At 37.2% G+C, this 67,739-nt stretch overlaps 2 protein-coding genes across 3 annotated transcripts; both read left to right on the top strand.

The window, feature by feature from the left end:
* Positions 1-12,801: 12,801 nt before the first annotated feature.
* Positions 12,802-61,841, top strand: LOC128984030 (uncharacterized). Of its 2 annotated transcripts, XM_054403320.1 has the most exons (5): positions 12,802-13,054; positions 17,278-17,499; positions 22,130-22,295; positions 44,472-44,739; positions 61,291-61,841. In XM_054403320.1, exons 1-5 carry the CDS (start codon positions 12,876-12,878, stop codon positions 61,398-61,400), a joined length of 945 nt encoding a protein of 314 aa, XP_054259295.1. In that variant the 5' UTR covers positions 12,802-12,875; the 3' UTR covers positions 61,401-61,841. The 2 variants fall into 2 exon arrangements, 1 of the variants encoding a protein (XP_054259295.1); XR_008489976.1 differs by lacking the exons at positions 12,802-13,054; positions 17,278-17,499; positions 22,130-22,295; positions 44,472-44,739 and adding an exon at positions 53,965-59,687 and having other exon boundaries at positions 61,291-61,399.
* LOC128984042 (zinc finger MYM-type protein 1-like) lies at positions 25,942-29,849 on the top strand. The gene is made up of 2 exons (XM_054403327.1): positions 25,942-26,474; positions 27,508-29,849. Exons 1-2 carry the CDS (start codon positions 26,238-26,240, stop codon positions 29,755-29,757), a joined length of 2,487 nt encoding a protein of 828 aa, XP_054259302.1. The 5' UTR covers positions 25,942-26,237; the 3' UTR covers positions 29,758-29,849.
* Positions 61,842-67,739: the final 5,898 nt, after the last annotated feature.

Genomic DNA, 67,739 nt, shown 5'->3' with positions numbered 1-67,739 from the left:
TTCTAGACTTACCCAACTGTTCTGTATGTAATTAGAACAAATAATAAATGTATTTGTCAAAGTACAATTTTAACCAACTTCATTCAACACAAATTAAAAACAAAGTGAACAAGTAAACATTATAACCAGCTGATAATAGTTATAGAATAAATAAGCAATAAGTAAAGGTAGACATTTAGGATGTCTAAATCTAGTTCAAACGGAATAGTTTTCCCATTTATTTTTATGTTTAACATAATTTTTCTAAATTTATCTTCTGAGGTATTCATAGAACAAATGTCAAAAACATTAGTTTCCTTATAGAGGGATCTAACAGAGTTGTTCATATTTTGTTGTAGAAATATTTCACTTTGATCTTCGAACGAGTCTGTTATTTGTTTTACATTTCTTGAAGTAGTGTTAAATGTAGTCTTATTTTGTCTTTGCAATTTGATAGGTGCATTAGGATTTCTAAAACAAATCTTTGCTAGATGCCCTATTTTTTACAGAAGTTACATGTTGTATTTTTGTGTTTGCATTCAGATATGTATTCATGTAACTCTCCACAACGGTAACATTGTTTAAGATTGGTACTGTTTTTAGGTTTTTGAAAACTTTTCTGTTGTGCAACATTTAAGTTAACTGGCAATTCATTGTTTTCATGATTGAATTTTGATTGGATTGTTATTGAATCGTTTTGAGCCTTTTCAATTACTTGAGCCATGTCTACAGCTTTTTCAAAACTCAAATCACTGTCACTTAGAGTAATTAACCTTGTCTGTATTTTTTCATCCCTTAGCCCGAGTATGAATTGGTTTCTCAGGGCTTTTGACAGAAATGTGCCGAAATTACAATATCTAGACAACTTTCTAAGATCCAATGAAAATTCAGAAACGTTTTCTCCTTCATATTGGTGTCTACAATGAAATTTGAATGTCTATGATACTTCATTTGGTTTCGGTGTAAAATGTGAATTAAGAGTTTGAACTAATTCAGCATAGGATTTAGTTATAGGTGATACAGGATGGAATATATATCCCTAAGTTTACTGTAAGTGTCTGATCCAATACAGTGAAGTATCGTAATTTTCTTTTTATCTTCCGAAATGTTGTTATAAATTAATGATATCTCTAGTCTTTCCATATACATTTCCCATGTTTCATATCTTTCATTAAAGGGTCCAATCAATGCTGAGTTAATCATTTGAATTTTTTGAGAGGTATTTGAATTACTTGTACTCACCTCCATCGTCGCCAAATTGTTCTGTATGTAATTAGAACAAATAATAAATGTATTTGTCAAAGTACAATTTTAACCAACTTTATTCAACACAAATTAAAAACAAAGTGAACAAGTAAACATTATAACCAGCTGATAATAGTTATAGAATAAATGAGCAATAATTAAAGGTAGACATTTAGGATGTAACACTGTTGAATTAATGAATAAACCTTTTACAAATTCTAAGGCTTTATTTGAGTAAAAACCAACATTACAGAACAACACAAATAAACAAGTTAATTTGCATGGTAACCAGGACAGCTGATCAAAGTTGTAATATCAAGGATATTAGAAATCATCACATTCTCCCCTGGTTAAAATTGTGTGCATAATCTTGTAGGTATTTTGGAAGTCTTTTCTCCCTGAATGGTCTTTGAGAAGTTTCTGGTAAATTAGGTACACTTTCACTTGTTTCCATATCATCGGTTGGATTTTCATTTATTTGTACATCATCATTTTGTGCCTCATCTTGTTCTTCTTGAGAATTTGATGTCTGGGCCATAGCAGTGTCGGTTTCATCTCTGAGAAGTCTCACATCCCCTCGAGGAGCCAAATGCTTTAGAGACACGTTCGATTCTTGTCCATTTTGATTTCGAACACGAGCATACTGAGGGTTAGCTTCGATAATCTCTACTTCATCCACTTTCTCATCGTACTTGCTTGACTGATTATGGCGTTTTAGTAGAGCTGGTCCAGGAAAACTTAGCCATGTGGGCAAAGCAATTCCATTGCTTGATCTCCTAGAGTGCACAAAAAAGCGTTCGTGGGGAGTTGCATTGGTAGCCGTACACAGTAAAGATCTAATAGCATGCAATGCATCATTGAGAACACGCTCCCACTGCCTAATTGGTAAATTCTTTGTCTTAAGTGCAAGGGTTATTGTTCTCCAAAGCGTTCCGTTGAAGCGCTCGACTTGTCCGTTTCCTTCTGGATTATAAGGTGTTGTTTTACTTGTGGCGATACCACGAGAATGTAAAAACGATACTAGTTCTTGAGACAAAAATGAAGATCCTCTGTCGTAGTGGATGTAACTTGGAATTCCAAACATTGAAAATAGATTACTAAGGCAATTAATCACAGTAGACGAACTAGTATTCCTACACGGAGATGCAAATGGGAATCTGGAATACTCATCTATGATGGTAAGTAAATAATTATTTCCTGTGCTGGATGGAATAGGTCCTTTGAAGTCAATGTTCAATCTTTCAAATGGCGAAGTAGCCTTGATTAGGTGCTGATCAACAGGTTTGTAAAAACGTGGCTTAACCTCAGCACAAACAGGACACGACGTTGTTATATTCTTTACTTCCTGTAGGGAATAAGGGAGATTCTTACTCCTAATCCAGTGGTACATTCGAGTCACACCCGGATGGCTTAGTGCTTGATGTAGTAAATCAAAGAGACGAATAGGCCTTTCAGTAACTGAGGCACTGACTCTTGAGAATGTATCTGCTACGACATTTTTATTTCCTGGACGATACACGATATCAAAACTGTAAAACGACAACTCAAGTCGCCACCGCAAAATTTTGTCATTTTTGATCTTACTTGAGTGTTTCATATCAAAAATAAAGGAAAGGGCTTGTTGATCTGTCATTAGTTTGAAATGATGACCGATAAGAAAGTGTTTCCATTTCCGTACAGCTTCTACAATCGCACTTGCTTCCTTTTCAATAGCAGAGTGTCTTTTTTCAGTGTCAGAAAGACTTCTGGAAAATAATGCTACAGGTCTTCCATTTTGACTTAGAGTTGCAGCAACAGCAAAGTCAGATGCATCAGTCTCTACCAGTAGTGGACTTTCTGGGTCAATGGTAGTAATAATCGAGCTGGCAATTTCCTTTTTCAGTTCATCAAAGGCAGATTTTGCAGATTGAGGCAAAGGAAAAGATTTACAACGGACCAAGTTTTGTATTTTGTCTGAAAAATTACGTATCCACTTAGAGTAATGGGCAAACATTCCCACAACACGCTTAAGAGATGTTGCATCTTTGGGAGGAGGCATTTCCAACAACGGTTTCAGTCTGTCTGGATCTGGTCTCATGGTTTTATTACATATCAAATAACCTAATAGCTTTATTGAACTAAGAGAATACTTGGACTTCTTATCGTTCAAAGTGAAATTATACTTTTTAGCTACCTTTGTAAATTCTCGTCATGTTCTGCTTGAGAGCCGCCACAGATGGTTATATCATCTAAATAAGCATACACTCTCTTAAGATTTTCTTTTAATATTATGGAGTCTATCACTCTTTGAAAACAGGCTACACCGTTGGTGACACCAAAGGGGATTCTAGTGAACTGGTATAGCTTACCATCAGCTTCGAATGCTGTGTAAGGTCTTTCTTCAACAGAAATGGGAATTTGATGATATGCTGATTTCAAGTCAATAGTACTGAATATGGCATAACTAGCCACTTTACTTACAATGTCGTCAATCCGGGGTAGTGGGTAAGCATCAAGTAAAGTATATTTATTTATTGTTTGGGAATAGTCAATAACTAGACGTTTTTTATGGGTTTCATTCACAGTGATTAGTGGCTGAGCTCGCCAGGGAGAGTTAGTCTCTTCAATAATGCCCTCAGATAGCATGTTTTGTACCTCACAGGTAATGAATTGTTTGTCTTCATCTGAAAATCTTCGAGTCTTAGTGGCAATGGGTCGTATATTAGGAACTAAATTACTGAACAATTTTGGAGATACAACATCAGCCGATAGTAAGCTACATATAGAAAGTGGTGGTCTAGGTCCTCCAAAAGATACGTCAACATGAGAGTGAAACTTCATGAGATCATGGCCGAGTAATACATCTGCACATAACTGAGGCAAAATTGACAACTTAAAACCATTGTACGTATGACCTTGAATATGTAAGTCTACTAATACGTAGCCTAATACTTTAGATGTCAAAGTTGTAGTAGCCATAGAAACCTGTCCACTTCCAGGTATTACTTTAATTCCGTGTTTTAAAACAAAATCATGATTTATGTAGCTATCAGAACTACCAGTATCAATTAAAGAGTTAGCATGTCTACCATTTACTCTGGCTGAGACGACAGCTTTTGACAAGCAAGCAGGTCCAGCGGCAGTAATATTAGCTGTGGTATTTTCAGGCGAATCTGAAAAAGCGGAGACTTTATTGTTTCGACTAAAACCTCTGTTGATAGCTTTGGATTTACATACCTTTGAGAAGTGACCTTTTTTACCACAACAATGGCAAGTGACATCTTTTGCTGGACATACGGAACGTGGATGACGCTGATGGTCACAGAAGAAGCACCTAGACTGTGCAGCAGCTAACATTTTTGAATTTTCTGACTGAATTACATTTTTTTCCTCCTTAATACTCTGACTTGCCTTAGGAATTGCATTTAGTACTTCACTAGTAGAATGATTTATGTATTTATCATAAACTTGTGCATTATTCTGAGCCATTTCTAGAGCTAGAGATTGATTGATAGCATCTTGAAGTTCTAATTGTTTGTTTTCCAAGAGCCGTTGTCGAATGTCAGCAGATAGTAAACCATTTATAAATGCATCTCGTATGTAGTCGCATCGGTTTTGTTCTGAAGTTACAGATTTGAATTCACAGTCTTTGCTTAATGATTTCAAAGCTTGGACATATTGTTGAATGTTTTCATTTGAATTCTGTTTTCTTGTAGCTAGTTTGTGTCTTGCAAAAATTACATTAGGAGATTTGCAATATATCTCTTTTAATGTCTTGATAGCTTCTTCGTATGTTGAACATTCTTCAATGAATTCAAATGTCTTATAAGACACAGCATTGATAAGTACTTTTAAAACATCTTCATTTGAAACTTTAGCAATGTCAACATAGTTTTGGAAAGTCTTGATCCAGTGAGAAAATTCTTTTTTTGCTGTTGGAGAATCCGGATTGATATCTAGAAGTTGTGGATTTAGTATTTTCTCCATTTGATTTGTTTTTACTCAAATAAATTGTTGAATTAATGAATAAACCTTTTACAAATTCTAAGGCTTTATTTGAGTAAAAACCAACATTACAGAACAACACAAATAAACAAGTTAATTTGCATGGTAACCAGGACAGCTGATCAAAGTTGTAATATCAAGGATATTAGAAATCATCACAAACACCAACGTAAACGCGATGGATCACGTGTAAACTGTGATTTAGATCGTGTACAGCTTGGTGTGTTTTATTTAAAATTTCTAGACTTACCCACGTAAACGCGATAGATCACGTGTAAACTGTGTTTTAGATCGTGTACAGCTTGGTGCGTTTTATTTAAAATTTCTAGACTTACCCACGTAAACGCGATAGATCACGTGTAAACTGTGTTTTAGATCGTGTACAGCTTTATATGTTTTAGCTAATTTCCCATATAGGGAATAAGCTATTACCATAGTACTCATGGTAAGACCTGGACCCGGGACCAATTTACTTTTTCGTTTTGAGGTCCCTAGAGGCCAAAAACACCATCCGTTCAAATTAATATTTATTCGAACGAGTTCGCGAACCAGTATTATCGGACTATGGGAACAGGGGTTTATGGGGGTAAACATTGGTTTTTCCCATTTTTTACCCTAAAACCATAAAATTTGGCAACTTCTTTTCATACCATTTTGTAGAGCTTAAAATAATAAATAATTTAGTATCTTGAAGTGTTATTATACGCCTATTTACCCCTGTGGTTTCGGGGTTAGAATAGAACCGCAACCTTCCCGGGCTTGTCGTAAGAGGCGACTAAAAGGGTGATCGACGCTCTCACTGGGAATCCTTGGGAGTGCCCCTGTTGTGTTGCAGGGGTTGATGTGTGCTCTGCACTGCCGAAGGGTATTATCAGTGAGTCGTGAGAAGCCAGCCACTTCGGTCCTTGGTCAGGGAGTGCGGCATGGATGTAGAGGTCGGGCTCTACATTGTGACTGGTGACCCCCGACACGTCAGGTATCTGGTGCTGGGAAAACGGAGGTTGGAACTGGGGTAGGGGTGCTGTCCCCGAGGGTATACCCGTTCTTGACTTTTCCGGGCCGCCCCTTGCCGCACGATGCGCTGGAAAACACAAGATGGATTTACAAAAAAAAATACCCTGAACACATCTTTGATAAGCAGCTCGGATGAGCAAGAATAGAGGTCGGAAGTCGAGTGGGACCCTTTTGGGCGAAGCTTTAGGGTCCAGAGATCGCCAATAGCGAAAGGCGTGAGGACGTCCCCACCACCTGAAACTTTTAAGTGCACAAGAGACTTGCCTTTGGGATCTCCCTTGACAAGTGGAGAAGGAAATGGTGGACCACCCTCTAAGTCTGATGAAGGTTTGCCGGAGGAATCCCTAACAACAACGTTAGAATCGGAGGTTTCGGGAATGGTACTTCTGAGTCAGGAATACCTTGAAGCAGAAAATAGCATTAAAAACCGGCTCCGAAACATGGAGCAGACCATAAAGGCAATGTTTGAAACCTCCAAGACGCAGAGAGGAGTTAACCAAGTAGTTAAAAATGGTATGGCTAAGCAGAAGCCCTCCGAAAATAGAAGAGGTTGTTCAGACAGCAAAGCCTAAAGTTAAGGTCAATGCGACCCAGACTTCTAGGTCCTTCTCTGACGTAGGTGCCACTCCAGCGAAGCCTCGACAGCCACAGCAACCTGTGACACCCATTGAGGGGAGCTCCCGAATGGGAGCTAGAAACACCATCTGGGACTGTGTGGGAAAAGCGCCTTACGCAAAAGGAGAAGAGGACATTGAGGCGGGCGGAAGTCGGCTCCAAGACATATGTGGCAGTGAGGGTGCAGACGACCGGCTGCCCCAAGCTGTGCCTGGCTCGGCACTCGCTTCTAAAATGTCGCGACCCAAAAAGCCCAGGACGGAGGCAATCTTGGTCAAGCCTTCGGAGGGAAGACCATTCGCCGAAGTCTTGGGTGTTATCAAGGCCAAGGCTAAGCCAGAGCAAACCAATACTGTTGTACGGTCGATTAGACAAACCCGGGACGGGGACGTCCTCCTCGAACTGGGTAAGTCTAAAGATAAAGCCGCCTTTGCTGCCGAACTAAAGGCAGCTGTGGAAGGCCAGGGCACCGTTCGTGCTCTCAAACCCAAGACGTCCATCGAGGTTCGGGATATGGATTGTGTGTCAACGGAGGATGACGTCATTGATGCCCTAAAAAAGCTGGCCCCGAGCTTGCCGGACAAACGGCTAGTCTGAGGGTGTGCTGGCTCACCAAACCAAATAGGAGTCAACAGCGGATGGTGGTCGCACTCCAGGTTTTGGCACTCCAGCATTTGAGGGTTGGATGAGTTAATTGCAGGCTGAGACGGAGGGTGGAAGTAACGAGGTTTTTTACATGCCTTGATTTCAGCCATTCCTCCCGAAACTGCGAAGGGCCCGACAGAGGCAAGAACTGCCTTCCATGCGGGGATGTGGGTCACACTCGTAGGAACTGCAAAGTCGAGTCCTGTTTCCTTTGTAAGGAGAAAGGCCTCAATGATAAAAACGCTAAACATATAGCTGGGTCTGTCAGTGCAGTGCGTTCAAAGCTGCACTACAACAAGCAAAAGCCCAACCACGAAGATAAAGATCCTCCAGTGCAATGTAGATCGATCCAGGAAGGCTGACATGCTTCTCAGTCAACTTGCCCTCGAACACGGTGTTGACGCGCTCTTGGTCAGTGAACAGTACCAGTACCGGGACAGGGACCTATCTTTTTGGTTCCCCGATACACTTGTTACTGCTGCGTTCTGGGCTCGTAATACAGCAAAAGTGCAAGTGAGGAGTCATGCGAAGTGCAGAGGATTCGTTTGGGCCCGGTGCAGGGATGTCACTTACTTTAGTGTATACCTCACCCCCCCCCCCCCAACGAGGCTATCCGTGGCTTCCGCGAAAAGATAGACCGCCTGGAAGAGAGCGTGCGCGATACCACCGGACACGTCGTCGTGGCGGGGGATTTCAATGCTAGGGCTGTCGAGTGGGGAATGACTCTCACTAATTCCCGGGGGAAGTACATCCTGGACTTTGCTGCCAGGGCTGGACTTGTTGTCATCAACGAGGGCGACACTCCAACTTTCCAGCGTCCCGGAATGAGGGGAACGATCCCAGACATCACTCTTGCATCTAATCCCTCTTGCCGAGGATACGAGCCTGGAGAGTCCTGGAGGATTATACGGCCAGTGACCACCAGTACATAATTTTTTATGTCCTGAATAGTCATCAGAGACAAGCTACCGTGTCTCGGCAGGTGCCCGTTCAGTGGAACACCAAAAAGCTGGACGTGGCCAAATTCACCGAAGTCATACTACGGGGAGAGCCGGTGGCACCTGCTGCATCTGGCGTGGCTCACGCAGAGACATCAGTTACATCATTGATGAGGCTGATAGTCTCGGCCTGTGATGAGTCAATGCCTTGCAGGAGATCCCGGTGTGATAAGTGACCTGTGTACTGGTGGACAACCGAGATCGCAGAATTGCGTCGGGCAGCATTGAGAGCCAGACGTCTTGCTACCAGGGCCAGAGAACCTGAGGATAGACGTCTTAAGTCTGACGCTTACAAGAGGTGGCTAGGAAGTCTCTTCGCCGGGCCATCTACCGGAGAAAACGCAGTTGCTGGGAGAAATTAAGGGACGATGTCGATTCCGATCCGCGGAGCCTGAGCTACAAGATAGTAAACAAGAAACTTGGCATCCGATCTCCACCTTCCGTTATAGATGGGGCCTCTATGGAGAGGATAGTAAAGTCCCTTTTCCCGACTCACACACTGCGCCCATTGCGGGAGTTCAGAAGGGTGGACGAAGTACCGCAGTTCAGTCTTGAGGAGTTGGAGGCGGCCGTTCTATCCCTGAAGAATAACAAGGCTCCTGGACCGGATGGGGTACCTGGTGAGACCCTGAAGAAAGTCTTTTCAATAAATCCACAAATTCTTTTGAGCACGTACAATACCTGTCTGGCCGAGGGGAAGTTTCCCTTCTGCTGGAAAACAGCTAGGCTTTTGTGCTCGTGGGGAAGGGAAAAGGAAACCCAGACCTACCGTCCTCTTACAGACCTCTCTGTATGTTGGACACTGCTGGGAAAGTTTTGGAGCAGTTGATCCGTTTCCGACTGAATTCAGCTGTGGTTGCTGCGGGAAATCTGTCCCTCGTCAGTACGGCTTCAGGAAGGGACGGTCAACGGCTATTGAGGAGGTAAAGCTAACCGTAATGAGAGCTGATGAGTATAACAACTATTCTCGTCGGGTTGTGCTGCTTGTGACACTTGATGTACGAAACGCATTTAACTCCGCGAGGTGGTGCTATATGCTGGACGCTCTGGAGAACGCTTTCCACGTCCCGGCATACCTCATGCGCATCATAGAGGACTATCTCCGGTCCCGCCTTCTCATTTATGGCACTACAGAAGGCTCCATGACGATGGGTGTAACTTCTGGTGCTGCTCAAGGATCCATACTGGGCCCGGACCTCTGAAACGTCACCTACGAAAGCCTCTTGAGATCCGAGATGCCTGAGGAAACTGTCTTAGTTGGGTATGCGGATGACGTTGCTGCTTTAATAGCTGCACGTAGCGTTGAGCTTGCCCAACTAAAACTAAATCGAGTCATGCGCCCCATTAACGCATGGATGGCAGAACATGGTCTCTCGCTCGCTCTAAGTAAAACTGAGATTGCGATTCTGACTAAAAAGAGGATTGACACCATCCTGAGGGTGGGGAACGTTGAAGTCGAAGTCCAAACCACTTGTGCCACAAAGTACCTTGGGGTCATGGTGGACAGCAAGCTCAGCTGGTGAGACCAGATCACCCGTACGGTGGACAAGGCCGCTAAAGTGGTTTCTTCCCTTAGTCGGTTAATGGCCAATGTCGGAGGTCCGCGGTCCAGCCACAGAAGGCTGTTGATGTCTGCGGTCCAGTCCGTGTACGGTGCGGAAGTGTGGGCAGACGCTCTCAATAAGGATATAGGATGCGGCTCACCCGAGTGCAGCGTTAGGCAGCACTAAGGGTAGCATCTGCCTATCGAACAGTTTCCGAATTCGCCATCCTGGCGGTTGCTGGAGTCATCCCCGTCAAAGTTTTGGTGGCGGAGAGGAAGGCAATTTATCAGCGCCGAGGGGAGGACCAGGCAAGAACGGAGGAACGTACCCGGACCTTCCAGCTGTGGCAGGAGAGCTGGGAACAGGAGACACGGGGACGCTGAACCAGGCGACTGATAGGTACAGCAAGTCCAAACTTGGGTTAATCGGCGGTGCGGAGAGGTGAACTTCTACCTCACCCAATTTCTGACGTTATTCTTATGGAGAAAATTGTAAACTGTTGTAGTTTGCTTATTTATGAGCATATTTTGATCAAATTTTGAAAATGCATTCATTTCATACTTAACTATTAATATTAAAAAAGCACCTTTTTACCCTCCATGTTGCAGCAAACCTAAGTACTCGTTAAACTAATGCTATTTAAATTGTGAATAAATGTGATATTTTTAAAGAGACATTTTAGTGTAAATCTAATCAGGAAAATGGAAATTCGCTTAGTCTGCAGGTTTGCTGCGGCGGGAGTGTTATTGAAATTCGATCGGATCTTAAATCGATAAAATTGAATGTACGAATTATATTAACATTTATATAGACATTCAATATATAATTTTTTAAATGGGATAGGTCAAGATTCTGTATAGAAAACAATTTCCCAACATTTATTTTAGCGAATTTCCCTATAGGGAAGTAGCTATTACCGTAGGTGGCACGGTAAGACCTAGACCCGGGACCGATTTACTTTTTCATTTTGATGTCCCCAGAGGCCAAAAACACCATTCGTTCAAATTTTTATATATGTATATATATATAGACTTATATATATATACGTCCGTGAACGCGATAACTTGAGTAATTTTTGTCCGATTTTGATGAAATTTGGTTTGAAGGTGTAAAGCGGGATAAACTTGAATGAGTTCGCGAACCAGCATGATCGGACCATGGGAACGGGGCTTTACGGGGGGTTTTATGGGGTAAAAATTGGTTTTTCTCACTTTTGACCCTCAAAACACAAAATTTACCAATTTCTCTTTAGACCTTTTTAAAGAGCTTAAAAAAACAATTAATTTAGTATATAAAAGTATTTTTGTTCGGTTAATAGTAACGGAGAAAATTAAAAAATTGTAAATTAAAAATTCCCATGTTATTCTTATGGAGAATATTGTAAAATGTTGTAGTTTGCTTGTTTATGGATATATTTTGTATTTTGATCAAATTTATTTATTTTGTACTAAGCTATCAATATTTTACAAAAAAACACACTTTATTAGTTTCCTTGTAGCAGCAAACCTAGGTACTCGTTAAACCTAATGTTATTAAAATATATATTTAATTGAAAATCAATTAAGACAAATGGAAATTCGCTTAGTCGGCAGGTTTGCTGTGGCAGGGGTATTATTAATCTTTAACGATCCACTACTTTCGACACGATTTCTACAAACAAAGAAAAAACAATACAGTAACATACTAAAGTTGAATGGTGGATAGAGCTACAAAAAGGTTCAACAGCCCTATACAGAAATGTGTTGGTATTGCTATATACAATACAGTCGAATACATATTGCCATAGACTATAACCACGGCCGCCTTTAACTACAGGCCGCGGCCTTCGAACTGGCAACGTCGCAAGTGGTGTTGTAACAGCTGTTTTTTTTTTGAAGCAACTAATGGTATTTGTGTATTTACGAAAGATTGATTACTACTGGACTATGACAATATTGACTCCCCTTAAAAATGTACAGATATAGATTTTAATTCATATTGTTTCAATTTTCAATTCTGTATGTTTTATTTTCAATATTTTAATAAGTTTTTGTTCATAAATTAAAAATTAAATCAATAAAGTGCGAATTAATGAGCTGATGTCACCTGTCTAACAACATCTTATGGGACGTCTGTCACTGAACAACACCACTTGCGATGTTGCCAATTCTACCAGGCCGCGGCCTGTAGTTAAAGGCGGCCGTGATATAACCTGTTTTATCTATCGTATGATATTACCAATTTTACCTTGTATGGATTTAATCGAGTTAAATGTTAACTAGAATAATAAAGGCTAACGCCTAACGTTAACATTTAACTCGATTAAATCCATACAAGGTAAAATTGGTAATATCATACAGAGTAGATTAAACTTAGGTTAGCAATGTCTATTAACATAATTAGCAAACTATTAACATAATTACACCGACAGCAATGTCCGACAAATTTAGAAATTAGTATAGATCGGCGCTTAGTTATAGATCAAACAGTCTGTGGTTTTAACTAAAAAAATATATATAAGCCAGATATGAAATAGATTTCTTTCAATTTCCTGAAATTTACTTTAAAATTGCGGTCACCATAACCTAAGAATTGAATTAATTACGTCAGTTTATTTCGAGCAAAATAATGCACTTCATGCTATTGGAATGTTGTCAACAATGATATTGTTGTTATTTACCAAAAGCGTAGCACTTTCTGGTTTCGGTTGGTCCGGGGGGGAGGGGGTGGCGGGTGGAGGGCACCTGCGCGTACGTGAGTGACTTGCTTTCCCTATTGATCCACGGATGGATCAACGATGACCTCGAGCGAGGACGGGTCCAAGACACCGATACCGGTGCCCCAGACGCCGGTGTTGACGGTCGGTTGTCGTATGTTGAGGTCGCCATCACACGAGAGTGTCACCACGGATCTCTCACTGTTCTCAGTTTCGTCACTAGCATCCGAGGCCGCTGGCCGCTCTGTCAAGCTGGTTACCTTCAGGCATCACTCTGACATGGCCGGGCGAGAGCCCAGTCCGAACCCCGACAGCAAGGGACAAACAAACACCAGGTACGATAAGAAACAGATACATTGTTATTTGCATGTTAATCGTCAAAAAATCATTGTGTTTGTAGGTATGTGTAAGAAGTATCATGTATCTACAAGTTAGTTTGTCTATCATTTTCCATTTTGTACTGTTTCTTTAGCATAGTTTTAAATGTTTAAAGTATGTAACCCATTTCAAATAGAATTGAGTTTAAAAATTGAAAGAAAACCCATTGGGCTATACAAGTAATAATTTATTTATTGCAGTAGACAAAGATTGCATTATTAATGTAAACACAAAATTATCAATATTAAATGTTCTTTATGAAATTAAACAATTTAAATTATCCTAACTGAGTGTAAAATACATTAGTATTAAACAGTAAAATATGATTATTTCTATGAATGTAAAATATTGTCAATTTAAAATAATGGGTGTACCAGTACCTAAACCTGTGCCTAAACATTAAAAAATACTTTTCAATGAGCAGATTTGTTCTTAACACCTTGTTTAAGTTGATTAATGATATATTAATAATTTAATTTCCTTAGCGGCTCGATATAATCTGCAACTTTTATGATTTTAGACTGCTTTAACTTGTTCGCTACAACGACCAGACTTTAAGTCACTGCCCTAACCTGTGGGCCAGATTTCCCTTTTGGACCAAGCTTATTGAACTAAACATACCCACAGACCAATCATTTCTATTCGTTTGTCTGATCCCATGTATTTAAAAAAAATACCCACGCCGCAGCAAACCTGCAAACTAAGTGAATTTCCATTTGCCAGAATCCTGAATTGATTTTAAATTAAATCTTTGTTTAATAACAGTACGGTACCTGGGGACCGAGCTTTACTCGCAAAAAAATCATTAGTTCACTCTGAAAGCAGTCTTAGTATTGGAGATACATAAATCCACTCACAAACTCCACACGGCTCGCCTTTACTACGTCCTACACCATTTCCTACGTCATGGACCTGTTTCCCTCCATTCCCATAGCACTTTAGGATTGTAGATACCCTTAATCTAATCGTTATTAACAGTTCCCACACCCCGGACAGCTCGCCTTGACTACTTCCTTCACCACTTCCTACTTAGCGGACCTGTTTTCCTCCCTTCCCATAGCATTTTAAGATTGCAGATACCTTAATATAATCCTCATAGACAGTTCCCACACTCCGGACTACTCGCCTTGACTACTTCCTTCACCACTTCCTACGTCGAAAACCGGTTTCCCTCCCTTCCCATTGCATTTAAAGATTACAGATACCTTAAATTTAATCGTCATAATCAGTTCCCACGCTCCAAACTACTCGCCTTTACTACTTCCTTCACCACTTCCTACGTCACGGACATGTTTCCCTCCCTTCCCATATCATTTTAGGATTGCCCATACCCTTATCTAATCGTCATAAACAGTTCCCACACTCCGGTAAGCTCGCCTTGACTACTTCCTTCAACACTTCCTACGTCGCGGACCTGTTTCCCTCCCTTCCCATAGCATTTTAGGATTGCAGATACCCTAATCTTATCGTCATAAACAGTCCCCACACTCCGGACTGCTCGCCTTTTAACTATATCCTTCATCACTTCCTGAGTCACGGACCTGTTTCCCTCTATTCCCATAGAATTTTATAATTGCCTTTACTACTTCCTTCACCACTTCCTACGTCGCGGACCTGTTTCCTTCTCTTCCCATAGCATTTTAGGATTGCAGATACCTTAATCCAATCGTCATAAACATAGATCCCAGACTTCGCACTGCTACCCTTGACTACAATGTATCGAGTAATCTTCGTATAATCTTTGCTAGATATTAACAAGTGATGTTTTTTTTTTTTTTTAGGTTCTGTATTTGTAATTTGCTAGTATACTGTGGGTAGCTGGCTTATCATGAACACATGCTACAACTTCAAGTCTGTTGTTTACTTTTTCCTTGTTATTGAATTCAGCCAACATGGTTACGTAACCATGTTGGCTGAATTCAATAACAAGGAAATTAGCAACCCATAAGACTAATGTTAAAAAAATGTTATTTTCAGTTTCATTTTTCTACGTAATTAGATTTTTGTTGGCAGTTCTAACTGCAGTAAACTCGTTTTTAGGCCAGAAATAAACTATATACAACATTTGAAGAAAATCGTCGGAGCCGTTTTCGAGATCTTGGTGCAAGCATACATACATACATACAAGCAAACTTTTTGCTCGTATTAGAGGATAGGATTATGTTTAACGAGTATATAGGTTTTCTGCTACAGGGAGGCTAATAAAGTGCGTTTTTTAAGTAAAATAGTAGCTTGGTATGAAAAATAAATTTACCATATTTTATCAAAATATTTCCATAAACAAGCAAATTACAACATTTTACAATATTCTCCATAAGAATAACATGGGAATTTTAAATTTGCGAACAAAAATCACCCGATTTTGATGAAATTTGGTAGCCTACAAACGTGTAAACCTACATTTATTCAAACGAGTTCACGAACCAGCATGATCCGACTATGGGAACAGGGGTTTATGGGGGGTTTTATGGGGTAAAAATTGGTTTTCCCACTTTTGACCATAAAAACATAAAGTTTAGCAACTTCCCAAACCATTTTGTAGAGCTTAAAAAACAAATAATTTAGTATATTGAAGCGTTATTATGCGCCTAATGGCTACAGTAGGAGAAAATTCAAAAAAATTGTAAATTTAAAATTCCCATATTATTCTTATGGAGAAAATTGTAAACTGTTGTAGGCCTAGTTTTCTTGTTTATAAGCATATTTTGATCAAATTTGGAAAATGCAATCATTTCATACTAAACTATTGAAATAAAAAAAAAAACACCTTTTTACCCCTGTTGCAGCAAACCTAAGTACTCGTAAGCGAATGTTATTTAAATAGGAAATAAATGAGATATTTTTAAGAAGACATTTTAGTTTAAATTTAATCAGGCAAATGGAAATTCGCCTAGTCCACAGGTTTGCTGCGGCGGGGGTATTGAGTAATACTTTATACTTTTTTTATACTTTATACTTTTTTATTAATTTATATAGCCACCAGCTAGTTGGCATTGGTAGTGGGCAGGTCCACACAAAGTGGCGTATCTGTATCTCAAATAGCAAGGAAGTTATGAGTCAGAATGTATTTCGGCGTATCTGCTAGATTGCTCGAAAGATGTAGTGAGATTGTTTTTGCTAACCAGACACATAATTTGGGTTTCACAAACAGACGTATCTGCATTAGATACCTACATCAAACCTTGATGTTATAATGCATTCAAATATTATTTTCAAACTTTTTGTATCCATTCGAAAAACTTAGAACATCTTCATTAGTCACGGCGAAATCATGAACGTCTTCCACGGTCACGGCAAAATCGAGAACATCATCCATGGTCTTGGAAAAATCATCCACATCTTCCAAGGTAAAAAAATCTTGGACATCTTCTGCGGTCACAGGACATCATCGTCCCCCACGATCGCTTTAAAATTGTCAATTTTCGATCACGCATCTTCGTAAATGCTCTCCACAGTCGCAGAAATTCACGCTCGGTTTGCTCGACTCGATCCAAGCTTGGTCCGATAATCATTTTCTGTCCGTACAGATCTCTCGTCCCAACCGTTGGTCCGACCAGACCCAAAAATATGGAGTACCCTCAGATTCATAGTATAAGGGACACTTGGGGACTAGGAATCACGGCAAAAAAACAGGGTTTTCTGTTAGTAAACCTGGAAAAATTACCTAGTGAATTTTTTTAGAAGTTCTGACCAAAAACAACCGATTTTTTCAGATTGTGGAGTAGAAAAAAAGTTAAACAATTCAGTTCACACTATGCCAGTGGCCCCAGTAGTAAGTATTAACATTTTAAAATCAATGCAACATAAAGTTGACAAAGCAAATTAATTTTAAAAAATACGTCAAATCAAATATTTTTACCTAAATTTAAATTATTTTTCTGTAGTACCTGTAAGACCACCCTTTTACTGGGGTCTATTCCATACCTCTCTCCCCAGCCCCCCTATACAAAAGTCAGATGGACGCCCATGCCTGTCAGTCCCATGTCTGCCGGATTAAGATTGACCTGTACTGTATATCAAAATTGAATAGTCTTCTTTCAAAGTTTCAAGTATAGGCACTAAACCATAACAACAATATCAAACAATCCCAGAGTGTTATATAAATTTAAATTTTGCTTTACAATAGGCTATAAGCCGTGGTGAAATAAATATATGTACGTTCTTTTATAAATTTGAACAGACCTCCAGACATTCCCGAGATCCTCTGGTTTGAGGAGGAGAATGAGCTGATACGCAGTTGTGCAGCTCTGTCCTCTGCCCTCGGCCTACAGAAGAGTTTCTCTACCAGTGACATCAGTCAGTTGCCATCCCCAGAGGATCCCACAGGCCCCGTGCGACCAGCCGTCAGTGACCTTGTACTCAGCACTGTACAGCGTACATCCTACCTTCTTGACCATCCCAGGTTTAATACATTTTGCAATGTTTTTGTAATTTTAAACGTAGTCAGGTTTAAAACATTTCACAACTTCAGTAGAAACATAAAAATTTAGCAATATTTTTCAGCAAGTATAGTACCATAGTTGACTTTTGGCTACTAAAACACAAAAGCCCCCATGTATCAGTGGCGTAACAAATTTTTACGGGCCCCCTGCTAACTTATTTTTTGGGCCCCCTTCTCATAGTTATTTTTAGACCACCGATACAACATAATCAAACGCCCTCCCCCTCCCCCCAGAGTTATTTTTGCACCACCGATACAATGATCAAACGGATTAATCATAAAAAGAGTGGTAAATAAATTATGAAAGAAAATATTAAATTAAAATATTAAATTATGGGCTATGTTCCATAAAAAAGGGTGTGTTAAGTATTTCAGTTGTGGTTTGATGAAAGTGTTACATCACTACATCAATATAAGTGTTTGTAAATAGTTTTGAAATCAAATAAAAAAACCTTATTTTCCATCCGTCTATCAGAATGTTTATATCAAGGAGGTTACAAATTTTACATTTAATTTATCACACATGTTATCCATTTTTATTACCCTGATAATTAGACTAATTCGTTAATTACAAGGCAAAAATGTGGTTCAAATTCCCCTATTAACCCCCTTAGGCCCCTTTACTTGCCTTTTGCTGTATTGGCTATTAATAATTAACATCTGTGTCTAAGGAATATGTCGGCCTTAGTCCCTTTCAAAACTAAAAGGTTGGGCCACTCATCCTACACTCATCTCCATTAATTCTTGGCTTAAAATACGTACATTGGTATGGTCGCCATTTCAAACTAAAGTATTAAAGTCAATCAATCAATTATTTAAGATGGGGACGCCACTATGTGCGTATTTTAACCCAAATATAAGTGAAGGATGAGAAAGTATTAAATTTGTTAGGTTAGTTTAATCTTTGGTTATAATTAACTCATACACTAAAATCTGGTTAATTTTATAAATTGACGTACTACTTTTGTCACAGGTTAAAATAGCCTATTGCATTTTTTTATTTTATCTTTGTATGGATTTCAAGCGTCTTATTATGTTGTAAGCGTTTATCACACAACAAATGTCTTTAGTATTGGTTAATTGTGAGGTAAAATAAGATATGGGCTAACAAACACAGTCAGTAGAGTAGCAGTATATTGTATTTAACAAAATACAATCAATATTAGGACAAAACTAAAATGTAATATAATACAATATCAAAAGCCCCAGCCAACGTTCATGACTCCAGGCTCCAAAGTAACAAAATATTTGCGCAGACGACATAAGCAGTGTACGAAATCACAGAGAAGTAAAATATTTCTCGGTGACGAAAGTAAGATTGCGTAATAATCAAAGACCCACGTTATAACACGTTAAATTTATTACCCTAGTTCGTTATCACTGAAGAGGCCTAACAAAATTAAACGATAACTGATAACGACATATTATTAACTAGCTGTAACCCTCGGGCTTTGCCCCGTTTAACTTCTTAATTTTCAAGATTATCTCGTTCGCATGGCTCAATCACGTCCTGGTTGAAGTTTGTTCGCTACGCTCACTCACCTTTAGGTTGGAGCTCGTTCGCTACGCTCACTCACCTTTACGTTGGAGCTCGTTCGCTGCGCTCACTTGCCTTCAGGTTAGCTCGTTCACTACGCTAACTCGCCTCCAGGTTGAAGTTCGTTCGCTACGCTCACTCACCTTTTGGTTGCAAATTAGCTGTTGTCATAAATGTAAAAGAAATAATAGTGCTGCACCCTGCTGGTAATCCTTGTAACTTTAATGCTATTGAACATAATAGAACAGAACCAACTTGTTTAATTGAAACAGCTGTTAAGATTCAATAATTCCATTTCTCATAAGGTTAACATGGGAAACTCCAGAGCCACTGGGGCGGAGCCCAAAAGGATTTTTGAAATTAGAGTATGCCTATATGTTAATCGGGAATGTGAGCTATCATCATGCCAAATTTCAGCCCAATCCGACCAGTATTTTTCGCGTTCACTTGTCACAAACATACATCCATACATCCAAACTTTCTCATTTATAATATTAGTAGGATAACATCAATGTTATTACTTGTTCAATACAATTATCTATCATAAGACATTTAAATAAGAATGAACTCCAATTTTTGGCCCCACTCGTCTCACGGGCCTCTCTGCTCACCGTTTCCCGCTCACCGGTTCGCGGACCCCCTCAGCTCCCGGGCCCCCCCGCTCTGTTACGCCAATGCCATGTATATAGACCAGCTGCAGCCAATTTTTCATTCAAATAAGACACCATTTAATGAGTCAGTCACAGAGTATGCTACAATCTAACCCCCTTCCCCACCATCAGTTGTAGTGACATAGATCATAGGATGCTACAATCTAAAACTATGATATCCCCCCTCCATCAGTTGTAGCGACAGTCTTCATATGATGCTACGAGGTCTATCCAGACAGTAGATTACGTTTTTGTCTGTATCAAAAAACTGTAAACCGATAGAAATCTATCAGCAACTTTGTGAAGTTTATGGGGAAAACAATATTACTGAAGGTGGAGTTCTTCAGTGGGTCATCAAATTTAAAAATGGCCGAACTAACGTTCACGGCGAAGAGCGAAGGGGAAAACCCAACATGTGACTGCCGAACTTGTCGAAAAAGTTGATGCCGATCTCCATAAAACTTGAAAGTTTACAATAACAGAACTCTCCGCAAATTTTTTGAAGTTTGTTGCACAAAATCAAAAGCTTGGTTACCAAACTGTAACCAAAGAGTCCATTCATTTTTTTGCACGCACTTCACAGTTCGCGGCATTTTCAATTAACACAGACATTTTAAACTGTCACAGTAACTCAACGGAGTACAGCAGAAACCTCTTACTAGCACGGCTAGATGCCGACTGAGCTGCATAACGGACTAACACCAAGATAGTCGCGCTAGCCACGCCTCTAGCGGATACAGACAAAAACGTAATCTACTTTCTGGATATCCCTCGTACAATCTAAAACTATAATATCCCCCCCCCTCCATCAGTTGTGACATAGGAAATATAGGATGCCAGTGCAGACTAAGACTAGGTGAAATAATTTGTGTAGCTTTTTTACCAAACAAGCAGAAACAGAAATTAGAATACTGGGTTTAAACAAGGCTCCACTAGAAAAAACAGGCCATCCTGCAGGATCCATGACGTCACACTTGTGGATAGATTCACTACCATATCCCATATGTTTTGGGTAAATAAGCAGGTTGTTTGTCAGATTTTAATGGTAAGATTTTAGTACAACTATCCACCACTGTGAAGTAGTGTTGCGCTGCCCACGCTTCAGCATTGCCTGTTTTTCTATTGGGGCCTTGTTTTAAACAGCTTTCAAAAAGAACAATACTATATTACATTACATATACTGACTCAGACACACAAGGGTGTAGTGAGTATCTTCAAGCAAAGACAAGTGATGGATGAGATGAGTGTTGAAAAAATAAGACGACACTTTAAAACACTATATCCTAATTTGTAAATTTCTTTTCATAGAGAAGATGGAGGTCATTGAATAGTCATTTATTCAGACTAAACTATTACATACCTCGGCTTGCAGTTCAAATATAGTGTTTAAAGTCCACTACATATGTTTCGCCATATATGGCATTCTCAAGTGGTTACAGAAACATTTTATCCAATTTGGACTCGTCAACATGTTACTTCAAATATATGGCAAAACATATGTTGTGGACTTCAAACACTATATTTGAACTGCAAGACGAGGTATGTAATAGTTTAGTCTATACTACGCAGTTCATAGGGGCTACAAAATGGAAATTAAGAATATTTATTCAGTGTTTAAACAATACACTATTGTAATAGACATAGTAATTACAAGTGAAGTAGAAGAGCAGCTAGTAAAACCCAATGTAAAAATGTATCTTACAAGTCAACAATGAGGCCACCTTTTAGCAGAGACTAGACTTGTTTTCTCAAAGTTACAATCAATGGCAAAAGTACTGTACTGTAGTTGTATGATCCATATTAATTGATTTCAACAGTAACTACCATCTAATCTTTGAAGAATTCCCATATTGAAACCAAATTTCAGAGTCAGTGTTAGCCATTAACACACACACATCACACACACACACACACGCACACACACACACACACACACACACACTCAGAGTCACATTGAGTTAGTGTTAGGGTCATTGGTACCTTTAAGTAGGCCTAATTAGTCTAATTTTAACCAAAATTAATCATTTAGTTAAATGCTAACACACTTCATTGCATATTTTAAGGTGAAGATAATTTAATGCATGGCTTACTTAAAACTATAGATATCTACTCGCTAACACCTCTAAAACTGTGGAATTGAGTATTAGTGTAGTGTAGTGTAATGTTTGAGTATTGCTATTAACAAGCTAGCGCAAGTTCAGAATTGTCAAAAACCAAAAGTTCAAAGTTCAACCTGTTAAACCACATTGATAATACTGGATATAAACTATTCATCCTGCTTGTCTAGCCTCAGAAACATTGATTCAGGACTTTTTTTACCAAATTCACAGCAGCAGTAAACTAGAAAGCATCCAGTTAAGACGAAGCAATCGCTAAAACATTATGTATACATTTTACTTTACAGACTAGAACATGCCTCAAGATCTTGTTCTACGTGGGTGGCTGTAGGAGATGTAAGTTCGACATCACAACTGCCTTCACCACATGGCGGCCATACTACCACCTCCACCCCTGCTCCACCACCTCCCTTCTTCACTGCTGCGGACCTCATACGATCTGTCAACAAAAAGGTATCTGTCACCTCTATAGTTTCAATGGTCTCTAATCGTTCCGTAAGGCTACGATTATACTAGGACGCTGGCGTCAGGGATGCTAGCGTCCCACTTCGAGCCGAAAATGACGCGATTTGTGTTGGGATGCTACATGTTACCCTCTTAGACTGCTATTTTATTTCCTATTTGTATTTTATGATTTGTAACTTTTTGTATGCAGTATATCTATTTAAATTGCATTAGGCCTAGGTTTAACGAGTAACTAGGTTTGCTGCTTCAGGGAGGGTAATAAAGTGTGTTTTTAGGATATTATTATAGCTTAGTATAAAATAAAATAAAATTGCCAAGTTTGATCAAAATATCAAAATATAACCATAAACAGGAAATTACAACAGTACTCCTTGTATTGGGACGGGTGGCGTAGTCCTGTAATCCAGCTACTAGCAGGTCACGAATTGTGGATATTCATAGGCATGCACTGTGGATGCGATACTCCCTGGTGTGGATTAACGTCCGCGTTGGGTGAGTACTACGACTATCTGCAGAACTATCCTGATAATTAGACCAATTCGTATATACCAAAGGCAAAAATGTGGTTCGGATTCCACTATAAACTGTAGGTCCCTTTTAGTTGCCATTAGCTATATGGGCCATTAATTAACAGCTGTGTCTAAGGAATATGTCGGCCTTAGTCACTAACAAGACTACAAGCCACTCATCCTATACTCATCTCCATTCATAATTGGCTTAAAATACCTACTTTGTATGGTTGCCATTTCATTGAAAAGTATTAAAAAAGTATTAAAAAGTTATACAATATTCTCCTTAAGACTAACATGGGAATTTAAAATTTACATTTTTCTTAATTTTCTCCGTAACTAATAACCGTACAAAAACATTTTAATTTAGTGTCTTAGTATAATCATAGCGTAACACACAAAATTACTGAAGAAGTTTTTTACACTGCATGTGTAAATACAGCAAATCTTAAAGGTTTCAGGGATAAAATGTAAAAACTGTATCAAAAATGCTTTAATAAATCCCAAATCCAAATATATATATATAAGACACAATGACCTTTTCCCTCTCTTTAAATCAGGAAATGTATTAACTTAGTTTTTGTTTTTTTCTTAACAGGTGAAACAAAAGTATAACAGAATTTTTTTACTTCAAAAGTGACTTTAGTTATTTCTGGGATAATATCCGCTTGCATTATATGTTTTTGAAATTGATAAAATTGATCCGCTGTGACGGGAAAGATAATATTTTTCTGCAATCCCGGCAAAATCCTAAATATCTCCTGCCGTAAAAGACACACCATCATTGTCTTGTGCGATAGCATAAAAAATCTTGAAAAACTCACACGGTCACGGAAACATTAATATCGTCGTCTTTCACTATCGTAGGAAAATCCTGAACGTCTCTCACGGTTGTGTGTACATCAATATCGTCTTCTGCAACCGCGGCAAAATACTGAACATCACCCGTAGCCGTGGAAACATCGTCATAATCACCCGCGGGGTAATGTTCTCGTCGACACCCCAGTGGCGGATCTAGAGCAGTCACAAGGGGGGGGGGGGTGGGTACCCCCCTGAAAAATTTGTGTAAACTCAGTCTCCAAAATACTACTAACCAAGTCTTCATTTGGTGCACGAAATAATAAGTGAAAGTCACTCCAAGCCAGATCTGGACTATAATGAGGGTGGTCGAGGGAAAATCTCCCATTTGGATGAATAAATTTTCTCGTTTGATTGTGTGCCACACGGGCGTCGCCGCCATAGGGGACATGGGGGACACGTCCCCCCCAATATTTGAAAAGTCAGTTTTGTCCCCCATCCCAAATTTTAAAAGGAATTTTTAAAATCATACAGAATGCGTGTTCACCCGATCGATCGCTGCCAGCAAGCAAGGTGCTCGCTTCGCTGTGTGATTCGGAAGCGTTCGACATGGTGCGGTGGTGGAGGGGTGTTCCGATCCACGATCCTCGAGTTGCACTGGATGCCTAGATGCTTGTCTTGAATGTTTTCTCGCGTTTCAGTCTCAGTCAGATGAGTCAGATCCAGATGTCAGACTTTCAGTCCGTTCCGTCACCGTCAGTCGGCAGTGGTTTGATACTACATTTAGATGTAGGCCTTTAACCTTTTTCTCCTCGTGTGCTGCACGAATACTAAAGAATTTTCTAGGATTCGTGGTGTGCTGTATCTGTCGGTAGTATCTGTTATAGTTCATTTAGGTTAGTTGATACTTTTTGGAAGAGTTGATACTTGAAACTTGAACTGTTTATTGTCAAATGAAGCGAGCAGAAAGCCAAAAACAAATTGTTTATATAAAAAACCTGCTTGTAAAAATGTAAGATTGTGGGTTTAAATATTAGTGTTCAAATGTCATTGAATTCAATACTATACATATTGTGACGCATCTAAGAAATGGAGAAAAACTTAAGGTTAAAAAAAACATATCTACTTGCTTGCATGGCATATAACAGGTGAAATGGAAGGTTTTAGGACAATTATTGGGCACAGTTCTAGCCGTTAGAAATGACTTTATAAAGTCACCATACGGCTTTTGGGAGATATGGCTTCGTAGTCTACAGTAGGCCTATGTTTTGAAATTCATGAATGCAAGTTCGTCATAGTTTTATTTTTAAAATGTCTACTTGCTCATGACAAAGACAAATAACAGGTGAAACGGGAGGTTTTTGAACAGTTGGACACAGATATAGACATTAATAATGGCTTTAGAAAGTCAGTAAACAGCTTTTGTGAGGATACGGCCGTAGCCTACAATATTTTTTGAGATTTATGAATGAATGCGATCGTCATAGTTAGTTTTAAAAATGTCTACTTATTCATGACAAATAAAGGGGGAAATGGGAGGTTTTGCACACAGTTCTAGACGTTAAAACTGGCTGTATAAAGTCACCAAACTGCTTTTAGGAGGATATGGCCGTAGTCTACAGCGTGTTTTTAAATTCATTAATGCAATCATCATAGTTTAATTTTTAAATTGTCTATTTGCTCATGACAAACAACAGGTGAAATGGGAGTTTATGGACAATTGGGCATGGTTTTTGGTTTTAAAAATTGCTTTAGAAAGTCACCAAACTGCTTTGAAAATTACAAATTTTTCCGGGGGAGGATCCCCCGGCCTTCTTGAAAAAGAACAATATTATTTCACACCAACAATAATATAACACCCAACAATTTTTACATTTCATTGTTATACATAAAATTGTTGTTATAATTGTTCATATAACAACAATTTTATAACACCCTTCATTATTTCTGTACACTTCACATCCTTGATGATACATTTCTATATAGGCTTTTTACTTTCTCCCCCTATTCAGGGTGACCCAGACCACCTGACGGCTTATGTAGCTCCAATATGAAAGCAAATAGAAACTTATTTGCAACTGGCAGGGCCGGCTTAAGGGCCGGGCAACCCGGGCGGCTGCCCGGGGCGCCGTGGGTTAGGGGGCGCCGAAACGCCGAAAAATTTTTTTTTTTTTTAAATAATATTTTGCACACAATTAATTGTTCTGTTGCGGGGGCGAAAGCGCCCGCCATAAGAGATCATGAAAATAACTTGCATTCTTGCATTACATTTTTAGAACTTAAAGCAACGTAAACTTTGATAATATGGGTCCATAACATAACAGTTGTTTAGTAGTTTTGCATAGGCTACCTCATATAAAATACTAAATATTTACAAGCTTACTCGAGCTCAATACATAATAGCGGCCAGGTTACGTTACGTGCGCCCCACCCCCTTTTAGAATCATAGACTCGTCCGATGACTCATGCAACCAGTGGTGAGTGAAACGTCAAATGGACAGCTCTTAATCCGCACGCTGCGTTGCAGGTTGAATTAAGATTACAATTAATTATACGTATCTAATTGTGTTAAGTGTGTGTGTATGTCATGTGAGTATTTACGTGTGCTACAAACAAATTGGAAATGTCCGGTAATAAAAAACCTTCGGGAGCATTTCACCGCAAAAGGAAACTAGAGCGTTCTAAAGAAGATGAGAAGCAATCCAAAGTGTTGCAAAAGTTCTTGACAACTGCATCATCAAGTGAGAAAATTGACAATACTACAAATAAGGTAACAAAACCCGATGGAAACGAAAAGGAGATATTATCTGAGAATACTTCGCTTCTTCCTGAACCACCAGTTATTGACAAATCCGTTGAAGTAAGTAAAGAGATCATGATATGTGTTTTTATTTTAGTACTTAGGATTAAGGGTGCGCTAGACCTGGGCTCAAAAGTCTCAGCACGATGTTGCTAACCGCCGCTAGGAACGGGGAGTACGAAAATCAGTCGGAACGCTGTACAGTACAGGAATTGGGGGGGGGGGGGGGGGGCGACTGAAAGAGCGGCGCGGACGGAGGGGAAATTGACAAGATGGCGGCGGTAGTCTGGAGCTCCTGTCGCCCCTATTCACCCGCACGCGCATTGTCACACCGATCCGTTCCATCCGCGGCCTGGTCTCCGATCCGGGCATGAGATCGGGGACTTCTTTTACGCTTATTGAGTACCGTAAAACAGAGAACCATTAACACTCGTAATTTGGGTCTATTATTTTTTTTATGTACCTGTAGGTTTCTTTTTTTAAACGTAAATTTAAAAAGGCTTAATTTTTATGTTAAAAATTCAAGCAAACCATTCAAAGGCAAATTTAGTTTGAAAATGTAAATGTCAAGTCACAGTAATTGTGTAATAGTTGTTATGATAATGGTTAACACAGTAAAACATATGGTTTTACATGTGTCTGATATCTCTAGATATTTATCACCAAGTATAATTGTTAATTTCTCCATGTTTATTCCAGTTTATCGAGGTAAATTTATAAATAATGGTTTGATTACGATACTGCTCTTTTAATCCAACTGCATTTTTTTGTGTCCATTTCCATTTAAACTTACCTACATTTGAAATATAAGTATAATTTTACTTTCTCCCCCCTATACATAGTATAAGGAGAAAGTATTGTTTTCGTCAGAATTAACAGTGATCCGGATGATTCGGGCCCGGATAATCCGAGGTTTACTGTAAATGCAAATTTATTTGCTGGTATTTTTTTTGAAAGATAAGATGTGAACGTTAAAATAATTGTAAGCATCAGAGTCTTAACTGCTTGTAGTCAAAACAATTTTGTAAGCCTTTATACAATTTTTATATGCTCGGGCTCGGGCTGGTACTTAATTTTTCTTATTTTTTCGCAGGAACCGAAACCTGTAGAAAACGAAGTTGTATCTCATGATCCCGGAAACTGGCCTGCTAACATACCGACCTCTATTAGCGACATCATCGTACAACGAGGACCTGAACAAGTATTTGATGTAGAATTCCCGGTTAATAATCAAGGACGTCGTTTCAGCGTAAATTCCTACCGTAGGCGCATGGACAATGGTGAAGAAATTTCGCGTCCCTGGCTTGTATACTCAATATGTAAAGACGCAATTTTTTGTTTTTGCTGCAGACTATTTGGTAAAACTCATTCTTCGCCACTGACCTCTGAAAATGGTTACTGTGATTGGAAACACATGTCAGGGCTCTTATCTGAACACGAGGGATCTCCATCACATATGCAAGCATTCCAGACTTGGATGGACTGTTCAATTAGGTTAAAGTCTAGTAAAACCATTGATGCGAAAAACCAGGAAATGATCAAACGTGAAGTGGAGCGGTGGAAAGAAGTTATCAAGCGAATAGTGATTTTAATAGAGTTTCTTGGATCACAAAACCTGGCTTTTCGGGGATCTTCGGACAAACTAAATGAAAGGGGAAATGGAAACTTTCTCAAACTTGTAGAGTTTGTTGGTAAATTTGATGTTGTTATTGCAGAACACATCAGGAAGATTACTTCTAAAGAAACCTATGTACACTATTTAGGAAAGAACGTGCAAAATGAAATAATTAAAATGCTAGGTTCAATGATTCACGATCACATTTTAAGTGATGTCCTTAAGTCTACGTACTATTCTGTCATTTTAGACTGTACACCTGATGTAAGCCGAACAGAACAAATGTCGCTAGTTGTTCGATTTGTGCAATGTGAGTCAGGAGAAGAACCCGAAATTCATGAACGTTTCTTGGGGTTCATCCCAGTTGAATCTACAACTGGAGAAGCTTTGACAGACGTCCTTTTAAACAAGCTTAAAGATATGAAACTGTCATTGAAGAATATGCGGGGACAAGGGTATGACAATGGATCAAACATGAAAGGGAAAAACGCAGGAGTGCAGAACAGAATTCTAACACTGAACCCTCGCGCATTTTTCGTTCCTTGTAGTGCACACTCTTTAAACTTAGTAGTGAATGACTCTGCTTTGTCCTGTAATGAAGCTGTAGGATTTTTCATGATTATACAAGAAGTGTATAACTATTTTTCTGCTTCGACTCACCGATGGTCGGTGTTGAAGAAACATGTGACTTCCCTAACAGTCAAACCACTTAGCGAAACTAGATGGGAGAGCCGTATCGATGCAGTCATTCCTTTCCGCTATCAGTTAGGAGAAATCTTCGACGCTTTGTTTGAGTTGTCAACAGACTCAGCTATTGACGCCTATGGAAGAAATGCTGCATTAGGTCTAGCTCGGAAAGTGAAAAACTACAGATTCATCTGCAGCTTGATAGTTTGGCATGCTATTCTTTCTAGAATAAATGTTATCAGTAAGCAGTTGCAAAAAGAAGACTTCAGTATTGCTAATGCAATTGAACTGATATCTAGTGCAAAGACCTATTTTGACAAGATGAGGACTGAGAAAGGATTTGAAGAAGTTCTAGTTGATGCCAGAGAAGTATCAGAAACAGTTGACATTGAAGCATCTTTTCCTCCTGAACACCAAGTTCGAGCGAGAAAAATCAAACGGCAGTTTGATTATGAAGCACCAGACGAGCCCATAGTGGATCCAAAAAAGGCTTTCAGAAGTAATTTCTATTACCACGTCCTGGATTGTGCAATAAATTCCCTTGAAGAAAGGTTTACTCAGCTGTCCAACTACAATGACGTCTTTGGTTTCTGCTACAACATAAAGAAAGAGGACAAAAGCTTACTGCTAAAAAAGTGTGCCGACCTACAACTAGCTTTAACAGATGGGGACCACCGAGACATTAAGGGGCATCAAATGTACCAAGAACTGTTAGTAGTTCAAACCCTATTGCCAGAAAACTGTGGCAGCAAGCCTATGGACGTATTGAAGTACTTAACGAAAAACAGGTTGTGTGAAAACTTTCCTAACCTGTGTATTGCCCTCAGGATAATATTAACTATACCGGTAAGCGTAGCCTCGGGAGAAAGGAGTTTCTCCAAACTGAAGCTAATCAAAAACTACCTAAGATCTAACATGTCCCAAGAACGACTAGTAGGACTGTCACTAATGTCAATCGAATATGACGTGTTACAAAAAATAGATATAGACACTTTTATTAAGGACTTTGCGGAAAAGAAAGCTCGAAAAGTTTCATTCTAACTTTCATTTATCTCTGTCCGTGTCCGTAGGATTAAGTTTGTTTATGTAAAATAAAATTCTATGTTGAATTATACATTGTTTATAATATCTTCATCTAACCCCGAAAAATACTTTCGAACAACTCTTAAACGCAAAACATACACTTTAATGTTTGCACAAAATTGATGGACATTTTTCTACAATAATTTTTCTATTTTGCTAAAGTATTGTTTTTTTTTTTTACTTAAAACTAATTCAACTAAGTAATATGTTCAAATTGAAAACTATATCACTGAAAATTATTATAAACTCACTGTTAGTTTTAATGCTTCAAAAAACCAGTTGGAGGGTATATTTCTCCCATTGCTTGATTTTGATTCAACCAGGAGCATCACCGGGGAGGGGGGGGGGCGCCAAAACAGCAGTTTGCCCGGGTTAGTATTTTGCCTTGAGCCGGCCCTGGCAACTGGACCCCAAGGTATTCAGCAAAATTATTTTTAAGCTCAAAAAAGCACCCAAAAGGGCAGATTTTGGAGGGGTGGGGGTGGTTTTTGGGAAATTTTCAAATGTGAAGGGGGGTCGGGTTAACCCTCATTTTAAAAGTCTTTGAGTCCTGAGTATTTTAATGGAAAAAGTTTTAAATCATTTGTATTCCTATTTACAAAAACGTAAATAGGATAACACTTCCTATTTTGTTCAGAAACGTACAAAATTATACTTTTCACCACACTATGATGTTTTTGGCTGTTTTACATACATTAATTGGTGGCTGAAAGTTACGAGCTGTCATTGTCATTTGGGGACCGAGCAGGTTTTTACATCCCTAAGGCCTGCAAAATCAGCTGCCCGCTTACTTTCTTAGATCATGAATGCATATTAAATACACAATCAGTATCCATGGCACTGCAATTGAATTGTTTTATTGTCACCCCTGCCTAGCAACTATTTATTATTATTTTTGCTGATACCTCAAATTATCTCTTCACATAACCTTACAGTTGTAGTCGTGCTGACTATCAGTGTGCATTATTATTGTGGTGAATAGTGGTAATAGGGTTATAGTGTGGTGAAAAAAAGCGTTCTTTTAAGTTCTCGACTTAGTCTCGAACTTAAAAACTATCTCGAGCCGGCAAATTCTCATTTTTGGCCCTAGGTACGAAATATACTATTGAACTACTCACTGCAAAGAGGTGAAATTTTGTGGGGAACTTAAATTTTGACAACACTTTAATTGCTAAATGAGCTTTCAAAAAAACTCTGGTTTTAACCCTTTTCCTAACTTTTTACTTATGTTACACATTTTCAAACCTTTTGAAGTTTCAAAAGCTGTTATTTCAAAAATTTCGAATGGCAATATGGGTTTCATCATATACCAAATTGTAGCCCTTAAATTTTTTTATGATTTTGCATCTACATAGTAATGTGTTTTGGTATCTTTATTGGTTAAAGAGCTGTAGCCAAATTAGTGTTTGCTGTTGAAAATGTACACTTCTAGACCTCAATTAAAACTGATTACGTCTAAAAAAATAAAATAATATTATATTGTTATCCTTAGAAGATTTAATAAAGTAAAGAACACAACTGCAAAGATGCTTAGTTATTTTCCAAATCCACAGCTCTACAGTGCTTTGAATGAATAATTTGTTTAAATGTTACTTCTAAATGAAATAATTTTCATCATGAAATCAATGAGCGTGTGCGTGAAACTGGCCATGTTGGATCAGATAAAACACTTATCTGGAACCTATAAGGAACACATATAAGGAACTTACTGGACCTGTACAGGAGAAAAATGCACCTGCAGTAGTAAAATATCAATACTGGTAGCATCTTTTAGTGGAGAAGAAGTACTATCATAGATAAAACATACTCCCTTAGTAGATTTCTCATCCTAATGGAACAGCTGAAGACAATTTTATTGTTAGTTCTGTACGGTTTATGTTAGAGGTCGTGTTTTGTTTACAATTTGTTTCCCGTTAATACAGTCATTTAAAACCTCGTTTAACCAAATAATACGATCTAATCATAAACAATAAATTGTCCCCTAGTTATTTAACCAAACAGTAAAGCACAAATCAAGAAATTAACCCTAAAATAATAGAAACAAAATTTCGTCGACACTAGCGCCCAGTGTGGCGTACATGAACTAGACATGAAAAACGAGCTTCAAAATTTACAATGGGATGAGAAGTCTACTTGTGTTGGTTAGTCTATGGTACTATGTGCCGTTGATTCATTTATGAACAGAGTTGAGTTTTGCATGGAACAAAATGGAAGGCACTTGAGCATTTGTAGAAGTCAAAGAGCCCAGCAGTATGTAGGCTATTAATACTGATTCAAACAAATTAATCATTCAAAGCACTATTAGAGCAATGGAATTGCAAAAAAACTAAGAATATTTGCAGTTGTGTTCTTTCCTTTATTAAATCTTCCAAGTTTAACATAAACGTGTACATTTACAACAGCAAACACTTTGCATACCATTTAATAAACGATTAAAATACACTAATTTCGCTAAAGCTCTTTAACCAATAAGATACCAAAATACCCCCGCCGCAGCAAACCTGCAGACTAAGCGAATTTCCATTTGACTGATTGGATTTACACTGAAATGTCTACTTAAAAATATAACATTTATTCCCGATTTAAATAGAATTAGTTTAACAAGTACTTAGGTTTGCTGCATCAGGGAGGGTAAAACTGTTTTTTTTTGTAAAATGTTAATAGTTAGTAAGAAATAAAAACATTTTCCAAATTTGATCAAAATATGTTCATAAACAAGCAAACTACAACAGTTTACTCATTCTCCATAAGAATAACATGGGAATTTTAAATTTACAATTTTTTGGAATTTTCTCCGTAACCATTAGGCGCATAATAACGCTTCAATATACTAAATTATTTGTTTTTTGAAGCTCTACAAAATGGTTTGGAAATTAATTGCTAAATTTTATGTTTTTTGGGTCAAAATTGGGAAAAACCTATTTTTACCCCATAAAACCCCCCGTAAACACCCGTTCCCATGGTCCGATCATGCTGGATCGCGAACTCGTTCGAATAGACGTAGGTTTACACGTTTGTACCAAATTTCATCAAAATCGGATCATTTTTGCTCGAGTTATCGTGCTGACCAACGATCACATAAGACCAATAGATGGAGCACGCCTATCTAACTAACATTAAAGCAGGTGAAGCCAGGTCCGCCATCTTATTGTAGGATAGAAGCGCTAGATGTCGATGAAAACGGCACCAAAACTCAATGTTCCGCTTCAAAATAACTCGACATTTAGCCTACTTAGACTTAAGTTATATGGTTGAAACTTCGTATGAGTGAAGTCAATAAGTCTATGACACTATTGGTTTTAATTAAAAGCTTAAAAGTTAGTATTTTCTATTTTAAATCTTCAAATAAAGTCGGTACTTTTAAATGGGTTTTAAAATATGACATGAAAAAGTTCGTCGGCTGCTACTTTTTTTATTTTTTGGTCAGGTAAGTTAAAAAACGGTGGATTTTGTAGCTAAAGAGTTGAACCTTTTGGATCATATTTTTTAAAATTTTTAGCTAGCGTAGTTTGGTTGTAATTTAAATTGTAATATAGGGGCTACCCGCCGCGCCGCGTGGCGTCATGCGGGCAGATTCGGCCTACAACGTCACTTGTAATACAGTTTAGATACTCAAATTTGGAGCTATACAGAAAAGTTACTAAACTAATTAGAAAAACACGGATTACATATAACTTTTCTTCGTTTTATTCTTTGTATTCATCTAAAAATTAATATTTTTTAGCTCTTTCATAAAAATTAATATGACAGTCAGAATATAAAGGAGAGTTGTATAAAGAGTTTCAGAAATTATCTTGTCACTTTGAAAATTCGTAGATTGTAAACCAAACATCAGAACTTTATCAAACTTTAATACGATGTAGATACATATATTATAAACAGATTTGTAGCTTTTCAGAATTTTCCTTTCTCCCAAAAAGTTTTTGTTGTTAATTATGTAAACTAACTTTTTTCTAAGAAATGGTAAACGCTAGAAAAAAAATCAAAAGCGTATTTTGAAGGTCATTGTGTTAGTAACACAAATATTTGTAATACAAAGGCGTATTGTCATGGATACCATTGCTATCAACTAACATTTAATTAGCTGCACGTGCTACTAGGGCTCATCACAGCCGGCAGCCGCCATCTTGTTGTAGATTAGTGAAAAATACTGGCTTCACGTCGCGGCCAACATGCTCCATCTATTGGTCTTATGTGATCGTTGGTGCTGACGGACACATATATATATATGAATTTGAACGGATGGTGTTTTTGGCCTCTAGGGACCTCAAAACGAAAAAAAAAATCGGTCCCGCGTCCAGGTCTTACCATGAGTACTACGGTAATAGCTTATTCCCTATATGGGAAATTCGCTAAAACATTAGATGAAAAAATTGTAACAAATTTTAAGGGCTACAATGTGGTGTATGATGAAACCCATATTGCCATTTGAAATTTTTGAGACAACAGCTTTTGGAACTTCAAAAGGTTTGAAAATTTGTAACATAAGTAAAAAGTTAGGAAAAGGGTTGAAACCAGAGTGTTTTTGAAAGCTCATTTAGCAATTAAAGTGTTATAAAAATTTCAACCCTCCACAAAATTTCACCTCTTTGCAGTGAAAAGTAGTTCAATATTTTTTGTACGTTTTTGAACAGCCTGTAAATAGGGATAAAAATAGTATAACTTTTTCCACTAAAATACTCAGGACTCAAAGACCTTTAAAATGAGACATAAAACGACCCCCTTTACTTTTGAACATTTCCCAAAAACCACCCCACCCCCCAAAATCTGCCTTTTTGGGTGCTTTTTTGGGTTTAAAAAAAGATTTTGCCGAATTCCTGGGGGCAAAATAGGGAGTTCCAGTTGCAATTAGGTTTCTATTTGCTTTCATAATATTGGAGCTATAGAATCCGAGGTGGTCTGGGACACCCTGTCCATAGTACATGGAGAAAGTATTGTTTTCACCAAAATTTTTGAGTTTTGAGTGGATATTTGTTTTGGGGCTCCCTGAACCCAAAAAAGTGATTTTCAAAGTGATGTCTGTGTGTGTGTGTGTGTGTGTGTGTGTGTGTTGGGGAATGATACATTGTGAGATCCGACGTATGGTTACACACCAACAACGTGAGCTCCGTTTTCAATGTGAGCTCCGACCCCCCGGAGCTCGGATTGAGAAAGCCTCTGATTCGTTGTCCTAGTGACTTCGGCATCACGGAAATACCCGAAATAGCTCGAACTAGGTCGGAGCTCATTTTACTGCTTTTTACCAAAGTGTGCGAGTGTATAGCTTCATAAAATCGACACCACGTCGCGCTACGATCGCGTTTACACTCTTCGATGCACACCAACATGGTTCCACACAGTCAATGTGAGTTCCGCTATTGTTCTGACTTCCGCTCCGCATTTAGTTGTTTTCAGCGCGTTATTCTCGAATTTCTAGTGCCAGAACGCGATCCAGACTACTGTATATCCATGTCGTGTTTATAGGCACTGAGGAGGGGGGAGGTAGCTTCGCCGTCAGCATAGCATTGTTGTAGTCTGTTGCGTTCTCCAGCTGTGTTTACCGCTGAAAATAAAATATTCTTTAATTTATGATAAGGATAAATTGCATAAACCAAAGCCTTCTCTGAGGGTATAGTAATGATTTCCCCGAGCAAAGCTTAGTACCCTGGTACTTATTTATTTTTTTCAAGTCGATCTACCAATTCTCCAAATCAGTAATCAATAGTCAGCTATCTTGAAACAGCTGTTCCGTCGTATGTTCTTTAAAATGCTTAATTGTATCCACAACTAACTGTTTACATTTCATTTCAGTATTAAGTTTCTTTTTTAATTTTATTTCGGGACGTGATTTTTATTTCCTTCCCGATTGTTTGGGGTAAAACAACTAGGTTAAATATTATTGCAGATAGCAATAATATTGAAAACAAGCATCGTACTAAAAACAATTCTGTATAAAAATTAAACAAGTACAGTAACAAGATCTGTTGTTGACTAAACAAATTTAATTTTTGGTTCAATTAACTATGAAACATAAATATAATTATAAAACACCAAATGCTAACCTTATATAGACATTTAACGTGAATACGACACGAATACAACTACATAAAAAAACTTGAGTAAAGTCTTAAGGCCTGATATATGGTTACTTGTAAAACAGCAGTAGAGTTTAATCAGGCAGGCCCAATCCTAAATATTTTAACATGTGCCTATCACAATGTCATTATTTTTGCATGACTTTAATCCTCAATTGTGACATCATTGTGAAGATCTCCCGTGATGACGGAGCCACCGTGACCATGTTCGCGGCGCTATATTCAGTTGTCCAGGCGTCTCAGCAGTCAACACATCTCGTAATCTCGGCGCCTGATCCACAACCAAAGATCTCTATATAATACAACAAATCTGTATTATATATATGTCCACAACACACCCCACGCTCGCGGCCGGATCGTCAACGTGTCCCCGAATGTCCCGCGGTCAGAGCACCATCGCTTGTGAGCACGGTGCCATCATCAACATTACCCGCGTTCTCGGCACCATCGCAAACACTTCCCTCGCTGCCCACGCTCATGGCGCGATCGTCAACATGTCTCATGGTTGTGGTACCATCGTCAAAATTTCTCACGGTCGTGGCGTAATCATTGACATGTTTTGCGGTTACGATGCCATTGTCAACACGTCTCGATTATGTCTCCGGTCACGGCATTATCGTCAACATGTTTTGAGGTCATGGTACCAACGTCAACATGTCTCATGGTTCCAGTGTTATCGTCAACGTTTTTGCGGTCATGGCGTTAACCGTCAACGTATCTTGCACTCACGGTGCCATCGTTGACATGTCTCGTGGTCACGGTGCTAACTTCAACATACCTCGTGCCACAGAAAACATATTAAGAACGTTTTCTGTGCTCGAGGTTACTTTGCCAGGATAAATATCTCCCGCGATTACGGATACATCATCGTCTCCTAGGTCCGCCGAACCATATCGTGAAATTCTCTCGCAATCACGGAAGTGTCATCATCGTCACTCGCGACGCAGCGAATCCTTATTTTATCAAAATATACTTGACTATTTTAAAAACAATAGCTTCAACTTCGTGTGGACTTTATAGCCTCCGATTTATTTTATACAACCTTGAATATGGGCGAATTTCTCTCGTTTGTATTATAACGCAATAACACAATATGTTTTATTCTTAATTCGGGAACAAACCACGACTAGCTACCTCTAGTAAGATATAATCGTAGGCACCTGGTACAAAGTGTTCCACATATTGTTTAATCTAAGCAAACTCATAAACATTCAGTACTTGGAAAGGTAAAGGAAATATGAGTGAGCAGAATACAGGAATGTCCCGTTAACACGTTATTCACACGTTACTCCAAATGGACTTCATAAGCAATTTCTTAGATTTTCCTTTTGCAACAGGTCATCCCAGTTATTGGAGTGTCGGGTCACTCGGGTCAGTTCACTTTTGTGATATTGCGAGAGTGTGATTGACCTCCAATTTCCAACCTATAAATATTGTTTAGGTTTTACGTGGTAATAAATCGCAAAAAGGACAACTCTCCTATTTGTCCCTAACTTTCTTTTCTTGTCCGCATCTTTCCTACGCTCGAAAATCTCGATTGAACATAGCAAAAAGCGATGGAAACCGAAGATTTTTGGAGCTTGATTTTTTACCCTACTTTTAATGTGTTTTTATTATTATTAAACCCATCTAAAAAAAAAATTGCTGCTAACAGTTTTCCAGCAAACGCCATTTTTACCCAGAAACCCAGGTTTTAAAATTCGTAAAAAATAGCAAAGTGCCGAAAATTACCAATTTGTGGGTAAACCAAAGTAATCCAACCTAGCTTACTCTAACCTAACCTAACCTAACCCATGCTTAGATCAGCAAAGTGCCGAAAATTACCGATTTTGGGTAAACGCAGCTTAGGTTAGGTTAAGCTGAGGAGCTCAGCTAAAGGTTATATTAGGGAGTCCTTGGAGACTAGTGGCCATCTTGGATAATTTCAAACAGCTGCTGAAGAGAGATTTATCGTCCAAAAATATTTTTTTCAAACACCAAAGTGATAATAATTTAACATCGAGTATACTGTGAGATTAGAAATGTTCTTTGTAGTTTTTTATTGTTCTCCAAGGGAGTCAATGAAAGCTAACAGCCATCTTGGATTTGTCCCCCATAAGAGCAATGTTAATTTCAAACAGCAGCTGGAGAGTTATTTACAGTCCAAAAATATTTCTTCAAACACCAGAGTGATTGTAATTTAAATATCTAGTTTATTGTGAGATTATAAAAGTATATTGTGTCTTTGTAGTTCTTTCATTGTTTTATGAGTTAGAACGTCTAGGCTCCAAGGACTCTTTTGCACTCTTTTATTGACACTTACCAGTCAAATGTGGCGATATTAATGATTTATAACGCTTTTCACGATTTTCAAACGTGTTTTTCGTGGTGAAATATGTGTTTGCTGCAAAAAGTGCAAAAGGAAAAGAAGTTTGAAATGATTCGAATAATAAGAAAAATAGGCTACCATTAAAAGGAAAAAAGATTTTTCGAGCGCTTATAATCGCCGATTTCTAAAGCTTTTCTCGACTTTCAAACGTGATTTTCAGGGTGAAATAGTCGTTTCCCCCTAAAGCTCCAAAGGAAAAAGTGCTTAAAATAGCAAAATTTTGGTAGATAAGGTAAAAAATGCTATATAACATAAGTAGTGCAAGTTCAGTATTGCCTCCTGGATTTCACCAATCACGTATTCAGACCCTAATTCCAAAATTTAGTTAACCTTGCGCTGGATTTTGAGATAAATATTGCAAACCCACAACGGACCGTTCCAGTTCTCCCTTATCTTTACCGCATATCTCTCTTATCTCCAAGACTACAGACTGCGCAATGAAGGAGGGTCTCGTGCCTATGCCTAATCTGATGAAGAATGAGCAAGAGCAATCGTACATTTGTTTTTTAATTGTGGTGTAAAACTTTTTAATTTATGTTTATATGTTATTTAATTTCTTGTTATGTGAGTTTGAATTTAGTATGGTAGCCATTTCAGAAGAAAGTATTAAAATAATTTGAGATGTTAAGATTATGAAGAAATGTCATTTCTTTAACAGAAATACTTAGATAACTTCTCAAAATGACTTCTAAATTGTTATTTATTTTGCTAATGCAAACAAGCATCTGTTTCGTAAATATAATTAAATTATTTCGTTTATTACGATTGTGTTGGTGTACATTACTACCGATATGTCGAACTATTGACAAGAATGCCACATTTAGCTACCCCATTCAGTTTTTCATATTTAAAAATCATATCTTACAAACAGAACTTTCCAAATTAAACATCAAAATTATTTAACTGACCTTTACCCTATAGAATCAGGAATCCCCAAAGGAAGCGTGCTTGAACCATACTTGTATATTCCCTATACATCGGACCTACCAGAAATTGTAAACACTATGGTTGCCACATTTGCGGATGATATGACCATTTTATCTGTCCACGACAAACTGGTTCAAACTACAGCAAATTTACAGTTAAACTTGGATGAAATTTCACATTGGTTTAAAACACAGAGGTTCAAAATTAATGAAAATAAATCAGAAAACATTACTTTTACCCTAAATCTGGCTACATGTCCTCCGGACATTGTTCCATGAACAATATTCACCACCCTAAAGTAACAGAAATAAAATACTTGGGCATGCACTTAGATGCAAAGCTTAATTTGAAGGCACATATCTGGACTAAAAGACAATATCTAAATTTAAAAATAACGAAGCTTAATTGTCTTCTTGGATCTAAATCAAAACTTAGTACACAAAATAATGTTACTTTGCAGAAAAGTTATGAAACCAATTTGGACTAATGGGATCCAACTTTGGGGATCATCAAGTACATCAAAACATTGAAATTTTTCAACGATACCAATCAAAATTGCTACGTAAAATTGTCAACGCAACACACCTTGGTTTGTTACCAACAGAACACTTCATAATAATCTTAGAATTTGAAAAGTCAAAGAAGAAATTACAAAATCTAGTGAAAAAAGATTATCAAATTGGAAAATCATTCAAAATCGTCTTATACAAAACAACTTTTGCAAAACTTGACAGCTAGCCTGACCATACTACTGGAACGAATTTCACGCGGTTGGTAGGCCTACCAAATGAAAGATATTTTCCTGTAGATGTGATGAATCCCTTTATAAATTAAAATAGGCTCAAAAATAAACACAAGAAACGAATTTAAAATTAAAAAAATAACTTGGGCCGTATGGGTTGCCATGTAGGTAACGAAATAACAACTAAATGTAAACAGAAAATAAAACCAAATAGAAGAAATTCCATTTACATGTCTTATTTATAGCATAGGGTAAATATAGATAAGTTGGAAAAATACATACTTTTGGTCAAGTTTCCGACCACAGGGCGAGCTCTCATCTTGCACTAAATTTATTGGACAATCACAACACCATTTACAGACTGAAGCGACTTACGATATTAAACCTCCCATTCAGATTCGGCTGTGTTATCAAAATTATCTTTGTTAGCTAGTGTTGAGAGTGGTAAATCACTATACTTTTAATGTTGTATTATTGTTAATGTATTTGCTTATTTGTCTACTTTTGAAACAGACTGTAAATTAAATAAAGTTGAAACCCGATTAAGCTACAACCCATTTAATAGTATATTTCGTCCCTAGGGCCAAAAATAAGGTTTTGCCGGCTCGAGATAGTTTTTAAGTTCTCGACTTCGTCTCGATCGAGAGCTGCAAAACCATTTAGGTCCGTGGTACGAACGCTATTTTGCACCACAGTATACCCTATTGCCACTATTCACCTCTATAATAAATGCACACTGATGGTCAACACAACTACAACTTTAAGGTTATGTGAAGAAATAATTCGAGGAATCAGCAAAAATAAAAATAAATAGTTGCTAGGCAACGGTGACAATAAAATAATTCTATTGCAATGCTATGGATACTGATTGTGCATTTAATATGCATTCATGTTTTAAGTAAGTAAGCGGGCAGCTAATTTTGCGGCCCTAGGGACCTGCTCGGTCCCCAAATAACGATGACAGCTGGCATGGCCAGCAAAACGTAACTTTCAGCCACCAATTAACGTATGTAGAACCACTAAAACATTATAGTGTGGTGAAAAAAAATTATACATACTTTCGATACATGCGATTGCATACAATCGAAGCTCATTACTGAGTTTAAATCAGCTGATTTTCACTTCCTAGGGAGAAAAGAGTGAAAAGACCTACTTTAAGCTCTTTAAATACGGCTGTTTTTGCTGCAGTATGACTCAGCGTTTGCAGTATGCCTCAGTGTTTTAATAAATATTTGATAGTTAATTTGTCGATAGTGTAATGCAGGTTTATCTTATATAATTCATTACAATGACCAACCACCAAACCACATACACTTCAGATTCAGTTAAGCCTAAAATTATTCAAAGATCCCGTGGGTGATAACATAGGTACCAAAAAGATATTTTTTAGATTTTAAGATGAAAAATTAACTGATGAAGAAGCGGATGAAGCAACAGTCTGATCTAGAGTTAAGTTCACAAGAACAGTGGGAATGAAGCTAGTAATGCCTCTCACATTGAACAGATCCAAAACTGGGTTCCTAGGCAAGACTAGTAACTTTCCGTAGAACGAAGACGAGTATTGGTGTTACCTTTGAACTTACCATTCCCGGAGCTCACATTGAGCATACACCATACCGGAGCTCACAATGAGCATACACACTTCCGGAGCTCACATTGTGCATACACACTGCCGGAGCTCACATTGAGCATACACACTGCCGGAGCTCACATTGACCATACACACTTCCGGAGCTCAGGTCGACTTACATACCGGAGCTCACATTGCATTACAAAATCCAAGTTGTGAATTTTAATCAAACCTTGAGTTTTAAGTGTCCACAGTTAAGTACAAGACATCTTTTAAAAAAGTGACATATATTTTCTTTAAATAACCTCTCCTTCTACCGGAGCTCACATTACTGTGTAATACCATGGAGCTCACATTGGTTGCCAAACGCGTATGTGTGTGTGTGCGTGTGTCTGTCTGTATGTGTGGATGTGTACAGAGCTACAGACCACACCTGTAGTCCGATTTGATGAAATTTCGTACGTAGGTACTAATCCATGGTATCTCCAAGTATTTTTTTAATTTTTTTGAAATTTTGGTTTTCCCATAAGAACCCATAAAATAACCGAAAAATAGATTTTTCTCAAAAATACCCCAAACGATTTTGATAAAAATTTAATGTGTTGTAGCTCTTTAAATTGTGAACAAAATGGTAGAACTTCCATTCCTGTAAAAATTACAGTCCAAAAGTTATTGTAACTTATGTTAATTTCCCTTAAAAACCATAAATAACAGAAAAATCTGATTTAAAAAAAAGTTGGTTTTGATTGAAATTAGTATGTGATTGTCCTTATAATTCTTATTAACATAGTGCAACACCCAATTGCTGTAAAAATTAGGTTTCAAAAGTTATTATAACTTATGTTATTTTCCTATAAAAACTCATGAAAAAAACAGAAAAATCTATTTAAAAAAAAACTGGTTTTAAATGTACAATTTCTTGCCTGCCTCCATCAAAAACCTGTGTGTTTTAAAATTCAGTGTCTTAAAAACTACTCTAACCAGGCTTGCCTGTACAAACATAAAGTACTTTGGTTTCGAGATTTAGTTATTTTAGTTTTAATTCCAGAGGCAACACTTGATTGATTGTTTTGTTTTTCTTTTGACGATTGTCATGAACTTTGAAGTTTTAACGACAATAAATCATTCATATCATATCATATTTACTCTCATCGCTTACCCATGATAAAGGTTGTTGACTAGCTAATGGGAGAAAGTATGTGTCAGATTTCTGATAAGTTAACATTTATTTTTAGTGTGAGACCAACAACAACTGTATTGTAGACCTCACCTCAAACTTGTGAGATTTTCAATTAAAGCACAACAACACTTTTGCTATGATGGCTGGACAACCATTGAGGAGGCGAACACATCTGTATTAGAAAATGCGAGACCAGTGAGCGCCTATCAGTGTTAGATGGAAACATTCCTTACTTTCTGAATAGTCTGCATATTTACACTTCAGAAGTATATAAATCTACACAGGGACGGCGCATAGTCTGCACCTTGAGAAACTACGTATTTAGGCCCCTAACCCATACCCTCTATCACAAACCACTAGACAATACATTCAAATTAATTGTAGTAGGGTGACAATTTTTCAATTTCGCCATGTATTAGCGAATTTCCATACAGGAAAGTAGCTATTACCGTAGGTGGCACGGTAAGACCTAGACTCCAGGACCGATTTGGTTTTTAATTTTGATGTCCCCAAAGGCCAAAAGCACCATCAGTTCAAATTTTTATATATACAATTATCTTACTAATATTATAAATGTGAAAGTTTGTGTGTTTGTTTGTTTGTTTGAAGTTCAATCACGCATTAACTACTGGACGGATTTGGCTGAAATTTGGCATAATGATAGCTCATATTCCCGATTAACATATAGGCATATTCTTATCTCAAAAATCATTTCGGGCTCCGCCCCAGTGGCTCTTTAGTTCCCCATGTTAACCTTATGAGTATTCATATTTAAATGGAATTAAAGAATTTATTGTCGGGACCACGTAAGTTTGCAGTTGGTGGCAGCCAATCACAAGACGAGGCTAGTGCGACGTTGCCACATCACCCATTGAAAACACTAATAAAACCATACAAAGCTATATTTTCAAATCAGCTGGTATTGTTAGATTTGGCAACACCACACCGTTCTCATTGGTCCATTGAAAACCATATGGTAAATAGGCTCCTCCCTCAACTGCAAACTTATTTGGTCCCGACAATAGTCAGCTGTTTCAACTAATAAGTTGGTTCTATGATATGCAAAAGCATTAAAAGTTATAAAATTTACCAACAGGGTGCAGCACTATTATTTTTTTCATTTATGAAAACAGCTATTTTGAACTAATCAGTACCAAAAATCTGTGATACACAATAAGGACTGTCAAAGTAGGATTGTTTACAGTTATGTTTATGGTTTTAATTTCATGAATAATTTGTGATATTGACACTCAAAACACAAAATTTCCCAATTTCTCTCCAGACCTTTTTAAAGAGCTTAAAAAAAAATAATTTAGTATAACAAAGTGTTTTTGTACGGTTATTGGTAACGGAGAAAATTAAAAAAAATTGTAAATTTAAAATTCCCATTCTTTAGTAGAATATTGTAAATCTTGTAGTTTGCTTGTTTATGGATATATTTTGATCAAACTTAGCAAATTTATTTATTTTATACTAAGATATTAATATTCTACTAAAAAATATACTTTATTAGTTTGCCTGTGGATACTCGTTAAACCTATTGTTATTTAAATAGATTTAATTGAAAATCAATTCAGACAAATGTAAATTCTATTTGTCGGCAGGTTTGCTGCAGCAGGTGTATATTTTATATGGAGTTTGTATCTTGTAGGTCTTATTTGAAATCTTAAACATATGAACAGTAAGGTTAAGATATAGTGGAAGCAGTGTAAAAAATTCTTTCATAAATTCAAAATAAAAATTTAAGACAAACTGACTTAATTGTTCTTCTCTGAAAGTCAGCAAAAATATTTAATTTTGTTTTGTAACAGGTAAGACAAAACTACATAAGACGACGTCTGCTTACAACGTACAAAGCGTTAGAGCGGTTAAGTCAGAGTGAGTTCAACCTGGACCGGCTAGAGCTGGCAGCAAGTGCAGCTGCAGCCGCAGGCATGTCTGTGGGAGGTAGACCGCCACAGAAGAGTGGTGGGGTACATCTGACAGTGCCTGGAGCTCCTCCACCTCCTGTGTCAGCCTCAGCCATTCTGCGAGTAGTGAAACCACACTCCCCGGCCAACAAGAATCAGCCTCTCACAGGTACAAACTGAAGTTACATATGATGTCCAAGAATAACAATTTTCAACTATTGTGATTATGGCAGATATCTCAATATGAGTTTGTCTCTCCTCACAAAATGTTACTTTTTTGTCAGATCATAACTGTCAGCAAAAGTAGGCTATGTGCAAAGCTCTACCATTGCCGTATCTCCTGATGATTTTTGAGGGTCAAAATGAGGAAAACCAATTTTTATCCCATAAAACCCCCCGTGAAACCCCGTTCCCATGGTCCGATCATCCTGGTTCGCGAACTCATTCAAGTTTATCCTGCCTTACACCTTCAAACCAAATTTCATCAAAATCAGACAAAAATTACTCAAGATGTGTTCACGGACATACAGATATATATATAATATATATCTATATAATTAATACGCTACATGAAACTTTGTCGGTTGAACTCCTCTGCCATTTCTTAACCGATTTTATCCATTGACGTCTCATTGGAAAGAGCGTGTCGCGTAGATTTGCAAACTGGCCTTACATTTTTGAAAAAGTCCCTTGGGCTCTGCCCCAGTGGCTTTGAAAGTTCCCATGTTATCCTTATGAAGAACATAATTGTTTACATTTTAATCAGCTGTATAATTTATTTGATGTTATTTATTTTTCAATTCAATGAAACGCATTGAGTACATTTATTTACTATTTGAGTTTGTGTAAACATAACCCCCAAGACGGATCGTGTTAGTATGGTTGTATCCTAAATTTGTGTATTTATTTATCGTTGTATTGTGTCGCTATGACGGATCGTGTTAGCATGATTGTAATTTAAATTTGTGCATTTATCGTTGTTTTGTGTAGCTATAATTTGTTTATTTGTTGTTTTTATTTTAACGCCTCTGACGCGACGCGACGACAACGAAACATAGACAGGAGGTGTAATCGTGATAACAACCGCAGCTACAGTGGCTTAACTCATCACAGTCAGCACTCAGCACCTGACCCTGGACAATCTCAACTATAAGGTTACAAATGCACCCTAACACTACCCCAAAACAACTTTTCGTTCTCAATTGGCCCTCTATCAATGACCTGTGTTGCCTTTACAGCGAGGCATTTTGAAAAGGAGAAAACAGGCCAGATTGCTTTAGGTTTATCAATAACGAAGATAAACATGGTTTGAGTTACACACCGGTAATCTTTGAGTTGACTCTTTTAAACTCATTGAAAATATGACTGTTATTCGTTTTGAAATAACTCCTGTAATACTTTGCAATTGCTCGAATTCGAGCAACATGTACACTAGTATATATAAATCTATAATTATATATGTAACAATTTGAACGGATGGTGTTTTTGGCCTCTGGGGACATCAAAATGAAAAAGTAAATTGGTCCCAGAGTCTTACCGTGCCACCTGCGGTAATAGCTACTTCCCTATACGGAAATTCGCTAATACATGGCAAAATTGAAAAATTGTCACCCTACTACAATTAATTTGAATGTATTGTTAGTAGTTTGTGGTAGGAAAAAATACTTGGAGATACCATGGATTAGTACCTAACTTACGTACCAAATTTCGGAAAATTACGAAAAATTACAAAATAAATTTTTAGAATCATACGCAACAGTAAAAAGCACTATTTATTTATTTAACCATTTAATCAGGATTACCCTAGTTATATATTTAAGTTTGCCGTTTAGACCAACACCGAAATGTTTCTGTCAATCCGTGAATGTTTTGTTCTGGCTAAGAGGTCGGTTAGTAGACCTAATGACCTAAGCTCAACTGGCAATCCTGGTCGCAGCCATTAGTAGAGGATGAGTAGGCAACAGTCGTCTGAGCGTGCTTTTATTACATTGTACCTTTTTATTTTGCATGAATCACAATTAATTATATTTTTTAGATTGAGCCTATAAAATATACTCATTCAGATGGTATAAATCAGGCTTTTATTTATTTTATTAGAGTTTTTGGTCATACCCTTGGGATGTAATTTGAGCCTGTAAGATAAAACTTACGATATCAGTACAGTAATAACCCATTCCAATGTTAAATGATGTAAGATTCCAAAATCATACTAATTTATATTTACTGCTAAGTTTATTAATTTTGTAATTTATTTAGACCTAAAACAAAACATCTGGTTACAGCATTATAAAAGACTAGGTGAACCTGTGCGAATTCGCACGAATAATAAATTATGATATTATAGCAACGTCGTTAGAAGTTGCGTTGTTGTATCGACGTTGGTCTTGAGCTCGATCGTTGGCTATATTCATTTTAAGTTCTTTTTGCTCTTCAGTAGGAGTATTTTAAAGAACGGGACTCATCATGCTGAAAACTTGCGCGTATGGATTAATATCAACCAAATGTTGAGTCAAAATGTGCATGAGTTCAGTGCTGCAAGAGCCATTAGCTTTGTTTAGCATTCTTTCTTGAACAGCGGTTTCGACGTTGTAGATATAAATTTGGGCATATGTGGGATGCACCCCTTCTGACAGTTGTAAAGGTGCCAATTGAGTGATAAATCAATAAATTTTATTGTGTTGTGCACCTTATACATGAAAGGCCCTTCACCGTTATATACTTCAATTTTAGCTCAAGTGCTGACCATTGCGAGCGCAGAGTTGTATGATCTAATGTTCTTTTTGTAGTTTCTGCTTAAATGATTTCCTCCAGGCTCTGGATATAATAGCTCTCTCGGTATGGTGATAGATTCACTTTTCCTTTATGGCAGCAGGATGAAAATCTTTCACCTCGTCCTCTTTGTTATTCTTTAAAATGTAGCACACCACATTAAATGTTAATGCCATCTCGCCAAGTGAATGCTGCTGAGTTATTGTATAATGGTGCGCTGCGAGTGACCTTGAGTATTGCTAAAATGCAGAAGTGAGTGATGCTTATTGCCACAATAAGTTATACAGGAGAATTTAGATTGACATTCCTTCACATGATGCAGACCGAGACAAGAGATACATCTTTGGTTATTCTTAACGATCTGATAGCGATCGTTTGGAGATTTACCTTTGAACAACTTACATTTATATATTGTGTGACCAGGCTTACCACAGCAAAAACAAGAATGATCCATAAATGTTGACGGTTTATTAGCGGCAGACACCATGGCTACGCTCTTATTAGAGGAAAAATGAACTCTTTTGTCCATTTTGAGTTTAGAAGTGTTAGCTTGTGAAGCCTTTGAATCTGGTTGGGAGTGCAAACTTGCATCTTCAATGTGAGAGCATTCTAAGTTTAAGAAATTAATTATTTCCATTACTTTAGGAAGGGAGTGAGTCTCATCTTCCTCCCTTTTGCTGTTTTCACGGTATTGCTCAAGTTTTTGAACAGTTTTACTATCGAGCTTTCGCAGCAAATGAGCAGATAAAAGTGGATTATTCTCCGTAATGTCATGATCTAGGGCCTTAAGGGATTCTGAATGCTCATAAAAAGTGGTTATAAAGGACCTTAGCTGTTTAGGGTTACTACTGGAAACAGATGGCAGATCCAAGAGATTGTTAAGGTGTAAGGTAGTCAAGCGACGAATATTGTGATATCTATCACGCAACAACTGATAAGCAATCAGATAGTTAGCAGCAGTTAGATTAAGTGATTTCACTAAGTTTAATGGCTCTCCAGTCAGGACGCTGAGTAGGTATTGAAACTTAGCTACATTAGATAACGCAGCGCTTTTATGCACAGTAGTATCGAACAAATTAATAAAGGAAATCCACTTGAGCGGTGACCCATCAAAGCCTTGTAAATTTAATTTAGGCAATTTAACACCAGACACAATGGCGGTGGGAAAATGTGGACCGCCAGTGCTGTCAGAGTGTGTTGAATGTGGAGTGATAGGGTCCACTGCAGTATTTGTTTCAATCACGCTAGATATGCGGACGTAAAAATCATTAACGTCATCAACATCTTTAGATAAGATAGTTTCCTCAGCTTCTTTGCTTTCAGACTCGATGATTCGCTGTAGATTTGATTCAAAATCCCCACGTTTCTTTTTGAGTTCAGCAAATATAGTGTTTAATTGTCTAATTTGCACCGGAGTTAGCGGAGGATCACTAGCGGTAATCTTGCTTACCGTCTCTTCGAGTTTTGCGAAACGAGAATTAATGAGGTCTGTCGACTTACGATATGTTTCATACTTGAATTCCTTAGCTGGCATTTTGATAGAGGTTAAAACAATTAAGCGTTCATAGGTTACACTACAATAGGCCTACCATTAACAATGAAATCAGAGTCTTAAAGTTTCAAACAATAATGTACAATAAAACAAGAGATATGTAGAACAAATGAATGAGTCACATGAAAATTCACCGTTATTTACAAAAATAATAAATGGCTCTAAATAAGTTTAATGAGAGTAGGCCTAATTTATTTAACAGAATTGAGTTTTCCAAGACAAAGAAATTAAACCAGCTACAATTACAAACAACTGGCGATGTAACAAAATATAGACCTCATTAATGAAACAGTGTAGAATAATCCTTAGTAAACAAGAATTGAAGAATTGCAACATAAAAAGTAAATTATTACCCTAATAAAAGACAAATGAACATAAAATTAAACCCATCAATGAAATATGAAATACAACTACAAATACGCTAGCCTATAGGTTTGTTTATGTACAACAATAGTAAAATGAGAATCAGTAAAACGGTTATTTTGAACTATTTATTAAAATGTTAATTGACAAGATAATTAATAAATTACCTTAAATATAATATCACACTTTGTCAACCAAAATTACAGAGATGAACTAATTTAACTTTACTTCATTTAAAACCAAAATTCAGAAAGCATAAACAATGTTTAATAACAATGACAAATTATTGTTTATTTAGTATGATATTCAAAAGAGCAATATTGATTCAAAGAATAATAGTAAACACCTAATAATAACCTAATAGTTGGTTATTAAATAATATCAATCAACCTTATTACACAATACACCTTAACTGAGAAAATGTAAACAACAACAAACGCTGTGCAGTGAGTGACAGTTGAGATATGCGTCTGCTACTAGTGTCTGCCGTCTGCATGCAACTAAATCCCGCAACTAAAAACTAAATCCCGTTTTCGGGATAAAAAGACCCAAGTAGGGAAAAATTGTCTGCTACTAGAGATAACAGCAAATTGTACATGATTGTGACCTGCGCAGACGCGCGAGTGGAGAGAGATTGCTAAACCACGCCCACGAACGAAACGAGCGCGAGCCGATATTTTACCAAGATGGCGCAAACTGAAAATTGCAGATTGCTAAAAATATAATTGATGGTGAATAATTGGCTGAAATTAATAACCACAGGACTGGAGACAATTAATCCGGCTGGAAGGACCAAATGTTAGGGGCGTAATGGGTGAAATGAAAATAATTAATAACTCGAAGGACCAGAACTAATTAATAGTTCAAGAGAAAAATAATTAAATTAGAGAAAAATGGCGAATCTGCAATTTGAAGGGCACTGAGGTCCCGAGATGGAATAAAATGTCTTGTGAGAGGCAAATGAGGTTAGTTTTAGAGTCTAATTAAAACACACACAAAACTTACAGGTTGTACCTTGAGTCCAATTATCCAAAGGTGGAGAGTATGGCAGCGGCGTCATCTATGGTGGAGCGATGGTGGATGGCGGAGTCCTTAGACCGAGTGCTTCTGTTTTGTAGAATTTTGGAGAACGCAACGCACCCAAGTTCATAATCACAAAGAGCTCACTAATACGCGGAAGTCGCGGTGAAAACGTACGAAAAGTCTAGAAGTAATACACGGACGCGCACACACTGTCTTGAGGTTTGAAGAGTCTGAAAGCACTAGATCACAATTTAAGTAATTTAATCACAAACAAAAGGGGGAAATTAAAATGTATATATAGTTAAATGTACTATAGAGGAGAGAGAGGCCAGATATAATTAATCTATAGCCTAAAAATACGTTAAAGAGAGGTAAAAATGGGCAATTAATGTCCCGAGATACGAGAAACGGAATACACTGTGAGTTATGGACGCCGACCGTGGACAGACAGACGCCGATCACCGGCTTCACTTTGAAAAATGCAATTGCGGTTTAGAGGGGTCTAGGAATTCGATGGCCAATAGGAAATTCGATTGAAGCAAACACGGTGTCAGGTGATTCATGGGTATGTAGTACAGGAAAATAGGCCTTACTGTGGCAGGAAATTCGAGCGGGCTTAGCAATCTCATTTGAATATTGAAAGCGGGAGTCTATTTACAATAAATTGTTACTGAGACTAAATAATATTACAATAAATGTGGTGATTTATATACACATTAGCATGATTAATTAACCAGTGACTTAATTAACATAATGATTAATTTTTAAATACTCTAAAAATATGAATACCGAACATAGCTCAATACTCTAAAATATTTACTTTATGTTATTTTTTAAATTCCAATACATTTAAAATGTGAATCATTAAAAAAATATGCCGGCACCACCCATAGTCACTTGTGTCGCCCAGTTAACATGTTATTTTATGCCCTGGAATACGTGAACTTTGTTTTGTTTTGATATATGGGAATCAGTTTACCTATTGTGTTTCCTTTTTAGAACTCAATAGAATACGTTGCCCTTTAGCAACAGGTTGAAGAAGAAAAAATATTTAAAGCAAAATGTTCAGGGGTGTTCAGCCAACTGGAAGAACAAAGAATTAATTGTACTTAAAAATGTTGATCAACGGGTAAAGGTTTGTGAATTGTATACATTCATTATCCAAGAAATTGTAACTTTTTAATAATCACCAATAAAATTCACCACAAATTGCCATTTGTTCTCTCTTTATGTAGTTGTCTCACGAAAATCGCATTTGCAGAAGATAACTAGGACCTTTCTGTGATTCATGAGAAATTATCACAAAGTTGCCGTGATCGAGCGAGATAACCACAACTTTGCCGTGATCGCGGGATACGACCAAGAAGTCACCATATTTGCAGGATATGACCACGAAAATGTTTTACCGTGAAGTCCGTGCACGGATTTTTTTGGGTGCTATCTAGAGAAGAGAAATTTAATAATTAATTTTCTGTTGAACTCAGGAAAATGACACACTGTAATGCTGTGCACTGCATCTGTGCAATTCATGTGTTCGTGATATATGGAGTCAAGTGTGTGGCCTAACAAAACCACGCTAGGTGTGTGATTTTACTGACATATACTGACTAATGTTATAAATGAAAGGGTTGAGTGTAGATGTCATGCTTTGCGGGGGGGGGGGGCATTAGGCTTGGTTTTGAGGGGGCGGTATGCGCCATTCCCCATGGGGGGGCTGAGCACCACTGAAGTGCAGTTTGAAAAAATAATACCAATGAACTTAAAGTATTTTGATTTATTGTCACCAATCTATATAAAACTATCCCTGTTCCAAACAGAGTCTTGTACTTGTAAGTAAACATTTTTATGTAGTAGAATGTTTTATAATTTAAGGTAACATAAAAACTTATTTGTATATTACATTTAAGTGTGTAAAAAGTAACAATATAAACTCACTAGTTATATTATTCAGTCCAAAACTTGCAAAAAAATTGGATTGTTTTAAAAGTAGGAGCACTTTTCATAACAAACTACATGTCAGCCATTTTAGATAATGATACCTCATGATACTAATGAGATATAAAATGATACCTAGTTGATGAAAATTAATCAAGATAAAGAAGTTATGGTTTACCTACCAAAAAAAGCACTTAGGTATGTATATAGATACTGCCTCATGCGAGATAAAGTCGATACAGTATGTATTTTTTTACCACAAGAAACATATCCGATGCAGACATTCATTCCAGATGACTGAAGGTTATGGCCCTGAGGGAATGAGTGTGTGAGGGAGAAGTGAGGAGGGTAAGGTGCGCAAATGGGTTAGTGAGTGTAAGATGACATGAAAACCTTTTTTTTTGTGGTTTTCTGTGAAAAGTCTGTGAACCCACCAAAAACGTTCCAAAATTGACATTTTCACAGTCATTTTCAAACTTCCTAACCCCTGCACTTTACCCTTTATCATGCATCTATGTTTCTTGTAGTAAAAAAACTTATCACCGACCTTATATCGCATGAAGGGGTAGTTCCAATAATAAAAAAAATATATATTAGACACGTAGCGAAGCATACAAGTCAGCTACAGAGCTGCAAATGGCACCGTTCTGTTGGCAAATGATGCCAGTAAGTGGTGAGGAGCCTCGTTGGGGCTAACTCGCAAAGTAAGAAGCTATACGCACAAAAGGCCCTGTTAAGGCCAGATTTATTTTAGTTTCAAAAACATTTTATTTTAATCCCCTTTGCTTGACCAGAATAATTTCATTTTATTTCCCCAATACCTACAGCCAGTTTACCTATCCATCCTATAACCAGTATTCAAATTTGCCGCCATACCCCACTACCTCAAATCAAGAGTCACCTGGGAAGAACACTGGGTCACATGACCTCACTTCTCCAATATGGCTGGAACAACAGGAATCTACAGTATGAGGTACCCCTAATTTTAGCAATTCCTTTAGTTTCGCCACCTCCTACTCATTTTAATCATTCCTAATCGCTTTATTTTCATGGTCCTTCGAGTCTGATTCATAAATTTTCCTATTATTCCTGTTTTTTACTTCAAAAATTAGCAAATTCAAATCTGGCCTAGCTTTACATTCACTTGCTTATTTGAAGACTATTTGAAGAAGTATTTTAGTTATCAGCAGTTTTATTATCATTTTTAATCAATTTGCAATCAATTTCCACCAATTAAAATAGTTTACATCAAGATTTATTAGTTTTTTGGCAATTTGATTCACATGTGCAAGATTGCAGGATAATTCAGGAGTTTTGTCAGGATTGCAACCTGAGGGGAAAGTTCCCTGGAATTACCCACCAAGATTCCCCACAATTACCCCACAGTGTGGGAAATTTCCCCTGAAATATCCCTTTTGGGTAAAACTAAAGAAGAAATTTCCCAGATATGAAGAATTTATGCTGATTTATTTAAGTTGCTAAGAATTATTCTTTTTAAAATATTTGTTTGATACTGACTGTTTATTTTCACCATTTTGCATAAATATTGAAGAGTCTGGCACTTACAATAATTATTGTCACTGGTTGGTTTATTGTAAACAGAGATTGCCACTTTAATAATTTTACAATTACATGCAGATTAAGAAGACTATTTATCAAGACAACATAATTGAATTTTTCTGCAATACTTAACAAATTATTTTAATTTAATTATCATACTCTCAGTCAAGTGGTAACTTATAAATACTTGTTGTGGAGTTTCTTGAGTTTCTACAGATCTAGGCTATTTGTAAATGACAATAAATAGCATTTACAATGGCAGATGCCAAACTAAAGAGAGATATTGATCTTCTGATTTATAAAAGAGATAATATTGTTCAAAAAATTGAGTTTTTGCACAATCAAGCTGAAACTTTGTCTATAGAGGCTAGCCCAATTGAATTATCAGAGTTCAAAGTTCGTTGTGATCGTCTCCCTGCCCACTATGAAAGTTTTGAGCGTTACCAATCTGACATAGTGAAAGGTTATGTCCAGCTCAAAGATACTTCTCAGCTGGAGGGAATTCTTGCCAAAAATAAGGTTGTAGATGAGAAATATTTTTTTATTCTTGCTACCAAAGACAAGTTTCTTTCACCTCTTGTTAGACAGGAAAATGTTGAAAATGTTAAGCCTATCGCCTCCACAGCTGTTAGACTCCCAAAAATCAATCTACCCACATTCGAGGGAGTTTTGAAAGACTGGCCTCATTACAAGGACCTTTTTCTTGCTCTTGTTCACAATAATGTATCGTTATCCCCTGTAGAAAAACTTCATTTTTTACTTTCAAGTACAAAGGGTGAACCGCATACCTTGGTAAAAGGCATTCCCATTTGTTCTGACAACTATGAACTTGTTTGGACACAGTTAAATGAGAGATATGATAACAAAAGGTTGTTAGCAGCCAATTACATTGATGAAATTTTAAGTCTTACCCCCATCCATTTCGAGTCTCCTAAGCCATTAAGAACTCTACTGGACACACTTAATGAGAACACTTCAGCCTTAAAGCAAATGGAGATACCTGACAGCTTAGGTGAATTTATTATTCTGCACGTAGCTCTGAAAACCGTGGACAGGCATACAAGACAGTTATTTGAACGCAAGTTCTCTAATAGGGAATATCCCTCCTTGTCCGATTTCATTGAATTTCTAAAGGAACACTGCAAGTCACTCGAAGCTGCAGGTGAGACACAACCTAACCTAAAGTTTGGACAGTATAAGGTAGGCTACAAAAATGCTCCAAACAAGACTACCTTTCCAAGTGCCCCGACCAAAAGGGTATTTGTTGTCAATAGCCCTACTACCAATCAATCTAAACCGCCAGTCACTTGTATTTCATGTGGTAGCCAAGAACATAACATTTATCGTTGCCAATCTTACTTAAATTTGTCTCCAACCCAAAGAAGAGATCTAATCAAATCCAAGGAAGCATGTTTTAACTGTTTAAGCATATCACATATGTTAAGCAAATGTCGTTCATCCCGCACATGTTTCAAATGTAGAAAATCACATCACACAACGCTTCATGTTTCTTATCCAGAATCTGATTCTTTGGTTAAGGCTACGCCGACATCAACTTCTAAGCAAGAAGAAAAATTATCCCCTGCTCCTACCTCTGCATTTACCTGCATTAGGCCTACATGTGATTCAAGCCCGAAAGACGAAACTTACTTTAAGCCTACAACCATTCTCTTAGGTACTGCCATTGTTCGCATTCTAGATGTTTGTGGTAATCCTCAACAGGTTAGAGCATTAATTGATGCTGGTAGCCAAAGTTCCTTCATTACTGAATCATGTGTCAGTCAGTTGTGTTTACCGAGACGGAAAGTTGTTCAACCAATTTTAGGATTGTCTGAAGTGTCTGTTTCCAGCAACAAAGGACTAGTACCCTGTGTAATCAAGCCTTTGCATCAAGATAACCCTTCACTGAGAACGGAAGCCATTGTTTTAAATCGGATCACTTCACCGCTACCTTCTACTGCTCTTGATGATAAGGTTAAAATGTTATTTCAAGGTTGGGATTTGGCCGATCCGGAGTTTTACCAACCTGGAAGAGTTGATCTTCTTATTGGTGCTGATTTGTTCCCACAGCTTTTTGACGGTGGGCGGCGTGATACGCCATCTGGATTCCCTACTGCCTTTCACACCATTTTTGGATGGTTGCTCATCGGTGAATCACGTTTGCCAATTCCAACGACTCAGTCCGTTTCTGTTAATTTAGCTATATTAGACCAAGTATCACTGGAGTCGAATCTGCGCAAGTTCTGGGAAATTGAAGAACCCCCGATGAATCATTGCCAAACTAGCCCAGAAGATGAACGATGTGAGTCAATCTACGCGTCAACAGTTCAAAGAGATTCAGCTGGTCGTTTTGTTGTTGACCTGCCCTTTAAAAATGATTGTCCCGACCTTGGTGAGTCGTACAGCAGAGCCAAGCATTGTTTTTTATCTCTGGAAAGAAAATTCAATCAAAATCCTGATCTAAAAGGAGCCTACTCAACATTCATGAATGAATATAGAGATTTGGGTCACATGTCCGAGGTTGTAAACTCTGTAACACCAGCTTACTACATCCCGCATCACGGAATCTTCAAGAAAAACTCCTCTTCGTCAAAACTACGAGTAGTATTTAATGCATCAGCTCCAACCTCAACTGGAAAATCACTAAATGATGAATTGTTAATAGGTCCGAAGCTTCAGACTGACATTTGTAAAATTCTTTCGCTTTTTCGCCTTCACTTGTATGTATTTACAACCGACATTGAGAAAATGTATCGTCAAATACTTGTCAACCCGCAACATAAGTCTTTTCAAGCAATTTTGTGGAGAGATAGCCCAGAGAAACCTATGTCTACCTTTCTTCTCAACACAGTAACCTACGGTGTATCAAGTTCGCCATTCTTAGCCTTGCGTTCTTTAAGACAGCTGGCTTTGGAAGACTCCGAAAAATATCCTCTTGCAAGTGAGGTTATTTTAAACTCAATGTTTGTCGATGATGTCCTTACAGGAGGTGACTCACTTGATCACACCCTGAAAATAAAATCTGAACTAATCAGTCTCTTAGATTCTGGTGGATTTAAACTTAGGAAATGGTCCAGCAACAATCATAAAATATTAGAAGATGTTCCATCTCATGATCAAGAATTCATTTTTGGAGACGAAAGCTCTGCCGATCCCTCTATCAAAGTCTTAGGCCTTAAATGGAATCCAAATTCAGACAAGTTTTCTTACGATGTTCACATAGGACAACCACCTTCTACCAAACGTGGCCTATTGTCTCAAGTATCCAAGGTCTATGACCCGCTTGGGTTAATTACACCTGTAGTCCTTTGGGCAAAATGTTTGATCCAAAAAATTTGGACTCTGGGACTCGACTGGGATCAACCGCTGCCAATTGATATTGTTCGTCAGTCTTCCAAGTTTTTTGAAACTCTTCCTCATCTCAGCAACTTAACCATTCCCCGACTGGTTCTGCTTCCAGAAACCACTGACGTTCAGCTCCATGGATTTTCGGATGCCTCGGAAGTTGGCTACGGATGTGCTATCTACTTAAGAGTTGTTAATTCTGATGGAAAACCTCTTACCAACCTTATTATGGCAAAATCCAAAGTTGCACCCTTAAAGAAAATTTCAATTCCTCGCTTAGAGTTGTGTGGAGCAGTTTTACTTAGTAAAACAATGTTTTTTTGTAAAAACATGTTAGCCTACAAATTTGGAAATATACCCACTTTCGCCTGGACCGACTCTCTAGTAACACTACACTGGATCCGCACCGCACCTCATCAGCTCAAGACTTTTGTGGCTAACCGGGTCGCTGAACTCCAGACTTTGCTCGAACCCGCTTGCTGGCGACATACACCGACAGATACCAATCCTGCTGATTACGCATCAAGAGGCCTACTACCCCATGAAATCTTAAGAAATTCCCTATGGTGGATTGGACCTAATTGGCTCATGGAGGAACCAATGTCTTGGCCAACTCAACCTTTACCTGCTCTAACACCCAACGAGTCACTGCTTGAGTTTCGCCCATCTGCGACATGTGCACTAGTTGCCGCCAAAGACACAAAGAATGAGTTCACTGCCTTAGTTGACAAACATTCACAGTTCACCAAACTACAATCTTGTATTGGATGGATATTAAGGTTCATACATAATTGCCAAAAGAAGAAAGAGAAGATTACTGAACCATTTCTTACTTCTAAGGAACGTGCATCAGCCCTACACCTACTTGTGAAACTAACTCAATCAAGTTACTTACCTGATCACATTGATAAACTTGCCACTGATCAGACATGTCCTAGTCTTCAGCGGTTAAGTCCATTTTTAGATGAACAAGGACTCATTCGTGTGGGTGGACGTTTGAAAAATTCCCAGCTACCATACAATGCTAAATTTCCTATGTTGTTGCCAAAACAATGTCACTTAACCAACCTACTTATAGACCACTACCATCTCAAGCACTTGCATGTAGGCCCAAGAACCTTGCAGTCACTACTGTCTCAACAGTTTTGGATTATTTCAGCTAGGCAAGTCATCCGTCATCGATTATCCAAGTGCCTAGTTTGTGTTAAAATGAAAGCTAACTCCATTCAACCATACATGGGTAACTTACCTGGCTCACGAATTACGCAAAGCCGCCCTTTTCTCCATGTAGGCATTGATTTTGGTGGACCCTTTACCACAAAAACGGACAAGTTGCGCAAACCACAGTTACTGAAGAGCTATGTATGTTTGTTCATATGTTTTAGTACAAAAGCAATCCATCTCGAGTCAGTCTCGTCTCTCTCTACGGAAGCATTCTTAGCTTGTTTTGATCGATTCGTCTCAAGAAGAGGTCTTTGTGCACATATCTACTCAGACCAAGCAACTAACTTCGTGGGAGCAGATCGAGAACTCCAAGAACTTCACAGTCTACTTCACAAGACTCCAACTTCAGATGCCGTTCTTTCAAAACTCGCCCAGATGGGAATCAGCTGGCACTTCAACCCACCTGCTGCACCACATTTTGGCGGACTATGGGAAAGTGGAATCAAGTCCATGAAGTATCACTTAAAACGAGTTGTTGGAAATCAGATTCTAACTTTTGAAGAGTTCTCAACATTATTGACAAAGGTCGAAGCAGTCCTCAATTCTAGGCCTCTGTGTAGTCTTTCAACTGATCCCAACGAGTATGAGACTCTAACCCCTGGACATTTTCTCATAGGAGAGCCTTTGGTAGCTATCCCCCAGACTGATTTAACAAACCTTCCACAGAATCGTCTTTCTCGCTGGCAAATGATCCAACAGGCACAACGATCCTTTTGGAAAGTATGGAGTCAAGATTACTTGCATCAGTTACAACAGCGATACAAATGGACACGAGATTCACCCAATTTGAAAATCAATGACTTAGTCCTAATAAAGGACAAAAACCTTCCCCCTTTGAAGTGGACTACAGCTCGTGTCATCCAGACACACCCAGGGAAGGATGGCATCGTCCGAGTCGCCACTCTGAAGACACCAGCTGGACAACTTCAGCGACCTGTCGTGCAGCTGTGTCCCCTTCCTCAAGAGAATTAATTTGTTTTTATTTGCCAAGAAGATGTTTTTCGTTGTGTTTTTTTCCTTTTCAAGAAATTTTGAGTTATTTACATAGAACTATGAGACATAAATTTTGTGTGAAAAAGACTAAATCTTTTTGGTGGGCGGAAATGTTAAGGCCAGATTTATTTTAGTTTCAAAAACATTTTATTTTAATCCCCTTTGCTTGACCAGAATAATTTCATTTTATTTCCCCAATACCTACAGCCAGTTTACCTATCCATCCTATAACCAGTATTCAAATTTGCCGCCATACCCCACTACCTCAAATCAAGAGTCACCTGGGAAGAACACTGGGTCACATGACCTCACTTCTCCAATATGGCTGGAACAACAGGAATCTACAGTATGAGGTACCCCTAATTTTAGCAATTCCTTTAGTTTCGCCACCTCCTACTCATTTTAATCATTCCTAATCGCTTTATTTTCAGGCCCTTACTTAAAAATCCGCCTTCATCATCCATTCGATGTTAATGTAAATTATCTCTTGTTCAAATAGATGTTTGTTTCTTACATGATTTGAACAGCAGGGGGAATCATATTTGTGGATAAATCAAGCTAAGGTAAAATTGTAAGCATATGTAAAATTATAGTATGCTAGCTGTAACCCGCGGGCTTTGCCCCGTTTAACTTCTTAATTTTCAAGATGATCTCGTTCGCATGGCTCAATCACGTCCTGGTTGAAGTTCGTTCGCTACGCTCACTCACCTTTGGGTTGGAGCTCGTTTGCTACGCTCACTCACCATTAGGTTGGAGCTCGTTCGCTGCGCTCACTTGCCTTCAGGTTAGCTCGTTCGCTACGCTCACTTGCCTTCAGGTTAGCTCGTTCGCTACGCTAACTCGCCTCCAGGTTGAAGTTCGTTCGCTACGCTCACTCACCTTTTGGTTGCAAATTAGCTGTTGTCATAAATGTAAAAGAAATAATAGTGCTGCACCCTGTTGGTAATCCTTGTAACTTTAATGCTATTGAACATCATAGAACAGAACCAACTTGTTTAATTGAAACAGCTGTTAAGATTCATTAATTCCATTTCTCATAAGGTTAACATGGGAAATTCCAGAGCCACTGGGGCGGAGCCGATTGGACGGATCACGAAATTGATGGTGTATAAACCTATTCCATGAAATTCTACACGTATGTACCAAGTTTTGTGGCAATATGTTCAGCGGTGTCTGAGTTTATCACTGCCAAACAAATATACATATATATATATATATACACAAACATCCTCTTTTATACTTATAGATTTCGTACCTAGGGCCGAAAATGAGGTTTTGCCGGCTCAAGATAGTTTTTAAGTTCGAGACGAAGTTGAGAACTTAAAACAATCGAGAGCTGCAAAACCATTTCAGTCCGTGGTACAAACGCTATTTTTCACCACATTATACCCTATTACCACTATTCTCCACAATAAATAATAAACCACGAATTATTTGAGGAATCAGCAAAAATGATAATAAATAGTTGCTAGGCAGCGGTGACAATAAACAATTCTATTGCAATGCTATGGATACTGATTGTGTATTTAATATGCATTCATGTTTTAAGAAAGTAAGCGGGCAGCTGATTTTGCGGCCCTAGGGATGTAAAAACCTGCTCGGTCCCCAAATGACAATGACAGCTGGTATGGCCAGCAAAACGTAACTTTCAGCTACCAATTAACGTATATAAAACAGCTAAAAACATCATAGTGTGGTGACAAATTATTTTCAATTTCTTAAGGTGCTAAGCAGTGCTTACATTGCTTTAGTTCACTGGCAACCATTGACAACCATTTAAGTTATATTAAAAGTTATAAGATTTAATTTTGATGGAAAGAGTTAGATGGATCAGAGGATTTTTGACAAGCAAACAAAAGAATCTTTGTTAGTTGGTAAAGTAGTTTTACTACATAGATATTTTTAAATAGGTAATTCCTATCAGTGTCTGAGTCTATAACACACTTGTTATTGCAGTTACGGATGTGGAGAGAGAGCGTGGCAAACCGCTGAGCAAGTATGATCGCAACATGATGATCTTCAACTGGCTACACACACTGGATGAGAGCTCGGTAGAGAGCCAATGAGGAGGAGAGAGTTTGTCAAGTGGGGGCTCAACACTGTCAAGCAGCAAATATTGGCACATAGAAACCATCTTAGTGTTGTTAAACATTAGTTTTTGGTTCCAGCAGTTTTTAGTGGTGAAAGATAGAGACAGATACCTCTTCATTTAAAAAATAGTATCTTAAACTTTAAATTACTATGAGCCAACACTTTACCAAACTCGATCCATACTTAAGAAAGCTGGATAAACTACACTCATATATTATATGTAATTAATTTTGTACATACTATTCTAAATTGATTTTTTATAGTTACATTTTGTAAAGCATAGGTACGTTTTCAAAATTAATTTGCAGTGCCTTTCGTATGTGAAAAGGAATATAAATTTTGTCTTTATTTTATTTGAATATGTATTTTTTTTTACTTTTCATATTGTGAGAATGAAAAATGTGTTTTAAGCTCAATATGAATATTATTTATGTTAACTGAACTACACAGATCCGTCCCAGGGAAGTCTTTGCACTAGGTTGATAGCAACCAGAAAATATCTGGTGTTCCTCAGACTTATGTGTTGGGAATTCGTATTTTTGTTGTTGGAGAAAGTATTTACAGTTTATTGATCAGTTAAATAGGCATTGTAAACCATTTTGACCAAAGATATATGATTTTAGATACTGTAACTAAGTAATCTTGGCTTAAGACCAAATAGGCTCAAAGTCATATGAGATAAATGTCAAATGTGAGATTACACATACTTGACTGGTTTCATCTTAGACCAGACTCGATGACTTGTTTGTATTTAACATACATATTTTTAAACAGCTATTCAGTCTTTAATTAACAAAAAAATATGTTTTGCATATTTTGTATTGACCTAATATTTAGGATTGGGTATGACATTTTATAATACAGTTGCATTTAAAAATCTGAGTATCAAGAGAGGGGATATGATATAAATGAAACACTTCTCCGCATGAATACACATACACGAGTGAAAATTTAAAAACGTACGTTTTCAGGAAACACACTTTGCAAATTTTTTTCCCCTTTTTTCAAAACTTTTATTATTTTTTTGATTTCATTAACATTTGAAGTTTCATAAAATGTCCATGGTAACGCAATATCTTTGGTAGTTTTTTTTAAAAAGAGCATCTTTAGTGGAAAAACACAAAATCCTGTCACGACCATAACAGACGTTTAAATGAATATTAAAAATAGTTAATATTATTTTTATAACTATGTTTTGCTATAAACTAATTTACTTTTATGACCATTATACATTAAAAAGGTCACTGAGCTTTTAGTATATTTGGTCTTTCTAGAAAAAAATAAAAAACTCAAAAAAATTGAAAAAAAGCCAATAATATCTTTTTAAGTTTGTATAACTCCGAAAAAACTTACCTGAGACCCGAAAAATCGTTATGTTTGCATAGAGGCGTGCTTCTTTTGTGTATAAAACATTGAAATATGACGATATTTTAATTTTTGAAATTTTTATGACAGAAATCATAAACGTGATGGTCAGGGACAAGCGGTACGGTCGTGAATTTTATAAAAAAATCTAAATCTTTCTAAACAATCCTTTAATTATACTGTTAGTTATAATAAAAATATGTGTTTCAATTGCACTACACTGTTCAAATTACAATTATATTAAAATTATTGTCACGACCAAACACACTATAATCCATAAGGCTGGATAGGTCGTGAAAAAACCCGCGATGGTCGTGAAACTTTGGTCGTGAAATTACGTTTTATTTGGCTCTGTTCTGGCGGTAGCTCTGCACCTCATGTTCGAGGATACAAAGTGGACTTCTAGGTTAATCTAGCAATTGAAATATCTTATAAACAAAAATTAACACCATGTCTACTTCATCGAATGACTATGTACGGTCATGGACACACCAAAATTACAAAAAACACAACCTTTCCTGTATTAATCTTGTAATTCCTCCTTTCAACTCGAAACGACCGGCACTACAATCCTGACGTACACCCCGAACTAGTCTCTAAAACCAACTGACTCCATCAACGCCAGGCTTGCCACTGTCGTGCTCCAAATTTGAAAAATTTTCCCAAATGGTCGTGACGCCAAATCGAGGGACAGACTTATTATGTCATGGTAGTCAGTTTGCAATGACAATAAAATTATAATATGCTCCTTTTTTGTAAGTTTAATAACCATTGATGACATAAAAATATGGCTTTATATATTTCTGCATGAATAATTAGTCTAAACCAGCGTGAAAGTTGGAAAATGTACCCTAGGGACACGTCATGGTCGTGAATTTCGAGACTTTAAAAATACGAAAAAAATACCTAGAACCTATTTAAAACCAAATAAATGTGTGTAACACGTTGCCCCCATCCCAAAAAATATTAAAACACATAATAATAAACTACAAATCCAGTAGCTACGAAGTAAAAGGCCAGGGACATGAAAACGTACGTTTTTAAATTTTCACTCACACATACTCTTCCTACATTATTAAGCTTTATACAGAAACTCTTTAACAAGCAAAACCAAAGTACATATAATAAGCAACCTTTTGATAAAAAGACATGGTGATATTAATTTGAAAATGTTACTCTTCATTTTTGGTTGGTATATTCCATTGATTATGCTATTTTTGATTAGACTGTGGCAATATGAATATGACTTAGTTTAAAATTCAGAATCCAAGCCACATCAATAAAATTAATTTGGTTGATTTGCCTTATAGTCCAGTAAATCTGTCAGAAAAAATGGGGTTGCTGTGCAAAAGGTCGGGTAGTTCTGATTTTTGGATATGTTGTTAGTATTGGGCCCATAACATAAAATCCAAGTTATCCACCTCGAGATACTGCCGCTCGCCGCGGGGCGCGCCACTTGTTATCGAATTATAAAAAAATATGGCAATTCCTATTGTTTTTCACTCAATCTTGCGAACCGTTGATTTTACCGGAAATTTTATATTATTACATTAAAGAAGAATAAATTTGTGGCAGTTTAAGCCCAAAAGTAAGTATGTAGCGTAAATAATAGTCATAATACAGACCATCAAAATAAATACATTTTCCAAAGACGTATAAAAATTGTGGTTTTTTCAATATGTCCACAATATAGTTGTTTGAAGCAAACACCGTATTGAATTAGAGAGTATGCCAGTTTATTTGTTATTAATAGAAAATAAATGAAAGTATGAATAAAAATACCCCCACCTCAGCAAACCTGCAGACTAAGCGAATTTCCAGTAGCTTGATTTGATTTTCACAAACCTATTCAAATAACATTAGGTTTAACTGGTACCTAGGTTTTCTGCTACAGGGAGGGTAATATAGTATATAAAATAATAATAGTATGATAAGAAACAAATCAATTTACCCAATTTTATAAAAATGTGTCTATAAATAAGGTAAAAACAATAATTAAACATCTTCGCTATTGGAATAACTTGAGGTTTTTTAATTTACATTTTTTAATTTTCTCCGTAACCAATAACTGTAAAAAAAATTTTAATTTACTAAATTATTAGTTTTTAAGCTCTACAAAATTATTTAATGATACAATTGTAAAATTGTATGTTTTGAGGGTTAAAAATGAAAAAAAAAAAAAATATATTCTTACCGGCAAAATACCTATAAAGCAACCGTTCCTATGGCCGGCCAATCATGCCGATCATGCTTTTAATAACTCGTTTTAATAAATAAATGTACGTTTAGATGATTCAATGATTCATTAAGCAAAAGCAATAGGCTAAGTCACTTACAATACAAACTAAATGATAAATAGTCCATCTCTTGATTCACAAATAAAAGTAATGTTTGTACCAAATTCCATTAAATCGGATGATTTTTGGGAATCATCGTGCTAACGGACGATAATAACTTTTTTGGATACAGTTTAGTAAAATCTTTAGTTTTTTTTTTTATACAGGGTCTGCAAAAAACTTACCTAGTTAGAAAATTTATTTATTTATTGTACTAGATACAAACTACTGTTTAACGACTGATACCATAGAGAAGGCTATGCTGATACATTAAATGAAAGGTAATAAAATAAAAGTTATTTTAACACGATCACACCTCAATATGCGAACCATTTGTAGCCCTGCAGACATGCAAGCTATTTTTACTCATTTTTATCATTAATATTTTATTATTCGTATTATAATTTATTACCAAAACTATGTTCAAGGTCAAATAGGTGTACGCAACTTATTGCCAACATACGAAACTAAAACGTTGAAGTATACTCTACACAGCACGAAATGATTATTACTCATCCATTTGAACAATAGTATCAGACCAGTATCACACCAGAACTCGTCTGTACGTCTTGTAGTGAAATTTCCGATCTTTGTGAATTTGTTGTGTTCTTCAATATCAATCATGTATTTCAATTAATTCATATTCAGCATGCCCTGTATAGATGGGCGCACTTGGCGTGGAAAAATTACCCGCTGCATGGAAGATCTGTAGAGTGATTGTGATTGGAAGATCTCATTTGCCTGATCTTTAAGCCTCAATAAACTGTTAACTATGTTACACTGTTTTATTTTGTTTTCATGTGAAAGTATTGTACCCAAAGCGTAGCTTAAATGTTTATGTATAAACATTTGACAGCTTTGGAAAGAGTAGTTTTGCCTTTGAAGGTATATTTGAAGGTCTGTTTTTCGGCATGTAAACCTACATTTATTAAAACGAGTTCGCGAAGCATGATCAGGCCATGGGAACGGTTGCTTTATGGGGTTTTTGTTAAGAACGGGTTTTTCGTATTTTTGGCCCTCAAAACATACAATTTTACAATGAGTCTCTAAACCATTTTGTAGGGTTTAAAAACAAATAATTTAGTACATTAAAATGTTTTTACAGTTATGGTTACGGAGAAAATTAAACAACCTCAAGTTATTCCAATAGCAAAGATTTTAATTATTGTTTGTTCCTTATTTATAGACACATTTTTATAAAATTGGGTAAATTTATTTGTTTCTTATCATACTATTATTATTTTATATACTATATTACCCTCCCTATAGCAGCAAACCTAGGTACATACCAGTTAAACCTAATGTTATTTAAATAGGTTTGTGAAAATCAAATCAAGCAAATAGAAATTTGCTTAGTCTGCAGGTTTGCTGAGGTGGGGATATTTTCATTCATACTTTCATTTATTTTCTATTAATAGCAAATAAACTGGCATACTCTCTAAATCAATACGGTGTTTGCTTCAATTAACTATATTGTGGACATATTGAAAAAACCACAATTTTTATACGTATTTGGAAAATTTATTTATTTTGATGGTCTGTATTGTGACCATTATTTACGCTACATACTTGCTGTTGGGCTTAAACTGTCACAAATTTATCCTCGTTTAATTATATAAAGTAATACTTTCGGTAAAATCAACTGTTCGCGAGATCGAGTGAAAACCCACAGGAATGGTCAGATTTTTGATATTTCGATAACAAGTGGCGCGCCCCGCGGCGAGCGGCAGTATCTCGAGGTGGATAACTTGGATTTTATGTTATGGGCCCAATACTAACAACATATCCAAAAATCAGAACTACCCGACCTTTTGCATACCAAAATGTCTTATTTTACTGGACTATTACATTTAATCATTTTAATTAAATCTCATCATTTTATCTAAATTACTTCGACTATAAGTAGTTATTTTCATATAATATTGTATTTTATTCATTGTATATGTAGCATTAACATGCCCACTTCCTAAAAGGGATTTTTTTATATAGGCCTATCTTTTTGCTTGGTTTATCTATCATTATACAACTTAAAATTAAGTATTTAAATATGGTACGTTCGTATTATACGGAGGCCACTATATGTTTGTAGGACTTTCCTCGTTTCGTTATGAATCAAACGATATTAGATGAGTCATAACAAATTTATGATAACCCAACCTAGCGCGTTGTATAAGGGTGGCATCCGTATAATACAAAAGTACCTACCTTAAATATTAAAAATATTAAATATTAAAAATGTATATGAATGATCATATACATTTTCAAAAATAGTGAAGAATTACAAAATTATAAAATCAACTGAAATCATATAAACAAAAGTACCAAATTATGTACGGTACAGTATCCAAAATATATGTCTTAATAAACTTGTTTCTGGACTAATTTTTATCAAATTAAAAATGCCTTAATTAAAGTGAAGATGATAAATTTATATAATTACCAGAACCATACAGAACGCTGTGTTCATTTATATTGATTGTGGACCACAACATCTTCCTTTCATTATACCATGACATAACTACAAAATTATAGTACATAGGCTAGTCTATGAACACAAGCGGTTCTATAACAATCATCATTTTTACAAAAACTTCAAATTACTTAACATCAGAA

This window comes from Macrosteles quadrilineatus, unplaced genomic scaffold (assembly GCF_028750875.1).
Source record: "Macrosteles quadrilineatus isolate MER2022 unplaced genomic scaffold, UCM_ALF_1.0 Scaffold_1__1_contigs__length_201487025, whole genome shotgun sequence".
Lineage (NCBI taxonomy): Eukaryota > Metazoa > Arthropoda > Insecta > Hemiptera > Cicadellidae > Macrosteles > Macrosteles quadrilineatus.
Note: the sequence above shows the minus strand (reverse complement) of the source record. Positions and strands in the feature narration are given on the sequence as shown.

What these genes read in the sequence shown, in the direction of transcription:
- LOC128984030 (XM_054403320.1), top strand. Translation starts at nt 12,876, where the DNA reads ATGTTGAGGTCGCCATCACACGAGAGTGTCACCACGGATCTCTCACTG. An exon ending in TACCTTCTTGACCATCCCAG is followed by an intron (nt 17,500 to 22,129) that starts GTTTAATACATT and finishes TTTACTTTACAG; the next exon opens with ACTAGAACATGCCTCAAGAT. An exon ending in CAAGAATCAGCCTCTCACAG is followed by an intron (nt 44,740 to 61,290) that starts GTACAAACTGAA and finishes TTGTTATTGCAG; the next exon opens with TTACGGATGTGGAGAGAGAG.
- LOC128984042 (XM_054403327.1), top strand. Translation starts at nt 26,238, where the DNA reads ATGTCCGGTAATAAAAAACCTTCGGGAGCATTTCACCGCAAAAGGAAA. An exon ending in TTATTGACAAATCCGTTGAA is followed by an intron (nt 26,475 to 27,507) that starts GTAAGTAAAGAG and finishes ATTTTTTCGCAG; the next exon opens with GAACCGAAACCTGTAGAAAA.